The sequence below is a fragment of the Dromiciops gliroides genome, chromosome 5 (genome assembly GCF_019393635.1).
Source record: "Dromiciops gliroides isolate mDroGli1 chromosome 5, mDroGli1.pri, whole genome shotgun sequence".
NCBI lineage: Eukaryota > Metazoa > Chordata > Mammalia > Microbiotheria > Microbiotheriidae > Dromiciops > Dromiciops gliroides.
In genome coordinates this window covers 289,587,072-289,643,365 of record NC_057865.1, presented here as the reverse complement: position 1 = coordinate 289,643,365, position 56,294 = coordinate 289,587,072, and the positions used below count along the sequence as shown (strand labels likewise).

General features: G+C 53.9%; 3 protein-coding genes across 10 annotated transcripts; 1 reads left to right on the top strand and 2 right to left on the bottom strand.

Annotated features, from left to right (window-relative positions):
* Positions 1-4,859: 4,859 nt before the first annotated feature.
* POLR2F (RNA polymerase II, I and III subunit F) lies at positions 4,860-11,653 on the bottom strand. The gene is made up of 5 exons (XM_043965549.1): positions 11,481-11,653; positions 10,934-11,003; positions 10,464-10,594; positions 5,262-5,333; positions 4,860-5,029 (listed from the first exon to the last, which is right to left on the bottom strand). The coding sequence occupies exons 1-5, from the start codon at positions 11,498-11,500 to the stop codon at positions 4,939-4,941; spliced, it is 384 nt and encodes a 127-aa protein (XP_043821484.1). The 5' UTR covers positions 11,501-11,653; the 3' UTR covers positions 4,860-4,938.
* A 53-nt stretch (positions 11,654-11,706) lies between these two features.
* On the top strand, positions 11,707-16,722 carry C5H22orf23 (chromosome 5 C22orf23 homolog). 7 transcript variants are annotated; one of them, XM_043965542.1, is made up of 8 exons: positions 11,799-11,934; positions 12,644-12,858; positions 13,353-13,461; positions 13,544-13,606; positions 15,108-15,284; positions 15,939-16,079; positions 16,386-16,486; positions 16,581-16,722. In XM_043965542.1, exons 3-8 carry the CDS (start codon positions 13,362-13,364, stop codon positions 16,656-16,658), a joined length of 660 nt encoding a protein of 219 aa, XP_043821477.1. In that variant the 5' UTR covers positions 11,799-11,934; positions 12,644-12,858; positions 13,353-13,361; the 3' UTR covers positions 16,659-16,722. The 7 variants fall into 7 exon arrangements, with proteins under 7 accessions (XP_043821481.1, XP_043821477.1, XP_043821476.1 ...); XM_043965544.1 differs by having other exon boundaries at positions 11,807-11,934; positions 12,557-12,858; XM_043965545.1 differs by having other exon boundaries at positions 11,864-11,952.
* A 274-nt stretch (positions 16,723-16,996) lies between these two features.
* MICALL1 (MICAL like 1) lies at positions 16,997-45,756 on the bottom strand. 2 transcript variants are annotated; one of them, XM_043965539.1, is made up of 16 exons: positions 45,520-45,756; positions 40,103-40,151; positions 39,481-39,622; positions 38,654-38,748; positions 37,507-37,652; positions 36,573-37,018; positions 34,079-34,142; positions 32,188-32,552; positions 28,291-28,685; positions 25,464-25,598; positions 24,718-24,844; positions 24,237-24,327; positions 23,499-23,572; positions 22,784-22,898; positions 21,025-21,071; positions 16,997-20,290 (listed from the first exon to the last, which is right to left on the bottom strand). In XM_043965539.1, the coding sequence occupies exons 1-16, from the start codon at positions 45,663-45,665 to the stop codon at positions 20,169-20,171; spliced, it is 2,559 nt and encodes an 852-aa protein (XP_043821474.1). In that variant the 5' UTR covers positions 45,666-45,756; the 3' UTR covers positions 16,997-20,168. The 2 variants fall into 2 exon arrangements, with proteins under 2 accessions (XP_043821474.1, XP_043821475.1); XM_043965540.1 differs by lacking the exon at positions 45,520-45,756 and adding an exon at positions 43,460-43,529.
* Positions 45,757-56,294: the final 10,538 nt, after the last annotated feature.

Below are 56,294 nucleotides of genomic sequence, written 5' to 3'. Positions count from 1 at the left end.
AACTTGAAGGCAGTGACCGTGGCCCCTAAGTTCTCCTCCAGGCTAAGCTTCCCAGTCAAGGTGGAGGGAAAGGGAGAGGGAGAAGGAGAGGGAGAAGGAGAGGGAGAGCTAGACAGCCCGGGCTTTGCTCAGGTGTACACAGGACATCGAGAGAACCAGCCTGGTGACTTTCCACGAGTCAATGTGCATTTATGAAATGCCAGTCAAAGACTTCTGGGATCCTGAGGCTGTAATTTAATCTATCAGCTAGCCCCCCTCCATCCCTTGCCCCTCCAGTCTTGGGTCATCAGGGCATTCAGTAAGTATGTGAGAATTTGGGGCAACTGCTCTGGAAAACAATTGCAAGACCAGGGACCAAATTAGTCATGCCCTTCCACCCCATTCCTGGGCCTATACACCAGGAGATTGCTGACTGCAAGTAAAGACCCATTGGGTATAAAAATGTTCACAGCAGCATTATTTGTGATAACAAAAATAAAATGTATCCAATGATTGGGGAGGGGGATTATAGGCTACGAATGTAGGAAGATTAGTTTGCCATAAGGATTGATGACTATGAAGAATCCTGGCCTCAGACACTTAGTAGCTATAGGACCCTGGGCAAGGTGGAAGGCTTGTATGAATTGAAGCAAAGGAAGGACGAGGAAATTAAAAAAAAAATACACAAACAAAAACAGCTTACACAAGGATAGAAATGAATGAATAAATGAAGCATTTATTAAGTGCTTACTGGGTACAAAGCACAAATAGAAAAGTCAGTCCCTGCCCTCAAGGAGCTCACATTCTAAGGGGGGGGGGAGGGGAGGGCACACAGAGGGAAGGTTTCAGCTGCAAGGACAAACATGTCCCATGGTCCTTAGCAGGTAGTGGAAAAACAAATGGTCAGGCCTCTTCCTTCATGTCCTTGCCACTGATAAAATCACAACAGCATCTGATCCTTTTGACAATGATGCTAACATTGAAAGACAAGAAAATTATGAATTCAATAATTAGTGTATGATCTGAATTCCAAATTAAGAGACACGTCCTTCATTTTCCTTCCTTCCTTTTTCTTCCTTCCTTTTCTTTCCTCCCTCTCTCCCTCCCTCCCTCCCTTCCTTCCTTCCTTCCTTCCTTCCTTTCTCCCTCCCTTCCTTCCTTCCTACTAAAAGTAGGCAATGGAGTTAAAGCTCATCTTCCTGATGGGGCAGCTAGGTGGTGCAGTGGATAAAGTACCAGCCTTGGATTCAGGAGTACCTGAGTTCAAATCCAGCCTCAGACACTTGCCACTTAGTAGCTGTGTGACCCTGGGCAAGTCACTTAACCCTCATTGCCCCACCAAAAAAAAAAAAAAGGAAGAGAAAGAAAGACTCATCTTCCTGAGTTTAAATCTGGTCTCAGACACTTCCTGACCCTGAGGAAGTCACTTCATCCTGTTTGCCTCAGTTTCCTCATCTGTAAAATGAGCTGGAGAAGGAAATGGAAAACCGCTCCAGGATCTCTGCCAAGAAAACTCCAAATGGGGTCAGGAAGGGTCAGAAATGACTGGACACAATTTTGTCGGGCAAGTACTAAGGCTGGAGAGCTACTCCTGCTTGATCCAGTTGTGAATCTTCCTGTGACAATCCAAAAAACATCTATGATCTGGGGGACAGCAGCCTGAGACCTCTAAGGCTCATTTAGATTCGACTTCCTTTTATCTCCTCTTCCTGTCTTTTCTAGAAACTTCCCTATCCCATCTTTGCATCCTCTCCACGACTGGAGGGGCCATCCTTAGCATCTCCCTGCCTGTGACACCAGAAATGGGAACCGATCAAGTGTGAATGTGAGGCAGCTTGGCTCGGATAGAATAACAGAATTGTTACAGATTCCAGCACATCTGAGCATTCAACCCTGAGCAAGTCACTTCCACTTTTCTCTGCCTCAGTTTCCTCATCTGTAAACAGGTGTGTATCACAATAGGACTTATCCCAGCTCTCCCTTGAAGGTCAAAAGGTGCTGAGCCTTAAATTGCTCCAGGAAATAGCAGGTATGATGATGATGGAGGACCTTCTTCTGCCCTATAAAACCCACAGCCTCGAGTGGCAGAGCAAACTGCCCCGTCAGAGAGATGTGGGACTCGGTTGTTCCACATGGTGACAGGGAAGGGGACCCATCACGTCGGAGGGCAGCCTCTCCCAAGCACCGTCACTAACCCATTCCCGCCATCGTGGCTGAGGCTCCCTCCCTTCTAGCAACTGGCACCCTGCCGTCTCCTGTCCCGGACAGCTCCTTCTGCTGCTCTCATTTCCCTACGTTCTTGCCTCTGTATGACTCATGCATTTTGCACCTTGGCTTTTCCCTGGAGTGAATTCAACTTTGCCACATGAAAGGATTATTGCTTTACTGACTGACCTCCCCGATTCTTTGGTGGAACCCTCTCGTAAGTCTCACATCTGTTGGGCGTGACTGGGGCACTTCCTAAAGGTACTATCTCCTAACCCACATTTATCCATATGGAAACTGTCATGAACCTAAGATAGGCTCAACCCTCCAGCAACCTGATGATCCATCAGCCTAACAGAACAGGAAAGGAGACTCAGCTAAGCATGATTTGTAATGGTGAACCCATGCTGGCTCCTAACGATCACTGCTTTCTTTTCTCAGTCCATAAATGTAAATTAGACTCACTGAGTGAGCTTGTTGGTCTGTATTTTCTGGAATCCTCTCTGTTTCCCTTCTTGAAAATCAGAATATCTGTTCATCCTGAGTGTTTTAGCCTTTCTCGGTTTCCATGATTTCTTTTTTTTTTTTTGCGGGGCAATGAGGGTTAAGTGACTTGCCCAGGGTCACACAGCTAGCAAGTGTCAAGTGTCTGAGGCCAGATTTGAACTCAGGTCCTCCTGAATCCAGGGCCGGCGCTTTATCCACTGCACCACCTAGCCACCCGGTTTCCATGATTTCTTAATTACTGACAATTGAATTTTCAGTCTTAAACATGGTATTATGCCATCTTAACTTTTCAGGGAGAGTGCTTTATAAATCAGCAAGTCAACAAGCATTTATTAAAGGGATTTGGGTGTTTGTTGGGAAGGGTCCCACTGTGGAAGAACAAAATGTAGCAATTTAAACAAATCTAAACAAATTTTGTTTAGATTTGTTAAAAGAAAAAAAAACCTTACTGACAGAAGACTCTTGGATCCCTCTAAACTAAATTACTTTTCATGAAGTGAGATGAGAGTGGGATGAGGAAGCCAGGAGCCCAAGGATGATGCCTCAGTTTGCTGGCCTGGGAGAGATTGGAGGTGGGTGAGGACACTGGTGGGAGGGAGAAATGGTTAGAATAGAGGGGACAAGAAGGAGGCAAAGAAGTCGGGCACCACGGAAAGCCAAGTGTCCCCAGGGACGAGGAGGGTGGAGGGTGGGGGCGGAGAAGGGGCTCTGGCTCGTTTCACATATGAGAGAAGAGCTGAGTTTCAGGTGACAGGGTAAAGGGACTATGGGCCAAACCACAGAGGATGTGGAAGGATCAGTGTTGATGGCGGCGGGGTCATGGGATCCATTATTTGTGAATGTCACCCAGGAAGGGACAAAACCCGAGCCAGGCCATTAGAGAAACAAGGCTCCCCCAGAAAGTTGAGCAAAGGAAAGGCAGCAGAGACCGGCCCCCCGAGGGTTAACCTCCCCCCCATCTTCTCCAACTCTACCACCCCCCTGCCACCCCAACCCCACCTCCCTTTAATCACATCTGATACTGAGCAGCCCAGCAGGGAACAATGAAGCCATTTAAAGAAATGGGGCCGAGAAAATGACCCCCGCACTCCGGGGCGGCGGCCCGGGATGCCTGCACAAAGGCGGCATTTCAGGACTGAAATTTCAGCGCCCGATGTGATTAAAGGATTCCATGAGCTTGGGGCGGGGGTGGAGGGTGGGTGATGGGGGGGGGGGGGAGGGCCAGAAAGGCCACAGCTCAGCTCCACAGATTAACCCTCTCCCACCTGGACAGCCATGGGTGCCCCCTCCTCCACTGGGGCGCTGCCCCCTCCTTGGTGGGGCTCAGCCCCCTCACCCCAACCAGGGGACAGCTCATCCCTTCTCTCCCCATACTGGTCGAAGCAGGCAGGGGTTCTTCTAATCCCTGGGACCGAGGCAAAGTGCATGGGGACAGCAGGAAGAACCTTTCTGCTCCTCCAAGGCGGGGAGGAAGTGGGCTCGGTCACCCCACATCACCTCCAGGGGGAAGCAGAAGGAGGGGCAGGGGCAGAACATGTATGTGACACTGGGGGTGGAGAGCAAGCTCCCTTCTGAGTCAGGACCAAGGCCTGGACCGGAGTCCTACCTGCTGCTTGCCCTGGCACAGAGAAGGTCCAAAGGGAAAGGGGAGGGACCGGAGGGGTGTACCGAGGGCCAGGTTGGGGGCTGGGGGAGGAGGGGAGAGAGGCCGCCTCCAGTCCTATGCTTCCTGCTGGGAGGCTGCTCCTGAAAGGGGATCCCGATGGGTGATAAGGGGCTTGGGGCAGGTCCTTGGGAAACAATGGGTGGCTTGATGAGACCTGCTCTGTGATACTCCTGAGAAGCCCCCGAAGTCAGTCCCCATCGGAGGAAATTGGAGGTTTCCATGGTGACCAGCTCCCCGGGCACAAAGACGGGTCTGTGTGCTGGGGAGGCAGCTGAAGTGTCTCCCTCCCTCACAGTAGCCACGGTCTCTTGTGAGCTGGGCTGGGGGAGAAGGAGTTGGGGGCGCGTGCAGGGGCTGTAGAGGTTCTTAGAGAGCTCGTGGGTGACAGGACCGGTGGGCCGGGGGCCAACACAGAGCCTGGCACCAGCTCCCAGGAGCCGGGTAGTGGCACCCAAGGGGGAGGATGACCGGCAGCTCAGGCAGCTGGAGCAGGAAGAGCAGGAGAGCTTGAATAGGCTTTATTATCCATATAGAAAAACAAACGAGCGTCCAAACTGCTGGGGGCAGGGCCAGGCCGGGGATCAGTCCGTGATGATGAGCTCATCCACACCCCAGTCTTCATAGCTCCCATCAGGCAGGTAGCGGCGGATGATGATGGGGATTTTGCGAGCCCTGTGGACAGAAAGAAGAGGCTTGAGAGACAGAAACACCACCCCCTCCCCTCGCCCCACTCTACGGGCACAGAGTGAGGGCCCAGGTGCCAAAGTGAAGGGGCAGCTGAAGGCCCAGGAGGCCGTGGGGCAGAGGGAGCTGGACGTCCCCTTACCCCCATGGGGGGAGCCCCAGGGGGCATGGGGAGGGGCGGGAGCAGGGAGCTGAATTCTGGGGCTCTCAGAAAACTCACTTGAGTTCTTTCATGGCGATGAGTAGTGGGTCAGTCTCCCCTTCCAGCTCCACCATCACAGGGGCACACATTCTGTGGGAGACAAAGGGAGGAAGGGGATGGGTGTGGAAGGAGAGATTCCAGGAGCAAGCACGCAGCCAGCCCTGGACGCGAGGAGCTGCTGCCGCTGGCTTGTCGTGAGACAATGAGCAGAGCCTCAGTTTCCTCACCTGTTAATGGCGGCACTCAGGCAGACAAGCGCTACGGCCTCTCCCAGCTGGGCCCGGGATGTCCTAAGCTCCTTCCCACTTCTCATGCCTGAATTCTAATTCTGAGCCTCCCAGCTCAGAGATTTCATGTTCTCCATTCTGCTCCTCCCGAGCCCGCTACTGTGTGCTCTCCCTCCCAGCTCTGACATTCCACAGATGCCCCCTGAAGGACGGGCAGGATTTGGGCGGGACAACCCAAACACCTGGCCAACAACAACTCATGTTTCTACAGCAGCGTAAGGGCTGGGAAGTGGGTTCCTACTCTGAGACGAGCGACTCGTGTCTGGTCATCTCCATTTTACACACGAGGAAACCGAGCTCCAGCCAGGGGAGGGACGTGCCAGGATCGCCCCCAGGCTCCCTCAGCCTCGATGGGCCCACGTCGCCCTCTGCACAAGGAGGAGGTGCCCGAGACAAGGGCACACCCGAGGCCTGGCTGTCTCTGCATCCCCAGCATTAAGCACAGTGTTTGTTCCCTTGCTGACCGAGCCACATGAGCTACTGCCTGAAGCCCCCCAGAGAGGCGGGGCCCCTCGGGGGCCTCCATACCCACTCCTTCTCTGGGTCCTGCCATCCTCCTCCGGGAGGTTTTCCCAAGAGCCTCTGCTGCTGCGGCTGCCACTGCCCACACGCACCTCCTCACCCTCCTCTGGACCGCACCACACAAGGCCCCAGTTGTGCTGCAAGCACTTCCTTGAGCATGAGCTATGTTCCCAACAAGATCACAGGATCCCCGAGGGCACCAGAGCAGCGCTTTCCTCACGACCCGCCCCCCCTCCCAGGAGAGGAACCGGGGTATGAGTCTTCTTATGCCCATTTCACAGATGGGGAAGCTGGCTCTGAAAGGTTAAGGGCCTTGCCTAGAAGGACCCACCTCCTGGGGTTCTGGGGCAGGCAGGCTGAGCCCAGGCGTCCTGATTCCAAACTTCTGGCTCTCATCCAATCTTCCCTTTCCCCCGAATCACAACATGAAAAATTAGCCTCAGACCCACCCCTTACATCCTACTCCACAACAAATTCAAACTGGACACTCGACCTGAATACGAAAGATCATACCATCAGCACACGGCATCATGGGAAAAGTGCTAGCTGTGGTGCCAGGAATCCTGCCCGAGCCTCAGTCTGCTCATCTATAAAAGGGAAGGAAGGACACATGTGCCTTCTCCCTAGCTGGGCTGCCCAGGCAGGTGCTCTCTAAGTCTTCAAGAGCTGAAAGGGTGAGACTCTACCATTAGCAGTAAAGGCTGTTAGAGCTGGAGGTGACTTGGAATTTGTCCAGTCACCTGCCCAGGGAGCTTGGTTCCCCTGGATCCCACACGATGCCCAACAACATCACCCCCTATCCAAGTGGCCCATCACCTCCAGGAATCCTTCTTTCCCACATGGGCAGCACTGCTCTGTGGACGTGTGTTCACAGGAAACCTCGACTGGAGGGGATGCTGCAGAGCAAACCCAAGAGGCCGTGTGGCCCTATGGAAGTCACTGGGCCTCACTTTTCCTGAGCACAACGAGGGGGATTCGACTGCATGCTCCGCAGAGTTCCCTCAAGGGCTGTCTGGGAAGGGGCTGCTCATCCAGGAGACCTCTGGGAGAGTGGCCCTGGCTGGACTATCTCCTTGGCATTAAGTGGCTGAAGGAACACCACCATCCTTCAGACCCTAAGGGAGAGAGAGCAGTGACCTCTGCAGGAAGAAAGCTGATGGAGGGAGAACACATGAGGCCCTCGGCCTCCAGAGAGATCTTTGGGCCCCAAGAGAGACGGATGGGAGCCTCAGGTCACCTGGGCAAGAAGATATCGCTCCTCATCTCTGCTGCCCTATTTCCCATCGGGGTCAGGGCTGACCCTTTCTGGCCTAGGCGGCTTATACCAGGAAGCCGCCTGGCCTGGGAGCAAGAACGCTGTTTGATCATAATAAGGAGGACGATAAGGGCTGGCAACTGATGACCTGTGAAGCACTTTACAAAGTGTTTTCTATTTTGCACGACAGCCCGTGTACAGCTTATATTGAATTGCTTGAGTTTTCTTGGGGGAGCGGGGAGGGAAGAAGAGCATTTGGAACACAAAGTTTACCAAAAAAATTAATGTCAAAATTTGTACTTAAAGGTAATTTGGGAAAACAAAGTGTTCTCTCATTCAGTCTCAGAAGCTCTCACCTTCAATTCAGACTGTTACCAACAAACTGGATGACCTTTGAAATGTCATTTCCCTGCACTGGCCTTAGTGTCCTCTTCTGTGAAATGAGGGAGATGAGCCAGACACTGAGGTCCCTGCTCATTCTAACACTATTATCTAAGGCTCTGCCTCTGTCACCTCACACAAGTCAGGCACGCCCAGAGGCCTGTCATGAGGAAGAAGAATGGATTGGCCAAGACCTCGAGCTTCTGGACTGGGGGCCTCAGACCCCCTTCACACATTCATATTCCTTTGGTCTTTACTGAGGTGTGGCAAAGCAGTTTGTGATGATGCTTTTATATGAATGATGATTTCTGTCCCAAATCTGGTCAAAGCCTTCATTTCCGCCATCAGACATCCTCCAACTTCTACAAATCAGCCCCTGCCACCTCTCAGCAAACGACTCAGTGCATTCTGGAGACTTTTAGAAAGGCCTTGAGCCCGGAGGTTCCTGAAATAATTCATTTGGAGGCACTACAAAGCCTAGAATATAACAACTACCCCATCTGTGAAATGCATTTATTCAAGAGGCCCTCATGCTTGGGAATGTATGGACTCTACAATGAATGTACACTGAGACACTCTCTAAGCTTGCTGTCTGTCTGCTAGCAGAGTCCTAAAAAGACCAGGGGGCAGGTGCCTGCAATGCGGGGCAGTGACCACCAGGGGAATACCACAAGGCTAGAGAAGTAGCCAGTGTGTCCGTACATGGTAGTGACCGCCAGGGGGCGACGCTGGAACGGGCGCAGACCTTGCCCAGCAGCCCTGTCAGCTGGGCGTCTTTCCAGCCCAGATCCCATACAAGGCAGTTGTTAACAGCAAACCCATGGATGACGCTTCCCTTTCCACTTTGATTCCAAAGTTCAATGTCTGTTTAAGCCTGGCTTTCTCAACCCACGGATGAGAACTCCTCCATCCATGGATCCATCTTTTGCATGGCTGCTCCCCCTGCAGAAGGCCCTGGGACGCTTGAAAGGACACCAAGGCCTGACTTAAGGAGCCTAGAAAGTCTACCAGAAGAGCCACTAAACTAAGAACAACAACAAATAACAGGAATGCCTTAAAGCCTGTCCAGCCTTTTGGAGTCCACAAAGTCTTACTTTCACATGCACTTCGGACAAGCTCAGAGATGAAAGGAAACACAAGTCATCCTGTCCACCCCGAGCAGGAGTCTCCTCGGGCCTCTACCTGAGGACCTCAACGATGGAGACCTGAGGCCTCCTCTAGCTGAGGAAGGCTCAAATTGCCACAGAAAATTCTCCCCCTACTGAAAACAGAAATGTGACTTTATGGGCTCACCAGTCAGAGGATTTGGGTGCGTCGGCTAGCCATGTAACCTTGGCTAAGTCACTGTGCTGGGCCTCCTGAAGGAGCAATCAGCCCCCGAGGTTCCCTGGAGTCTGAGTCATGTCCAAGCCTTGATTTTACAGATGTGCAGAGAACAAGGGAGAGCTGGGATGGGAGCTCTCCAGCCCCCGCTTCCCTCCTTAGTGCTTGGGCCGGAATCTGCCGCTGTCTTATTTACTCTTCCTTTTGCCCTCTGAGCCAGCGGAGCTCTCCTGCCCCTGGCAGTTCTTCAGATACTGGAGGGCAGGGATCACATACCTCCCCCCACTCCAGGCTTTCCTTGCCCCCACTCAACCAGATCGCCTGTCAAAATCCTTCCTAGACCGTAGCCTCAGACCAAAGTCGACGCTGCAAATGTGGCAGGCCTGGGCAGAGGCAGTAGGAGCTGTCTATCTGCTCCCTCGTACCATCTGGGCTCTTCTGGCTGACACTTCATCTTGCCCAAGCCCCTGGGGCTCCCAGCCTCTTCTAAGGACCGGGCCTAGACACACCCTTTCTTTCAATTTCCTCCTGTTAGACTCAGTCTCTACACATCTGATAATCATGCCTTCACCTGAGCCACTGACACAAAGGCTGAAAAGAATATGACCAAGAACAGGCACTTCCAACAGACCCAGAAAAGAAAGTTCTTATCCTCAAAGTCTTGGGGCTGTCCGGTCAATCAGCATCAATAAGTGATGACTTTATCAGCGGCAACGACGAGAAAGAAGAGGCCCAACACCTGCTTTGCCACTGCCCCCTAAGGACCATGGGCCGTGTCCATCTGGCAGCCGAAACCTTCCCTGTGTGTTGTCTCCTCCACCAGAATAGGAGCTCCTCGACAGCAGGGCTGACTTTTCTGTGTGTCCCCAGCACTTAGCAGTGATTTGTGCAAAGGCTTAAGAAATGCTTCACGGGGCAGCTAGGTGGCACAGTGGATAGAGCACCAGCCCTGGAGTCAGGAGGACCTGGGTTCAAATGCAGCCTCAGACCCTTGACACTTACTAGCTGTGTGACCCTGGGCAAGTCACTTAACTCCATCTGCTTTGGTTTCCTCACCTGTCAAAGGAGCGGGAGAAGGAAATGGTACACCACTTCAGCATCTCTGCCAAGAAAACCCCAAATGGGGTCATGGAGAGTCCAGCACAGCTGGAACAACTTAACAACAAAGAAAGCTTTGACTTTAACTCTGTGTCAATTTCCTAAGATTTCACTGATGTAGGAAGCCCTTTCACAAAAGCAGATTGCAGCTCAGTAGATTAGGTCTTGGGCTAACACGGCTGGATAAGGACTGTGAGGCTCGCAACTGAATCCAAGTCTTTCTGACTCTCGCCCTCATCATTTGACCTCCTCTGCCCAGGCGCTTTTCAGAGCAGACACTTAACCAAAGAATGCTGAACTGAGATGTCAATGGGGGGCAGGGAATGGCTAGGGAGGAAGGAGACTCCTACTTACGCGATCTGCAGGGCGCGGGTACCCAGGACCCGGGCTCGCTCATACTTGGTCATGTAGGGGGTGGTGATCCGCTTCTGGTTCGCCTGCTGCCGTTCCCCAGAGGGAAGGATCTCCACATTCTCTTGGCCTTCCTAGACAAAGCGGGGGAGGAGAGGGGAATTTCCTTTTGGATGCAGAAAGTCAAAGACTCAGGTACTGAAGGGCTCTGGGCTACTTTAACCAGACAAATGGGACCGTCCTTCAGTGGCTGCATCCTGGATCACCAGGCGGATGCCATTTCCCAAAGTTCCTCTAGCCTACACCTGCCCCTCCTGCGATGCTTCCCTGTGATAAGGGCCCCCCCCCCCCCAGGACAGTCCAAGGATGCCAGCAGGGCTGCTGGGTGCCACAGGGCGGCTGTCCCACGTGGGGTCAGTGGCCTTCTCTGGTTCTGGGGGAGCCTGCGCCTGCGCTGCCAGAGAAGTACCCACCTCCTCGGGGTTCTCCAGGTCATCCAGGCCCTCGTCTTCCTCCACATCGTCGAAGTCATCGCCATCGTAACTGGAGAGGAAGAAAGCACCAGCGCCCCGGCGGAAGAAGCTGGGTCTGAGCCCTGGCACCGGCACTCTGCGGCCCGGTGCCCCCAGCCCCTGGGAGCCCCGGCCCGGCCTTCTCTGGCCTCGGGAGCCTCAGGGGCCAGACCCAGTCCCGAGTCCACAGCATGTCCTGGGCACCCGCTGTGAGGCACAGACCCTCGCCCTCCGGCGGCCTTCCTTCGTCCCTACATGGGCCACGGGGTCCAAGCCCCCCATGTTACAGAGCAGGCAAGTGAGGCCCGCTCATCAGGTGATCGGTAGCGGGGACAAGACCGGAACCCAGGTTGTTCTGACCCTAGACCATAATGCCCCTGGGCCCCACGTTCACCCGACCCTCTAGCTGGGCCCCCCATCTCCTGGCCTCCTCGCGATCTCCGAGGCCCCTTCCCTCCAGCCCCCTCCCGGGCTCTCCAACCTCCACCCGCTCCTTCCCCGCACTCACTTGTCCTCGTTGTCAGACATGCCTGCGGGTCCTCGGGCTCGGGCCGAATGGCCTCCTTGGCCAGGAGCAGCACTCCCTTCAGAGAAGCCAACGAGCCCCAGCCGCCAGGCTAGCCTCACCGCGCCGCCTGGGTTCGCGCCCCGCGACCAAACTCACGCCTTCTAGCAGCCACTTCCGGGTCGGGCCTGTCAGGAGTGGCCTGCGCTTGCGCAGAGAGGACGTAATTTCCGGGAAGCGGGGAAGGGGCGGGACCTCGAGCTCTCGGGAGGAGGAAAGGCGGTGAGGCGGGGGAGGTGGAGACTGATGTCAGAAGGGGGCGTGGGGCCGCCGTTGTCATGGCAAAGAGGATCCGGACCGCTCTGAGCGGAGCACTCGGCGGTTTCCCTCGGTAGCCGGGGGCGGAGGCGGAAGCAGAGCTGGGAGCGCTTGGGGAGACGGGCCGCAGACTGTCCAGGTGCAGTGGCAGATCCGGGTGCGCGTCCTTTGCAGCGGAGGCGGAGGCGGTAGTTACCAAGGGGAGGGAGGGCCAGAAGAGAAGACCTGGAGGGGGAGGAGCAGGAGCGGGTGTTGCCATGGCGTCTGGAGGCGGGGCTTTGAGGGGCGGAGTCGGAGACGTAAGCGCTGGAGGAGGGGAGGTGCGTAGCCAAGGAGGTGCCAGAGGCGGGGCCCAGAATGTTCGTGAAGGGGCGGGGCCTGGAAGGAGGGCGAGGACTCCGCCGTTGCCATGGTAGCGGAGGTGGGCCCCGTAGTGTTCCCGGTGTCGCTAGGCCTCTGGGAGGGGCGAGGGCTATACCGTCGCCATGGTGCCGGAGGCGGAGCCGAGAGCCTGGGCAGTTGCCATGGTAGTGTAGGCGGGGCCACGGACCCTGGAAGCGCGGACTGGGCTGAAGGCGGAGCCTCAAAGCAGCCGTTGCCATGGTAGCCGGAGGCGCCGGCTGCTCTGAGCCCCATGGACCAGAGCGGGGACTGGCGCAGTCCGGAGTCAGTCCCTGGGGGAAAGGGGAAGCCCAGGGCAGGTGGCCGCGGGGGGGCTTGTCACGTGGCACCGCCCCGACAAGGTCGGTCTGTCGCGATAGTTCTGACACCATAAGCGGGAAGTTCCGTCCTTTGTGCCGCGGCAGGGCTGCTTCAGTGCTTGCTTCTCCTTGTCGCCGCAAGTGCAGCCTGTGCGCCCAGCTCCGGGCATCTCTGGAGAGCAGGAGATGCTTCCTATCAGGCCTGACCTGGGAAGAACTGGAGCTGGACTGCTCAGGGTCAGAAGAAGCCCAGAGCTGCAAGAGACCTCAGGCCACGGAGGCCGACACCTCCCCCCACTCCTCATCTCTGACTAGGAATCCCCCATCCCTACATCTTGCTCAGAGGCCGATTTCCAGTTGGTGTACGGAAAGACTTCCTAACCGAGAACTGCCCTAAGTAGAGAGGTTCTTGCCACTGGGGAGGGGAGGGGTGTCTTCAAGAAGGGTCTGAATGACTGCTTGTTCCAAACGTTGGAGAGATTTCTTCCACTTCTAGATCTGATACCAGGATCTCCTCCAACCAGATTCCGTGATAAATGATCGTCCAGCCTATTTGCAGTTAGAGGCAACTTCTTCCATTTTTGAATAGCTCTAATTGTTAGGGTCCTGACATCAGGCATAAACATCGTCCCTAGTCCTGTCAGACCGTCCTTGGGGCTGAGCAGAAACAGACATCTGTCCACATACGACCATTCTAATGTCTAAGGACACCTAGCATGCATTTCCCTCTCCCAAATGTCCTCACCTCTCAGTGGCTGGGCTTAAGGTCACTGCTCCTCCAGGTCTGCTTCCCAGAAGAGAGGCTCCGGACATTCTGGGAAGGCTGGCCCTAAAAAGCTTTCTTTTGCACCCCTAGGGTTCTGCCATGGCGGCAAAAGGGAAATCAGGAGCTGTGGCCAAAGGCACTGGCTTCTGGCACTCACCCCAATCCACCTACACCCCAGAAACCTGCCAGCTGCTGAAAGGTCAGTGGGGGACAGCACTGAAGGAAGGGCCCCAGGCCGGCCAGAAGCCCAGCAGCTTTCATTGCAACTGTTTGTTTTGCAGTGATGATGGAGGAGTCTAAACTCAACAACTTCCAGCAGCGGCAGCTCATGGATTCAATGAAAAGTAATTTTAAGCCCTGATCCTCCTCCCCTCCCCTCCCCCTTCACTGTAACGCCACAGCAATACCTGTCTATATAGCTGATTGCCCGCTTCTCCCTTACTGCCTAGAGGTTCCTTTGGGATGGGTTGTTTGGCATCATTATATAATGTGTCATCTGTGTATGTCGCATTTTCCCAATCTATAAACTAGCCTTACAGTCATTTCTGGAGGGTAGTGGAGACTCCATCTTCCTTCCACAGAAGTCACTTGCCTAGTTTCACCAGATTTGGGAGAGAAATCTTGATGTTAGCCTCCACTTGTGTCAGCCTTTACTTTTTCAGTAAAGTTGGAGATGGGTTATGTTGCAGGCTTGGGGCGGAGTCCACTTGAAAAGACTGGGATATAAAGGTGGGACTGGACCTCTGAGAAGCCACCCAACTCTGGAATTCTGTGAGAAGTCTTCCAGTCAGAGACAGTTCTCTACAAGCTGGCCTAAACCTGGCTCTCCAAACCCTTTTCTCACTGCTCCCTTTTCTGGAACCCTGTCCCTAGCCAAACAGGCTCCTCTTACACACTGTGGACATTCCTCTTCACCTCCAAGCCTTTGTCTTATCCCCTCATCCAAACCTCGCCCGTCTTTTAAGACTCCACTCATATCCCACCTTCTTGGGAAAATATTTCCAGTCTCGGTCATGGACCTGATCTCTCTTGTCCCCCTTCAAGCACCAGTGATGCTGATTACCTGGGCCATCCTCAGAGGTCAGCCTTGCTGCCTTCCCTATGCCACTCTTGGGGTCACAGATGTAGAGGTGGGACCTGTGGGATCAACCATTCCAGCTAGGGTCTGAGCTGGGGGGAGCTGCTACTCCCCACATCTTTCATTACTAGCCGGTGATGCGCTCCCTTGTGACAGACTCCCTCACAGTCTTGTCATGAGAGACATGTCTTTGGCATGTGTGGATCTGCTCACAGCACAGGATGGATTAGCTAAGGCCTGGTGACACTGAGTCACTGCTTCTTCCCTCACATATTTACTGAGGACCTGCGAGATGCGACCCCTGCCCTGGGTGCCAGCAGCAGGACCTAAAGATATCTAAGTAGCCCTGCCCTCTGGGGACTTACAGTCTATCAGAGGGCCACAGTGAACCATAACAGACGTTAGGTTAAGCACCTAGGATGAAAATGACAAGATGGGAGGGCGTCACTTCCAGGGTCCATGGAAGAGCGCAGGACTTAGGCAGGAGTGAGTCACTGCTGAGGAGGGTGTCCTGATCAAGTCTAGACCAAAGCTTCTGACACGGTGGGTCACGACGCCATATGGGGGTTGTGAGAAATTGGGCAACAGAACCAATCCCCCCTTTCCTGACCTGGGCAGGGCCCTACACTATGTTATTTCACTGGAGTCCTGGAAGGTCGAGGGAAACTGAGTCTCAGAGAGGGGAAGAGGATAGTAAGTGGCCAAGCCAAAGGTGGAGCTCCCACTCCCTCTGCCTTTGCCTTCTTTCCATTCCCGTCTTTCCCCAGGAGGTGATGCACTACCTTCTCAGTGCAACCCTACATCGAGCCAGAAGCCAACACCCAAGCGAGTCAACAACGTCTGTCTGCCGCCCATCTTGGCATCGAGGCCCCAGCTCCGCCCAGCTGAAGTCTGCCAGGCTAGCGAGGCCTACACCCGTGAGCAGTTCAGGCCAAAACCTTGTAGTAAGTGATGCAGCCCTGGGCCGGGGTGAAGTGACCCCACTCAAGGACCCCAAAATAAGGAGATGGGGGCACTGCTGTCCTCTGCCCCGGCCACAGGGCACAGTTTAGGACAGATGTTGAAACAGGACAATTTCCCTAAGTTTGCAAGATTCTCCTTAACACAAACCAGAGAAGTGGTTGAGGTCTCCCACCCAATCCATTGTGTCCTACAAATGCCACTGAGTCCACTTGGCTATCCTGAAGCAACGTCCGTGACAGGAGAGAGGGGGAAACAACCCACAAAGCTCATGTGTCCAAAGGAGGTTTATTGGGGGAGACAGTAGCCAGGTGGCCAGGGCCTGAGCTGCTGCAGCTCTCCTCCCTCTCCCAACCCACCTCAACAGGGCGACGAGGGTCCGTCATCTATCCTGCCTTCCTCCCTGAGTGAGCCTCCCATTCCAACAGAGTGGCCTTCTCTCTCCATTCTCTGCCCTGTCTGTGCCTAGCACACAGAGCCCTTCCCCGCTCTCCCCCCACCACACACACACACCTCTCTTTCTCTCTCTAAGAGAATGGAGCCCTTAAGGGTGAAAGAGACCAAGGGTCTGGGAGCCAGGGATGCGTCCTGTGCTCCCATCCCTCCTGCACACTTGGGCTCTTCTTGGGATCCCGCAGGAGATGCAGAAAAGGAGAAGGAGAGACTCCAGGACATATTTGCCAATGGAAAGGATGTCACTGAGAAGAGGAAAAAGAAGCCATCTGTTCGGCAGGCTGAGCCTCCGCCCTCGGACCCAGAGCCAGATAGATTTGAAGAATGTAAGGCACTAGGAGTAGGCCCGGGCCCTCAGGCTAGGCCAGCCTGCCTCCAGGGCCACTTGGGGCAAGGCCCAGCCCAGCCCTACAGCCAAGTGGCTGCCCAGGTCCCTGTGGGCTCTGACTCCCATGTGCCTTTGGGCTGTAGGGATATCACAGGCCGGCTCCTTACTCAACTACTAGGGGAGAGGCCCCAGAGAACGCCGCTTGTCCGCTCCCTCCAAGTCAGGGCAGGACCTTAGAGATCTTGTGAGGCAGAGGACAGGAACCCAGCTTCCTGTGTGTGAACGAGTTTTCTCTCCTCTTCAGTGGTGAAGGAAGTCCGAGAGAGACAGGAGTTCCTGGCTGAAATGCAGGCCCTCGGACAGGGCAAGCAGTACCAAGGAATCATCCTCACAGAGATCTCCCAGGTAGGCTGGTGGGCCCCAGGGTGCTGCAGCTGGAGGGTGCAGACAGCCACACCGGCTCCCCTCCCGACTGTCCTCTGTGCACTGTCCTCTGCAGAAACTGCGGGAGATGGAAGAGATCGACCAGAAGAGAAACGAGGAACTTCAAAAGGCTCTGACAAAAGCCCCTCCTTAAGAGCAGCCCACACCATCCGGGGGGTGAGGCCTTCGTAGCACTGAGGTCCTGCCCCGGTCTCCCTGCCCGCTGCACTCCAGGGCCCCTTCGTCCTCTGAATACGTGACTGGTGTGGGGCACAGACACCCTCTTCTTAGAGAGGGCCCACTCCCAAACGGCTGGCCGGCTGGCCAGGGCCCGGGACATGGCCCAGTCCGAACCCGCCACTGCCTGTGGGGGAGGGAGCCCCTGCGCCTGAGGGGGCCGCAGCAGCAGGGAGGTCTCGTCCCACGGCCCCGTGCTCTAGGGAAGCTTGGGAAGAAACCAACTCCTCTGTCTCCCTTACTTCAGGCCCGAGTCGCTTTAGCCACGAGGGTGGGAAGACCAATAAAACTGTCTTGGTCCCAGTCTTGAGGAAACAGCTTTCTTTCGGAAGGGGGCCAATCTCATGTTAGTGGGTTAGAATTTTGGCCCGCCAACTGCTTGAGGGCTAGGAGCTAAATAATAGCAGGCCTTGGTCAGTGCTTCCAGGGTTTGCAAAACATCTTCCCCTCCCCCCTGACATCACAGAATCAGAGCTATTTAGTCCATCCAACCTATAGACAGGAGTCCCCTAAACAAACCAAGACCCACTTCCACGTAGGGGCAGCTTTCCCAAGCCAGGCCCAGATTTGCCTCTTAGCAAGAGCACAGCCTATGGGACCAAACAAGACAGGGCCCAGCCTTCCTCCACAAGGCAGCCCTTACTCAGCCTAGCGGGCTTCCTCTGCCACAGACTCTTGAGACCCCTCCCCACTGCCTTCAACGGACATCTTCCAGCCAGGGTGCCCTAGTGCTCTCCAAGCGGTCTGCCAGGGCCCCGCAGCTCGAGCGAGCACAGAGCCCCTCATCCCGAGAAGCCCAGCCTTTCTCAAGCAGCCCAAGATCACCCAGGCTCTCCCGGTGGCCACCTCACCTGGAGCTTGCCGTTCACTCAGAACTCAAGAGCTTGTTTAGACAAATCAAGTATGACTTAACATTTCTCCCCCCAAATCTCCCCTTCCTCTAGCAATGGTGCCATGTTCCAGCCTGTCCCGATCTCCTTGGATCCCCCATGAGCTCCACCCCCTGCCCTGTGGCCCCTGCACATGGATGTACACGCTGTCCATGCCTTTCTCCAAATCACAGATAAAAACCAGCCAGCCCAGATCCCTGGGGATCCCCATTGGACCCTTTCAACCTAGGGAGGCAAATGGCGTTAGTACCTCATGAGTGACGCTCGGCGTGGTTTGGCCTCAGAGGCAGGCCGTGAAGCCAAGTCGTCATCCTGACACAGGTGGTGTGCTTTCATGCCGTGCTTTCTCACCACCCATCTCTAATGGCTGCATTTCAGATATTAACAGGTCCCATTTCTAGAGCAGTTCAAGGGTTACAGAGAGCTTTTACACATCTCCTTTGGTCCCAGAAGCAGGTACTGGCCCCATTTCCCACCTCAAGCTAAGAGGTTGCCTCACCAGTGGCACTGGGCAGCATCCCTGGGGTACTCTGAACAAGGACAAAAGACTTGATCAGGGAGTTGGGAGGGACACCAGCCAGGGATCCCCAGGCCTGGAAGTCCAAAAAGCTTCCTGCTGAAAGATGATCAATCACACCTCCAAGCAGGATGCCACAGAGGAGACGCAGTTGTCCATCCAGGCCATGTGGCCACAGCAGGAAGGACACTGAATGTTGTATTAACCTGAAGCAAGTCACTTTCTACTGAGCCTCACTTGTCCCTCATCTGGTTGAAGGAAATGGAGATGTTGAGACTGGAAGACAGAGGCCCGGGGGAGGGGTGGCAGTGGGGCATAAACACCATCTTCAAGGAAAAAGGGTTTGTTATGCGAAGGGGGTTCCCAGAGGAATAGGTTTAGGCAGGCTGGCAGGAAGCACTTCCTCCTGTGGGCTGTCCCAGAGTGGAGCAGGCTGTCCCTCAAGGCCGTGGGCTCCCCTTCACCAGACAGAGGTCTTCATGCAGAGGCTGGAGGGGCACCCATCAGAGATAGTGGAGGAATCTGCCTCAGGTTTGGACAGGATCGCATGGCCTCCAAATTCCATTCCAGCTGCGACATCCTAAGATCTTGTGCTTGGATGATCTCAGGGGTCCCTCCTCACTCTCACTCCAAGTATCTAGAATGCCCGTTTGCTCCAAATTCTGCCAGCCTGGGCCTTTGGCCCACAGCGGTTGGCCGGCAGGTGGAGGAAGGGGATGAGAGGCAGTAGGAATGCCCGCCGGCTGATGTGGCATTGGCACATGCCAGGAAGATGGGAGAGTGGCGTGGTCAGCGCAGCCGTCTCAGCTCAGGATGGGGGGAGAGGAGGAAGGACACTGAACACCGAGCTTCCTTAACCACAGCGGCCCAATGCTGGGATGGGCTGTGCAGGCCAGAGGTCAGAGCAGCTTGGCGGACAAATCACCACGGGGATCCAGCTGGGTGGCAAATTTAAGTGTGTTCCATTTATTTGGGGGAAAGGACATCCCCAAGATAATACAGTGTGACCTTTCACTGAATTCTGTTGCCATGCCAGCAAGGCCCTAGAAGTCACTGGGCCAGCCCAGCTGTGGGGAGCGCAGACGTTGGCACTGATCAGGACAAGAGGAGAACTGGGAGTACAGGGGACCCTTCCCCTCCCCGTACAGAAATGAAACCAAACATCTGCTCTGCCTGTGACGGGTGGGGCCGAGTAACAGGTGTCGGAGAGAGCCGGAATCTGCCAGGGGCTCACAGTGCTCGAGGAAGAACTGAGGAGTTATCAGGAAAAGGGGAGAGAGGTGGGGGCTCCCGGTACCGACTGGGAGGATCCACTTCCTGTGGCCTGCCAGGGTTGTGGGAAGGGATCTCCCTTCTATTCTCCCTTCTGAGGCAGTCTCCATCTGCAGATCAGGACTGAACTTTAACCCATTTGATCATGTAATAAATAGCTCCTGTGGGATGTGGGGGAGAGGGAGACTGTTGCTGCTCACCCCCCTTCCCCCCCCAGGGAGGAGAGAGAGGACATGGCGGCATTGGCATGCTGCTACCAGCCACTTCAGTCATGGGATACTTGGGAAGCAATGACCTTTTCTAGAAGTGGTGAGGAGAGGGGCTGCGGTAGGGGCTGGGGGTGGCCCCAGGTGGCTGGGGCAGAGTAAAGAAGGGGGGAAGGGGGTGCAAGCTTCCCCCTACCTTCCCCGGACCCTTTAGTGCTCACTTAGTCAATGACAACAACAATAATAATAACAGTAACAACAACCATAAAGACACCGCTGAATAAATAGAGTCTACTTTCCCGCAGCAGTGCCCCCTGACACCCACAGCCATGGGAAAGGGGGCAGCTCTTTGGCCCAAGTCAGCCTAAGAATGGAGAGAAGGGAGAAGGCATGGATTGGGGACCCCCCTTCCAGAAGTCCTCTTCCTGGGAAGACTGGTCTTAGAAGCTCCCCAGGAAAAGGAAGAGCCCAGTCCAGCGCAGGGAGGAAGCCGGCAGGCCGACGCAGAGGCAGGCGGCCGCGCGCATATCTCCACGCCGCTCTTAGCTCTTGTCCTTGGGGGACTTGTTCTTGGCATCTTGCTTGTTTGCCAACAGCTTCAGCACCTTCATGGTCTTAAATTTGCCTTTCTTCTTCATCCCAGCTTCTGCCTCCTTGTGAAACTCTGTGGGAGGGAGGGGAGAGAAGGGGCAGCTGCCACGAGAGGTGTGGACTGCAGGGGCTTCTCCCCTGCCACCGGAGGGGGATGAGCCCGGGCACGTGAAGGCCATCGTCTGCCAGCTCGATGGGCACGTGTGGCATCCCAGAGCCCACCCCAGAGTTAGCTTATTCTATTTGTGTTAATTCTGTGTATACAAATGTGCTGGAAATGGGGGAAATGGAAGATAGGGCACCTCCTATGCACCAGGGACTGTGCTAAGGGCTTTACAGATGTGATCTCATTGGATCCTTACAACAACCCTTCCAGGGGGCTGCTGCTATGATCCCCATTTAAGAGATGAGGAAACTGAGGCAAATATAGGGGAGGGAGATGGCTTGCCCGGGTCACCCAGCTCGTGTGTGTCTGAAGCTATATTTCAACTCGGATCTTCCAGACTTCACACGCGGTGTTCTATCCACTGTACCATCCAGTTGTCCCCATACATTCACAAGACACGCGCACACACACACACACACACACACACACACACACGCACACGCACACGCACACAGGCACACACACACAGGTATGTGAGTATGTATGTATATAGATGCAAATACACACGCCCTCCCTTAAGACCCTTGACCCTTGACTACTCAAGGGCCAATGTAAACACTCCACTCGGCGGTGCCTCGGAGGATGGAGTACAAGACCCCGGGGTCCTGAGCAGAGGATGGGAGCCCTAGAAACCCACTCACCTTTCTTCTTGATCATGGCTTCCAATATTTTATCTTCCTCTTCCTCCCTGAGATCAACAAGAACGAGAGGGGAGAAAGTCTGTGAGAAAGCGAAGGAGCTGAAAGAAAGCCCACTGATGCTTCTTCCATGCATGAAGAGCCTTTTGAGACAAGGTTGAGCTGTGCTTCCCCAACAATCCTGTGAGAGAAGGCCAAGCGGGTGCCAGTTTGGGGAAACTGAGGCTCAGTGCCAGGGTCACAGGCCCAGGGTCAGCCAGCCAGCTTGCAAGTGTAAGGGCCCTTACTGACCATCTAGTACAGGGACTTAGAAAGCAAGGTCATGGGCCCCAGGTTAAAAAGATAAGAAGAGAGGACAGCTAGGTGGCGCAGTAGATAAAGCACCAGCCCTGGATTCAGGAGGACCTGAGTTCAAATTTGACCTCAGACACTTGACACTTACTACTTGTATGACCCTGGGCAAGTCATTTAACCCTCATTGCCCAGCCAAAAAAAAAAAAAAAATAGGAAGATCGATAGATGGATGGATGGAGAGAGAGATAGAGAGAGAGAGAAACTTCACGTGTAATTGCTTTTCCATGTAATCCTATGGAATGAATTTGAAAACCTGATTCTGAAAAGGGGTACGTGTTATCACCAGTTGGCCAGGAGTCTAGGACGTTAAAAAGACTAAGAACCCCTGATCTCATTCAACCCCCTCATTTTACAGAGTAGGAAATGGAGTCCTGCAGAATTGATCAATAACTTGGCCAAGATCACACAGGTTACTCATTCATTCAAAAAATTGTTGTTGTTTAGTCATTTTCCAGTGGTGTCCAACTCTCTGTGACCCCATTTGGGGCTTTCTTGGCAAAGATCCGGGAGCAGTTTGCCAATTCCTTCTACAGCTCATTTGACTGAGGAGGAAACTGAGGCAAACAGGGGGAAGTGACTTGCCCAGGGTCATACAGCTCGTAAGTGTCTGCGGCCAGATTTGAACTCAGGAAGATGAATCTTATTGACTTCTGGTCCAGTGATCTTTCCACTGTGTGACCTAGCTGCCTTTCGACAAATATAGGACGTCCCAAAACTCTGAGTGCAGTGTTAAGCTATTAAATCACAGGATTTAGAACGCCACGTTAACCTTAGCAGTCATTTATGAGCACGACCCATTCATTTAACAGATTAGGAAACCGAAGAACAAAGCCCAGTGTGAAGAGCCTGTGGTTGGCTGGTGTCGGCTGGTCCTGGTGCCCTGAGGCTGCCTGGAAGTGCCCCTGCCAGTGAGATGGGAGCCTTTGGGAAAATCCCAGGAGGCTCCTGTGAATCAGGAAAGAGCCGCGATGCCTCACTGGCCTCAACACTCAGCCCTTTATTCCCTTTGAGGGAGGACAGGAAGGAAATCCTTTCCCTCTCTCTGTGGCCCCGTGGACTACCTTCCTCAAGAGACCGTGGCCAGGACATATAAGCAAGAGCTCTAGATCCTAGACCCAGTCACCAGGAGGGGAAGCAGATGCTTTGTGACTCCTGTTCTGTCTGGGCCTTTCAGTAAATACATTTGTACTCAGCCTCCTGTCACCTCTGACTAGAGGCGAGGGAGACCCACTGGTGGGGGCTCGCGAGTCTGGTTTTAGGCGTGTAGACCTGGAGTAGCCACCCCCGGGCACCCAATCTGCGGGTGCAAGTCCTTGGGGGCAGAGAGGACGGGGGAGAGCAGGGGCAACTACTTCCCCTATCACCAGGAATGGAAGCAAAACTCCGCTCCCCACCCCGGCTGCCTCACCTCTGCCGGTCTTCATCCAAGCAGTTGACTATGGCATTGCGCTGCTCAATGAGGGTCACCAGCTCCTGCATGAGCACCTTCTCCCTTCCCCGGTCATCCTCCGTCCAGTCCTTATCTGTCCCCAGGGGAAAAGGCAATAACGCTCAGACCAGGAAGAGACAGCTCCCAGATCACTGGGACCCCTCCAGCAACATCTCTGATGGCAGCATCTCTGCGCCTGCCCTCGGATACTTCCATCAACAGAGAGCTCACTACCTCACTCAGTAGCTCAGCCTAGGGAGGAAGACCACTGGGCATGGGGGAGAGGGAGGCAGAGGGGACACACCTGGGTCCTGGCTCTGGCCACATGCCAGCTGGGCTCCTGGACAGAATCCCTGCACTCACAAATGACATCTTAGGGGCCTCGAATCTCCAAGGTCATCTAACCCAATCCCCTCATTTTACTAACGAGGAAACCAAGGTCAGGTGTCATGCTCAGGGTCACGCCGCTAATAAAGCTCTGGGGCAGAATTTGAATCCAGGTCTTCCTGACTCCTGAGTCCAATGCTCTCTTTACTATAGAGTGACAAGCCTACTTCCACCCATCCTTCTACTGCCCAAGCGCCAGAGGCGAAGGGCTCCAGTGGAGTTTCCCTGGCTCAGAACCCACTTATTCTGGCCCGACCCTCCGCCTGCCCAGCCCGGGACTTGTCCTTCAGCAGGAGGCCACGCACACCTGGCTTGTTGAGAAGACACCTCAGCTCATACTCCACGTCGGCCTGCCGCTGTTCCAGGTTCTGCTGCTTGAAGCTGTCGGGGGAGAGAGAAGGGGCCGAGAGCTGGAGTGGGGCTCCTGGTAGCAGGAACCAACCAGGGACACGAATCCCACAGCTTCCCTTCTCTGCAAAGGTGGAGGGCTACAGGTGCGGGATGCTGCATACACTGCTAGGCCCCATGCACTGGCTACTTCTGTTGCTACCATTTTCCCCCTTTCTTTCCATTCTTTGTTACAAGCACAAGACACAAGGGAGGTGTAAAAAATACATGGGGAATCAGCCAGGAAGACCTGGATTCAAATCCTGCCTCTGATTCAGTGTTCTAGTCAATTCTAAGGCTAGACATTGCAGAGTATATGGTAACTTGCATTAATACAGGGAGTTTCCTGCCCTGGGAGTTCTCACTAATAGCCCAGGTATATAGGGCCTATAGAGGGCCTGGCTCTCTGGAAAGCAGGGACGGATGAGGTAAAAACAGGCCAACAAATATGACCCAGAGCAGATCTATGGGCGTCTAGCTGGAGCAGAGATGTAGCGATCCAGAGACAGATGCAGAGATCTCTGTGGAGGTCTCTGTCTCCCTCCTTCTATCTCCATCTGGACAGGTCCCTGCCCTGTCCCCACCCACCTCAGGAAGTCCAGGGGTCTTAGAGGAGGGCCCGAGGGAGCAGGAAGGGCCCCCATCCTCAGGCACTCACACATAGATGAGCTCCGACTCCCGCCGGACTAGCATGTGCTTCTCGTGAATGAGCTTGAACCAGTCCACCAGAAGGTCATCTTCACGGCCACCTGCAAAGGGAGACCGTGGCCTGAGCCCAGGAGCGGCCTCGAAGGCCCAGGAGGCAGCCTCGGAGGCCCAGAGCACAGGCCGCTGGGCAGGGCCTCCCCACAGAGCCACGTGCTGAGGCCTGACACAGAAGAGTAGCCCATGGGGCCGGGGCCCAGGCAGGATTCCGTGTGCCCTCCCCAGCCCAGCTCTTCTCAGGAGGTCACCCTGCCCCACATGGGCCACAGAGAGCCAAGAAAAGGCAGTTCCATTGCCCAGAATTGAGGCGATCCTCCTTCCTCCAAGCTGGAAGGTATTCCCAGCCCGGGCCAGAAGGATCCCAGGGATGGGTCATGGCCTCCCCTCTGCCACAGCCCTTCCCAGTCTCCCTTCCTCCAGGATCCCCCACGCACCATTCTCCCCACTGCGGAGTTTCTCCTCCAGGGCCACCCCGCGATGCTCCAGCTGGTCCAGCTTCCGCTCAATGACATCCATCTCCCCGTAGAGGTCTTCCTCTGGGATGTACTGGTCAGCTTGGACCTGCTCGAAAGGCACCCAGATGAGGACCCAGGCAGGGGGAAAGAGGGGGCCTCTTCTCTGTCCCCCACCCCCGCCACTGTCTAGTCACTGAGCCCTAGGCCCAGGAAACCTTTACAAGACCAAGGCAAGCCTAGCACCCATGTCTGGCCTGCCCCGAAATGAAAGCATCCCTAATGAGAAGAGGGGGAGGAAGAAAGGGAGAAGAGCAAAGAGAGAGAAGGGGGAAGGAGGAGGAAGGAGCAGACTAAGTGAGAGGCACATGGGCCCGTGGGGAGAGAGATGGCCTCCAAGTCACCAAGACCCGAGTTCAAATCTAGCTTCCAGAAGATTTGGTAGCTGGGGGGTGCTAAGTCTGCATTCCCATCAGCTAGAGCAGATCCTGCAGCTCACTAGAGGGCTGTCGTCTCTCCCACTTGCATCCACAAAGCAGAGCACGGTCCCAGGCACACAGTAAGCACTTCATAAATGCTCTCTCATTCATTCATTCATTCATTCATACTTCAGGTAGGCTTGGCCCAGATGGATTCTGAGGCCAACCTCCAGGCCTGTGGCTACAGGGACCGAGGAAGGATGGGAGGCAGGGGGTGAGGGGAAGACCCCACGGGAGCCCAAGCAGTACCTTCCGTTTGATGAGTGGAAAGCCGTGTCCAGGGGCAGGCGGTCGCACAGGCTTCGATCCCTTATTGGTTTTCTTTGTTGTGGGGGAGGACATGGGTGACGCCTTCCGATTAAAGGGGTTCTCTTTGCAGGAAGACTGAAAGCAACCAGAGAGGAGAGAAGAGGTGGCTTGGAGTGGCAGGTAAGGACGACTGCAGACAGACAGCTGACCCGGCAATCCAAACTTCTTCAATTTTTGCAGAGATCTGGTATTGTTTTTCTAGAGTCAGTCTGATCAGGTCACTCCCCAGCTCAAGCAGCTGCAGTGGTTCCCTACTACCTCTAGGGTCAATTATAGTTTCCTATTTGCCATTTAAAACCCTTCACCACCTGACATTCCTGCCCCTTCGAACACAGCCGAGAGCCCATCCCAGCCTTCTGGCTGTGACTCGCCCAAGACTCTCTATCTCCCCTCTCTGCCTCTGCCCAGGCTGACTGCACACCCAGGATGCTCCCCCTCCTCTTCACCCCTCATCTCCTCCTAAGCTCGGATCAAGTGTCGGCTCAGCCCCTGAGCAGCTAGCACCTTCCCCCCAAAACTGACTTTCACTGATCTGTTTATTTGGCATATTCTTTTACAGGCTGGCAATATAAGCTTCCTGCAGGCAGGGACTATTCAAGGTTGTCTTTGTATCCCCAGCACCTAACAGAGCTTGGCACACAGTAGGCATTTAATAAATGCTCATGGATTGACTGCTCAAGGTCATACAGGTAGGAGAGCTGGAGTAGGAGGAAGTAGTCAATCCCTGGGAGTCTGTGGGCCCCTGCCCTGCACTGACCAGCAGCTTCTAGTGCCCCCAAGAACCACCCCCCCGCCCATACACACACAGCAGTTTCTAGGCACCCCCAAACACACACACACACACACAGCAGTTTCTAGGTGCCCCTGCTCCCAGGCCAATCGTTCCAAGGCCATTTCTATGACCCTGGAGCTCAGCTGTTCTGGGCCCTGCTGCTGTTTGATATGGCTCTGCCCTCCCTCCCTGGGTGCCTTGCCTCAACAAGGTGGCACCTTGTACCCAGTGGCGGCTCCTCCCAATGCCTCACTCTGTTCACTGATGACCTGCTGGGCCTGGGGTCTTCAAGGTTCTATGGGGCCCCCCTTCCCGACACACCCCTTCTCTGGGAGTGCCCTGGCCAGGGCGGGTATGGTAGGGCTTGTGGCAATATTGTCTGACCACTTTCCAAGTCTGTTCAACTGAGGACAGTGCCAGCGCCTCATTATATGCTCCCTCAGGGCCTGGCTTCGAGTCAGGTATTCAGGCTGGGGCTGGAGAGGGAAAGGGAGGAGGGAGGGAGGGGGAGGGAGGGAGGGAGGAGAGGGGAAGGGAAGGAGGACTAGCTCACCTGGGAGAGCATTGGCAAGGGTATAAGCTGGGGGACTTGGGGCAGTCCAGGTCAGGTGTGAGGGGCAGAGGCGGCATTTGTCCTTGGGCCTTGTGACTCCCCCATGGGTGGGGGTTGCTCTCTCCGGCTGCCATCCTGTTCTTCCTCCCCCGAGGCCTAAATCCTGCCCCCACAGTATTCTTCGCCATCCCCAGGTCTAGATTGTTCGCCATGTGCTACAGGACCTCCAGCCTCACAGCCCCTGCCAGTTGTTTACTGGGCACTGCCCCTGGAGGGGAGTTAGGAGCAGCCCAAGCGCTGGGCCCCAGCCTGCTCCAGGGCCCAGGTGGGGATGCTCACACTAAGCACCTCCTAACAGCTCACCAGGTCACCACCTACTCTAGAAACCCCTGGGGCTCCCGATGGCCTCCAGGAACTAAGACAAAACTCTCTGCTTGGCATTCAAAGCCCTTCAACACCCAGCCTCCTCCTGTCTTTCCAATCTTCTGCCACCTCACTCCCTGACATGCCCTCTTCAATCCAGAGATGGACAGAGACAGACCGAGAGAGACAGAGAGAGGCACAGACAGACAGACAGGAGGAAAACAGCAGAGAGAAGGGAGGGACATAAAGAGACAGAGGAGGGAGAATGGAGGGCTGTGCCCTAAATCACATAAGCATCCTGCGCCTCAGTCTCCCCTTCTGTAAAATGCAGATGTTGATCGGATCACCCTCCAGGCCCCTCCAAGCCCCAGATGGCGCCTATGAACACTTGACCCCTTCTTGGTGCAAACTTGTGATTTTTCCTGCATAGGGAGTTCTGGGTATGGAAGCTCACTCCAGCAATGCAGATAGCAGCTCTTCATTAGCTTCTCATCTTAGAGATTGGCCCAGATCCAATAGCCAGTTTGTGTTTAGCAGGACTAGAACCTGCGTCCTCCTCACTGACCCCTGGACCCCATTTTCTCATTTGCCCCATGATAGCCAGAAAACAGCAGAAAAGACACAGGCTGTAATCTCAGTCAAACTTTGGGGGCGTTGGGGCAGCCCAGCCATGCACACATTCATGCAGTCTCTGTTCCCTCTCCATAAAATGGGAATAATTTCACTTATGCTCTCTGATTCATGGGTTGTTGTGGCCACTCTAAAAGCCCTAGTAGGGCCTTAGGATCCTGTACCCAGCACAGCTAAGAATAACAATACCTGACATTTACAACACCTGAGGATCCATAAAGCGCTTTACAGTTAGTGTTTCATTTGATCTTCACAGAGGGTGGGTACTATCATCATCCCCATTTTACAGAGGAGGAAACTGAGGCACGGGGCGGGGGGTACTTTTCCCAAGGGCACACGGATAGTGAGTGGCAGGACTGGGTCTTCTCATAGGTCTTCCCTGGCCCAGAATTCTGTCCGGCTTTGGCCAGGGGTGGGTGGGAGAGGACAAGTGGCCAGAGTCAACTCACCTTCACCTGCAGCTGGGGGGATGGAGGGCTCTTCTCTCTGACCAACAAGAGCGGGGTGGGGGCGGCCCCAGCATAGGGCTTAGCAGGCTGTGGGCCCGGGTCGACTTTGGCACGGCTGGCAGAGGGGCTGGGGGTGTCTTGGTCCAGGCTGGGCTGGGCTATCTCTTCAGAGGAGGAGAGGGAAGAGGTGGCTGAGAGGCTGGTGGGGGGTCCAGGGGAGTGGACAGTGGGCTCAGAGGAGCTCTTGGGTACCACCGGGGGTTCCAGTTCCCCAGGGGCTGGAACAGAAGAACCCTCAGAGGAAAGGCTCTCCACGCTGAGGGCTGGTGACGGAGTCGAAGAAGGAGGCTCTGAGTGAGAAAGGCGCTGCGTGGAGAGGCCGGCAGGGTGCAGTGCTGTAGAGACAAGGGGAGGAGGTGAAGAGGGTAAGAAATTCGGGGTTTGGGAACCTTTGGAAGGCAGCCTAACCCAGTGGGAAGAGCCCAGGCTCAGGAGCCAGAGGACCTACATTCAAATCCTGCCTCTCCTTGTGTGACCTTGGGCACAGGGGGTTGGCCTCCATGGCCTCTGAAGTCCCTTCTAGCTCTAGGCTCTATACAAAGATGGATGCAAAAGGTCCAGCCTGCTGGCAACCACCAGCCTTTAACCAGAAACCAGCAGGTGGCTACTTCTCTAGGAGGGCTGGGGGGGGGGGGGCTCCAACTCTGAGATTCTAGGGTCTTAACCCTCTGGGACAGAAACAGGAAACCCCAGCAGGCTGCCCCCGCCTTGCTTCAGCTTTGTGACTCTCACTAGTTAATGGGCATCACTTTTTTTTTAGTGAGACAATTGGGGTTAAGTGACTTGCCCAGGGTCACACAGCTAGTAAGTGTTAAGTGTCTGAGGCCGGATTTGAACTCAGGTACTCCTGACTCCAGGGCCGGTGCTCTATCCACTGTGCCACCTAGCTTCCCCATGGGTATCACTTTTTAAAACCTTACCTTTAAAAATTCTTCCATCCCCCACTTCATCCAACTGTGCCTCCCCTCCCCCATGGGTACAAGCTTCAGCAAACAGTGCAGTGTAGTAGAAAGTGCTTGGACTAGAATGGAGAAGAATGGGCAGGGACTGGCTTGGGTTTTGTCTCTGTATCCTCAGCCACCCCTCCCTGTCCTGCCAGATGTCAGAGCAAGTGCTTAAGAAATGCTTGCTGAATTCTCAGCACTCCCATGATCCAAGACAACTCTGAAGGACTTAGGATGAAAAATGTGGTCCATCCCCAGAGAGGGAACTGATGGCGACTGAATGAAGATTGAAGCATGTTTTGTTTTGTTTTTTAACTTTCTTTTTCTTGAGGGTTTTGTGGGGATTTGGGGTCTGTGTTTTCTTTCACAACATGACTAACATGGAAATATGTTTTGCATGCCCGCACACGGATAGCCCAGATCAAACTGCCTGCTTTCTCAGTGAGGGGGGAAGGGGAGGAAGGGAGAGAGAGAATTTGGAACTCAAAAAGTTTTTAAAAATGAACGTGAAAAATGTTTTTTACATGTAATTGGAGGGAAAATAAAATACTAAACCATGTAAAAAACCCAAAGAAACAAAAAACCACTTGCTAAGCCTGTATTGCAATAGCCTCTTTGGTCCCAGAAGAAGGGATGAGCTAATCTGCCTCCATCTCTCATGGCAGAGGTGGGGGTCTATGGCTGGGAATACTGCATACACAGCCAGAATCCTGATGGGTGGGGAGGGGAGCTTTGCTGAATGTTTTTTTCCTTTTCTATTTGTTACAAGGGATGGGGAGGAGGGTGCAGAGGGAGGTGGGGAGAGAACTGTAAATGAAGGTGATGTCAAAATCAAAGATCTATAAGGTATTTAAAAAAAAAAAAAGCCCAAGTGATTTTGAATAATGGGAGAGTGTGGGATACTGGAAAGAGCTCTGAGAAGAGGATGGAAGTCCCCTGAGGGCAGGGAAGTTTCATTTTGATCTTTGTACCTTCAGTGCCCAGGGCCCAGCCCTCAATGCTACTTTTGAATTCAATTCCACCAATCAGCCAATTATTAAGTAAGCATTTATTTATTTTTATTTTTATTTTTATTTTTTTTGCGGGGCAATGAGGGTTAAGTGACTTGCCCAGGGTCACAAAGCTAGTAAGTGTCAAGTGTCTGAGGTTGGATTTGAACTCAGGTACTCCTGAATCCAAGGTCTGTGCTTTATCCACTACACCACCTAGCTGCCCCCTCAATGCTACTTTTGAATTCAATTCCACCAATCAGTCAATTATTAAGTAAGCATTTATTTATTTATTTATTTATTTATTATTTATTTTTGCGGGGCAATGGCGGTTAAGTGACTTGCCCAGGGTCACACAGCTAGTACGTGTCAAGTGTCTGAGGCCGGATTTGAACTCAGGTACTCCTGAATCCAGGACCAATGCTTTATCCACTGCGCCACCTAGCTGCCCCCTTAAGTAAGCATTTATTAAGCTCTTCCTACGTGATGGGCCCTGGGCTAGACCCTGAAGGTACAAAGACAAAAAAAATAAAATCATCCCTGCCCTTGGCAAGCTTTCATTCATTTGGCAGAGGCAACATTTATACCTGTTATGAGTAGACGCCAAAGATGAACAAGGCACATGTTTTGTTGGGGAAGCTCAGGGACTGGGGGAGACAGAAGGACCGGTGGGGGAAACAGCTTTGCTTTGGGACCTGGGGCGGGGGAAGAATCATTTCAGAGCTCTGAGACTTAGTTTCCTCACGTGTAAAATAGGCCCAGTCATCAGTTAGCCATCTCCCAGCATGTGGGGAGTATTTAGGGAACGTGTGTGTGTGTGAGAGAGAGAGATGGAGAAGAAGATATTTTTGTTGTTTAGTTGTTTCAGCTGTGTCTGACTATGACCCATTTAGGGGTTTTCTTGGCAGAGATACTGGAGTAGTTTACCATTTCCTTCTCCAGCTCATTTTACAGATGAAGAACCTGAGGCAGACAGGGTTAAATGACTTGCCCAAGGTCACACAGCTAGTACGTGTCTGGATTTGAACTCGGAAAGATGAGAGAGAAATTGACAGAGATGGAGAGAGGAGAGAGGGAGGGAGGGAAGGAAGGGAAAGAGGACAGACAGAATGGAGAGAGAAAGGAGAGAGGGAGAGGAGGTGGGGGAGAAGTATATCAAAGTACACACAAGGCAGCCCTAAGCCACAGGGCTCAAGGAGCTTTGTGCAGGAGTCAATCCTGAGTAGTCCAACAGACAGGCAGAATGTATTGGGATTCCCTCTCCCCGTGACCGCTCAGTCTCTGCTTGGAGGCACCTAGTGACGGGGAACTCACTACCTCTCCCAGCACATCCCAGGCCACTCTTGCACGGGGCTCTGTTGCATGGACTTCTCCGTCCACTGCCCTCAGGTGACTTCCCCGCCTGCTCCCAGTTTGGGCCTCTGGGGCTAAGTCCTTTTGTCTTTTAGTTGGGGGAAGAAATGAACTATTCCTGAACCAAATGGAAACAAGGGCTCTTGGAGGTCGTCTACACCACCCTGCTGGATGAGAGGGGAGGTGTGAGTGACTGAGCGATACTATTGGATAACTGGCACCCAATGGAGCAAGGAGAAGCTGCCCAGGCCTCCCCTGGAGGAATGATCTCCCTGGACTCCTCAGAAGCAGACTGGCCACGCCAGGCACCCACGGGGACAGAGCCCCAGACTGCCACACCAGGAGGACAGAGCTCTGAAGCCCTGGACTGACTGTGCCAGGCACCCACGGGGACAGAGCCCCTGCAGGAAGGGAGGGAAGAGGCCTGGCTCACGAATGCCAGGGCCTGCTGAGGCTTGAGCTCCTGCTTCCATCCCACTCAGGGGACAGAGCCCAGAAGGCCATAGCCAACGGGAAGTGGCAGGGGAGCAGGTTGGAGAGGAGGGACTCACCGAGGGGGGAGGCGCTAGGTGCCCGCGGAGCCGGCCGCTTCTTCGTCCGGGGGCTGCTGGTGGGGGTGATGCCATACCAGGGATGCAAAGCCTTGGGGGTCTGCTCAGCGGGGTCTGGGGTGCCAGGGGCTGCAGCCTCTTCATCTTCCTCATCCTCAAAGGGGTTGTAGGGCTTGGGCTCTCGAGCCGCCGGCCGGCTCTCTGGCTCCGGAGCAGGGCTCGCCTCTCCTGGGCTCCCTCCTTCCTCTGCAGCTCGCAAGGGAGTCTCCGGCCGGCTGCCAGGAGGGAGAGGGGCTGGCTTCTTCTTGGGCTCTGCCTGCACCAGGGTGATCCATGGTGGGTCCTTCTTCTTTGGGGCCGTAGCTCTGGTAGGAAGCAGAAACCAGTCCATCCGTGAACCAGCATTCATCAAACACCTACTATATACCAAGCACTAGGAATACAAAGACCAAAAAAATGAGACGAAGACCCCCAGGAGCTTATGTTCTGTTGGGAGACACATAAATAAATACACACCCAGAAGACGTGAGTTCGAGATCCACATCTGACCAGGCTGTGTGACCCTGGGCAAGTCACTTAACTTCTCACCCTAGGCAACTCTCTGAGACAATTAAGCCATGAGAAGGCACGGACCTGCTTTGGTCCAATCGAGTCTCTTGCCTGGGATACCAGTGGCCTCACAGACCAGTCCCTACCTCCATCTAAAACAGACACTCAATGAACACAAGCTAATTTTGAAAGGACAGGCGTGATTAGCAGCCCGGAGGATGGCGAGGGGATCGGGAAAGCCTTGGATCTGCGTCTTGAAGGAAACCAAGAAATCTGAGGTGCAGGTGAGGAAGGAGTGCTTGGGGGCCAGGTGCGGCTAAGGCGTGGAGGTGGGAGATCAATGTGTGAGTGAGGAAGAGGCAAGGAGACCGGTCTGGCTGGACGAGGAGTAATGGCCGGTGAGGCAGGGAAGCCAGATTGTGGCCAGGCTGTGAAGAGCTCGTGATGTCGAACAGAGAAAGGGAGGCAGAAATGAAGAGAAAATAAGGGCAGGAGGAAGGGTGAGGTCTGTGGGCCTCCGCTCTCCTAGAGGCCCAGCCTGTGACCACAGGGGACCTTCCCTACCACCTCCTCCCTGACGAATGGCCCTGGGGGCTTCTGGACCTCTGACTCACGGGAAAACCGGATTCTTTGTACCTTCCACCCACGGCTCCTGTTTCCCTCCGCCAGGGCCAAGCAGAACCAGTCAGATGCCACCTCCTCAGGACATGCCCCACACACTTGAAGGCGGCCGTCCCGAGTCCTTCCTGTGTCTAAGCACCCCTGGTCCTTGGCCCATAGTACCCGGGCCCCCACCCTGTGCTGGACCCTCCCCACTGGGGAAGCCGGCTGCCCCTTCTCCCTCTTCACAGTGTGGGCACACCCACCCCTGCCCTGTCACAGGCTGAAACCCCTCCATGTCTTCAGGAGGTTCTGGGGGCCAATCAAGTCCCACTGGTCCTCGGACAGTAGGGTCCAGCCCTGGGCCAGGGCCCCGAGTCCTGCATGCCAGCTAGGGCTTGCATCTGGAGCTGGGACAGGGCTTGACGTAGAGCGCTTCCTCCCCAGGGCCCGGGCACAGGCGCCCTCCTTCTCGGCCTTCTCCACCTCCCAGGTAAGCCTACCTCCTGAACACAGACCCAAGAAGGAAACTCGCCCAGGATCCTTTCCATCCCCGACTGTCTCCCAGAGACGTAAGGAGGACTCGGCTCCCCAAGTGCGGCCCAACAATGGGAGGCGGGGCTCCTTGGTAGTCGCTCTCCATCTCTCCCAGGCTATTGGCTGGGAAGGGGTGAAGGGCCTGGGGCAGGGAACCACCCAAGGGACTGTTCCATCGCTTGGGGGAATAAGAGAGAGAACTTACCGATCTGGGGCCTTGGGCGTCCCTCTTGGCTTGGGGACTGGGGGGCTGGATTCATGCAGCCTTCCTAGATGGAGAGTAAGAAAGAGACAGGCGTTCATTGGTAGTGGTCAGTGGTGCCCCCCAAGTGGCCAAGAAGTCTGGATTTTCTGGGGAGGGGGATTCTCCCCTGTGAAGTCACTGGCTTCTATCACCATAGAAACAAGAATGGAGCCCTATCCCCACCCCACCCCAATTCACAGCATTAGATAAGCCACCTTCTTGTAGGAAGCCCAGATAAAGAGATGCCACCGGAGATGGGGATACCTCAAACCTCATCTGCATTGCAAATGAGAAATGAAATCTAGGTCCCAGGTACCCAGAGGCATCAGATTTGAGCCACCCCCCCCCCAGTTCTAAACAGAAGCACTGGGGAGTCCATGTCCCAGTTCTGCTTCCAGAGGGTGGGGGGGGGGCGGGGGGGTGGGGGGGGGGAGGAAGGCAGGAGGTAAGAGGGAGCACCATGCCCGTGTAGCTCCTTCACCCTGGACAAAGACGAGGAGCAGTAACCAAAGATCCTGCAGAACCGGCCTGCCCACCTCAGTCCTCTAAGGCCAAAGTTGGCTCTGTCTGTCACACTGTCTGCCGACACTGTGACCCAGTAGGCTGAATCCGAGAGCTTCAGAGTCCCAAAGCCCTGGGTTCAAGTCCTGAGGGGCCCCAGGCAAGTCAGTTAAGATCTCAGTCCCCCCAACAACGTCCTGCATCTACACGTCGAGGAGCAGGTACCCCTGGGCAGCTGTGGAGAGAACCTGCTTACCAGGACCTCCCCACAGGCTCAAGAAGAAAACAAAGAAGCCCGGAGCAGGATATGTGCTCCCAGCCTCCCCACAGAAGCGGCTCTAGGCAGAATCAGGGCCGGGGGAGGTCAGGGAGGGACAGGATCAGGGGCTGGCTGCTGAAAATTTGAGACGGCGGACACCGAAGCTCGGGAAGCCCCCGGCTCCCGGCCCCTCTCGCCTGTGACTGGTCCCTGGGGGGAGGGCTGAGAAGAGCAGGGATCTGTGTGGGCCTCTCTGCAAAGATGGCAGTGGGCGGGCGGTGGGGAGAGCCCAGGGCCAAGAGCCACCCAGTCACCGCACACTCTGGGGGAGCTCATCGGGAAGAGGAAGGAGCTGGAAGGAGCCTCATGACCCGACCTGGGACAGACCACGGCCTCGCTGGGCTTCAGTGAAACGGAACTTAGTTGCTGCCAGGCCTACTGGGGACACAGAGGCAGTCAAACAATGCCTGCCCTGAGGGAGCACACTTTGTACGGGGGACACAATGAGCACACACGCTAGTAAATACAGACTCTGTGCAAAGCAATCCAATAATTTAGGGCTGGGCAACAGGGGAAGGTTAGCTGGAAGCAGCTGAGTGGCTCTGTGGTTAGAGTACAGGGCCTGGCATCTGGAAGACCTGAGTTCAAATCTGGCCTCAAACACTTGCAAGTCACTTCACCCCTGCCTGCCTCAGTTTCCTCCTCTGTAAAATGAGGGGGTTGGACTATGGAGTCTGAAACCACTTCCAGTTCTCTATCTAGGTTGCTGAACTTCCCTGGGCCTCAGTTTCTTCTTATGTTAAGGGGCAAGGTGGGTTGGACTAGAGCGCCTCAAAGGTTCCTTTCCAGCTCTAGACCTGGGCCCATCAAGTGTCTCGGGCTCTGACACCCAACTTAGAAATGGACATGTGTGGGCTGTGGGCTGTCACTGAGGGTCCACCAGGGGGCGCCAAAGCCTCCCACGGCAGCAGGGCCAACCAGGTACATGGTGTTGGGGGGGGGGGATTGGAGGCAAGGAAGGAGAAGAGACAGGAACAGAGATAGAGAAAGAGATGGAGAAGAGACAGGGACAGAGATGGAGAGAGAGACAGGGACAGAGACAGAGATGGAGAGACGGTAGAGACAAGGACAGGGACAGTTACAGGGACAAGGAGACAGGGACAAAGATGGGGACAGAGACAGAAACAAGACAGAAGGAGAGGGAAGAGGAGGAGGAAAGAACAGATGGGAAAAGAGGGAGAGAAGAAAGGGGGGCAATGGTGAGGAAGAGTAGAGGGAGGCCGGGGAGCCAACCTTGGCTCTGGGTCCAGACTTCGCTCGCCTCCCCAGAACCCCCAGGTACAGCCGAGCCGCTGCTTTGTACCCACAAGCTCAAGGGCCTCAACCCTCCCCACCCCCAGAGCAAATCCAAACAGGGGCTCTGTCCTTGGCCTTGGGAGGGTCCGGAGGTTCAGCTAGGCTGCCATGGCCTAACCAACTCAAGCCATGGTCTGGAGAGCCCTCAGTGCCACCAGGAACACGGGCTGCCCTCAGGTCTCTCCTGCTGGGCCTCGGTTTCTCTATCCAAGGAGAGAAGGCGACACTCACCCCGACCCCTCCCCTCCCAGAGCGGTCGTAGGGCCTAGAGGCGCTAAGAGAAGTCTGTAGAGCGCTTTGCGTGCACTGCAGGTCGCTGCCCAGCCATGAGGCACTCACCATTCACCAGGCAGCTGCCCTGCTCACCAGGGCTCTCCCCGGGCACACTGGAGCGCGGTCGAGGGACCGGCTGGGGGCTGGCGGACGAGGCGGACGTCTCCGAGGCTTTCCTGGGGGCGGGAGTGGGCCGGGGGGCCGGGGGAGAGGCCAGCTCCTGGGGCTTGTTGGGGAGTGGGGGTTTGGACAGAGTCTGAGGTGGGGGCTCCGTGCCAGCCTTTGGCTCCCCCAGGTCACTCTGAGAGAGAGCAGGATCTTCAGTGCTCTCCCCACCGCCAGCCGCCTCTGTCCCCTCCATCACCTCTGGGTGCTGCAAGGTCACTCTGGGCCTGCCCTCTGCCCGCCCCAGGGGTCCCAGCTTGCCCCGGTGCTGGGTGCACACAAATGTGCCTGCCTCCGGCCCGTTCTTGTAAGTTCCGGGGAGCAGGGTGCTGGAGCACTCCTTACACCTGTGGGGGACAGACACCAGTGAACCAGGGTAGGGTCCTGATCGGGGGACCAGCAATCCCGAGTTCAAAGGGACTTCCAAGGTCACAGAGGCCAGCCCCCTCATTCAGCAGAGCTGCAAGGAGCCTCAGAGGAGATCTGTTCCCCGCCCCCATCTTACAGATAGGGAAACTGAGGCATAGAGAAATTAAAAGCTTAGAGATAGGAGGAGCCCCCAAGAAAATCCAGTCCAGTCCCCTCATTTTACAGACAGGGAAACTGAGGCCCAGGCAAGGGAAGTGACTTGGTGGATATCAGACAGCTAGCCCAGGACAGTCAGGTTTTGAACTCAGGCCCTCAGATCTACCCAGAAAGCATCTGGGAGCTGCCAGCCCAAGAGACATCCCACATGGCTAAGTGCCCCTCAGAGGGCCCCAGGCCAGAGGGGCGAGGATGGATGGCAGCCAGGAGGCTGTCGGTCACCCAAGGGCATGCACTGCCCCACGCTCACCTGAAGCACTGCCGGTGATAGAGCCTGCCCTCTACCAGGTACCGCTGCACCAAGTGGACATGCTGCTGACAGGAGGCACAGGTGCTGCTAGGGATGCCTCGGGAGCCCTGCTCCGTCAGGCTTTCGGGAGCCACCCCCTGCTGCTCCTGGGGGTGAGAACCAGCCCCGAGCCAAGGTCAGAGCGCCATCACCCACCCCCAGCACATCTGAGGTTCACTCAGTCATTCAACAAACATGCTTCACACTCATCCTGGAGCAGACAGAGGTATAGAGGAGAACACAGCTGCTGTCCTCATGGGAGGGGAGGGATGACTGACACAATGCCGCAGGCTAAGGGGATCTCTGGGGAGGAAGCAAGGGCACCTGAGCATGGATCTGGGCTGGCAGAAGGGCAGCGCCCTGCCTGATAAACACAAGTCCAGAGAAGTGCCCAAGGGGAGATTAGAAAGGACTAACCTACCTCAGAGGTCACCTAGCCCAACCTTCTCATTTTACAGATGGGGAAACTGAGGCCCAGGGAGGGAAAGTGAGGGTCACCAAGCCTGCCTAGGTCAGAGGTAGGTCTTCCTGCCTCCAAGGCCACCCAGGGCCCTCAAGTGAGAAAGGACTGGGGAGGAACAGACAGATGCCATCCAGGTCTGAAGCCAGAAGGCTTCCTGGAAGAGGTGGCCTGTGAGCTGGTCCTTAAAGGAGGGGGAGGGGGAATGCAGGCACTAAAGAGGCAGAGGGACGACCCCCAAGCACAGATAACAGTCACCAATAACACTGTCCCCCGCAGTGGGACCCTGGCCTGGCCTCCATAGCAAGAGTTCTGGGACCACGTTTACTGGAACGCCACTAACTGAATCTCGCCTTTCTAACCCAAGGCTTTTATTTGGTGTATTTAACAGGCTGCCAGGAGGGTCCAAGGCTCAGCCAGCCTGCCCATGGGCCCGAGGAAGAGAGGCTGAGAAGCCCTTATGTGCCAGGCACTCCTGGTACTGACCGACTGTGCCCTTTGCCAAGGCCGCTTCTGCCCGAGAAGTGGGATTCCCCTGGGGATGTCACGTCCCAAGCTCCCTGACCCATTCAGAATAGGGGAAGTGAGCCCGACAGCCTCCCTCCCCAGAACCAGATGGCCTGTTGCCAAGGGCACCCCCTGACCCACCTGCATCCTGCCATCTTCGGCTTCAGCTTTGGGAGCTGCCCCAGATGAGGAAGAGGAAGGAGCTGCCGGGTATTTCCCGGGTGGAGAGACGCCAGCTGGGGACAGACAGCGAGAGGGCACCTGTGACTGGCAGAGCCCTCAGATGCCTACTGGGTGCCCCCCCATCCCAACATGGGGCCAGGGACGCACCGCCCCCTCCCTCCCAGGGGAAGGACACTCAGGAGGAGAACCATGAAAGCCACAGACCTCTGAGCCCCCGGGGACTGCCAAGAGGTGAGGAGGGGGTGCAGAGAACGGACGGAGGCAGAGACAGACGGACGCCATCCAGCTCAACCCCCTGTACTTTACAGATGGGGAGATTGAGGCCTGGGAGGCCAAGTGATTAGCCCAGAGGCGACAAACCCCCAAAAGAACAAATGACCTCCCGTGATGGACCATGTGTCTGCATGTGGGTGAGGGGGCCGGAGAGGGGTGCTGGAGAGGCTGCCGCCTGTTCTGATTCAGAGGGAGGAACGGGGGTGTCGGGGGTCCCTCCAGCAGCCTCAGTTCCTCCTCTTGCCATTCATTGTCCCCCAGGCACTAGCATGGTGCCTCCTGGCTGAAGGCCTGCCCGGCTTCCCAGCTCAGCTCAGACTGCCACCTGGATCTGCCCTAGGAAGCGCTCCCCTCCCCCAGCACTCCCACATTCCAGAGGGGGAAGTGTTTGTAGGCAGGAAATGGGCAGGAGCGCTGCTGAGGACGGATGGATGGGCAGCACGTGACCCTTCTGGGGGGGGGGGGCTCAGCCTTCCGCCCTCGCAGCTGGGGGAGGAGTTGGGGAGACTCACCTTGGTTGGGGCTGGTAAAATGGTTATAATACTGAGACACATAGGTCATGATGCTAAGGCAGTCGGGCACACTCATGGAGACCATGTCGTTGGGGTCCAGCAGGGCTGGGATACCCAGCTCCCGCTCCGCCACCTCAAAGGCCTAGAGGAAGATGGGAGACACCATAAAACTGAGCCCTGGGCAGACGGAGGCAGCGAGCTCCTTGGGCCAGGGGCACAGTCAGCTCAGCTGAGGAGACACTGGCAAGGGGGCTGGTTCCTGCCGGGGCTCTCCTCCACTCCCAGCTCCCAGGCAGGCAGGCACTGTTTATATCCCCCCAGCAGCCTCAGGATGGGGAGGATGGTTTCCGGGAGGGACAGGACAGCACCGGGCCAAAGGGGGCAGGGAGACAGGAAGGGGGGATGGGCATTCCCACCAGATACCTGCTCGGACACCCCTTCAGCCCCTCTACCACCCTAGCCGTGCCAAGCCCTGGAGCCAGGCTGAGGGGCACAGGCTGCCCTGTATGTCAGCCCTATCCCACGAGGCCGGGCTTATCAGACGGGTGCCCAGCTCCTGCGCTCCCAGGCACCCGCCTTCTGTTCCCACTTTTGTTCTAGACCCCATCTGTCTGGGACTCACCAGGCGGTTATTTTCATAGACATTGTCCTTGGAGAGCGAGTCAAAATCTCTGGAACAAAGGAGAGAGGAGAGTAAGGGATGGGCTGGATGAGGGGCTCAGGAGGTTTGGGTGGGGAGGGGGAGTCAGGGGCATGCCAGCCAACTGCATGAGTCAGGGGTAGACCCGGACAAGGACCCCAAGCCCTCCCACATCCTTCCAGCAGTCAGGGAAGGGCTGGAGCTCTTGACCACAAGGAAGAACACTTGGACGGGGCTTGGGAGATCCTGAGATAGAGAAAAGCAAATTCAAATCCTGTGACCTTGGACAAGTCATTTCTCTCCCTTCCTGGGTCTCAGTGTCCTCATCTATACAATGAGTTTGGACTAAATGGCCTCTAAGAACTCTTCCAGCTTTCAGTTTATCTCTGATCCTGGGAGAGAGCACCCAGCCTGGAGTCAGGAAGACCTGAGTTCAAATCCAGTCTCAGACAGGGACTAGCTGGGTGATCCTGGGCAAGTCACTTAACTTCTGTCTGCCCAAGTTCCCTCAACTGTAAAATGGAGATAACAGCAGCCCCTCCCTCCCAACCCCCCCAGGGTTTTCAAATGAGATCACTGTAAAACATTGAGAAGTGTCAGCATATCTTTGGTGCTTAATAAATGCTCATTCTCTCCTACCTTGTTCCCCTCCCTTTAACCCTGTAAGCATGATCCTGCTGCTACAACCAACAACCTGCTTCCTCTTCTTCAAAATGAGGGGGACTATGGGAGCAAACCGGAGCCCTGGACTAAGCTCCCTAGGAAAACTGGAGGAGGGCCGGGCCACTTTTAGCTGGGGAAGGGGAAAGGATGGGGGTGGTAATCTGGGGAGGCTTCAAGGAAGAAGCAGCCACTGAGCCAGGCCTGTAAGGACCTGGTGCCAGGACAGAGCTCACGTGGCCCAGCCCCCTCATTCTACAGGGGAAGAAAGCTAGCCCCAGCAAGGTTCAGGGATGGCCACGCCACTGGCAGGGGGGTGGGGTGCAAAACCACCTCCCACTCTCTTTTTTTTTTTTTTTTTGGCCGGGCAATGGGGGTTAAGTGACTTGCCCAGGGTCACACAGCTAGTAAGTGTCAGGTGCCTGAGGTCAGATTTGAACTCAGGTCCTCCTGACTCCAGGGCCAGTGATTTATCCACTGAGCCACCTAGCTGCCCCTTCCCCCTCTCTTTTAAACCATTAGCAGCCTTAGCTCCAACATCACAAAGCAGGAAGGGATGAGAAGGGCCCGCCTAAGAAACTGGGGCCCATAGAGTTGGAAGAATCCCAAAGGCCGGATGTCTAGGCCAATCCCCCTTCTCTTACAAAGTGGGAAACTGAGGCTCAGGGAGGCATCCCCGCAGCAAGCAGCGAAGCGAGGCTGCTGGGCCAGGCTTCTGGGTCCTTGAGCCCCTGCTCTCTCTCCTGCCCCTCCCCCCACCATGCTCTGGGCCCTGTCTGGCCTTCCCAAGCACTGCACCATCTGCGGACTAAATTGTGCCTGTGCCATCCTTCCTCGGCTGACTGAGCTGGTCTGGGGGGCAGGGGGCTGTGTCATTGTCTTTTGCTGCCAGGGTGGGTGCACAGGTGTGGAGGGGACAGCCCCCGCATCATCAGGTTCTCCCTGTAAAGAGAACCCAATCAGATGTGAGGGGGATTAAGTGGGGGAAGGTAAGGGTGGGGCTGAGGTGCTACTGCTTCTCTGGGGTAGCATGCCTGGTCCTGACCTGGGAGGGCTGCGGGCCCGGGATCAACACCAAGAGCTCATCCGGCATTTTCCGGGCCAGGAAGCCAGGGAGGGCTGGCTGGGCTGAGAGACTGAGGGATTTTCTGTAGCTTCTGGCTTCCCTCATGGCCATTAAAAAACATCAATGAGAGAAACCTCACTTAAAGGATGGTGAAGCACTCCCCTGGAGTCAGCGCCAACGTGGCCATCCCTGGCTCTTAGCGGGCCAAACAGGGCCCCTGTCGGAGCAGGGAAGGAGCTTGGAACAGGGAATTTCAGAGCCGAGAGCCTTAGAATGGGGAATGTCAGAGCTGGGAGGGCCCTTAGAACAGGGGATGTCAGAGCTGGGAGAGTTCTTGGAAATAATCTTTTCCAATCACATTTTACAGCTACAGAGCCTGTTTGTCTTCCTCATACCCACACTGTGGCCTTGGGGTCAATGAGTTCAGCTCAGTGAGTCTCAGTTTCCCTTCGTGTACAGGGAGTCTCTGGCACAAAAAGACCCCTCAGGCCCCTTCCAGAATCCCCGAGGGTGTTTGTCAGCCTTGGGAGGGACCACAAACAACACCTCTTCCAAGCCCCAGTCTCCCTCATTCACCTCGAGTTCTTCTCCCTCCCCCAGCCCAGCTCCCCAGCCAGAGGATTCCCCCCCCTTCTTCTCACTCCTGGGCAGCTGAAACCAGCCAAGAAATGCCCTTGTAAGGGCCTGGTGTGGGGGGCCTGGGAGCCTGCCCGCTGAGCACAGATGGGCAGGAGGCCAAGCCCCATGGCAGCTCCATCCATGGCCAGTGAGGCTGCTTCCTGTGCTAAACTGGGGAGATTCGGGCTTGCTTGTACTTGGTTTTTATTTTGTTTTCTGGTGGGGGGGGGGCGGGAACTGTCCTCTAATTTCATCAATATAGGAAACTCATCCCATTATAGAAACTCCCTCCACTGATGCCAACTGGCACAGCAAACAGCACAGGGGACCAGAGGCAGGAAGGCTCATCTTCCTGAGTTCAAATCTGGCCTCAGAACCTTGGTAGCTGTGTGACCCTGGGCAAGTCACTTCCCCCTGTTTGCCTCAGTTTCCACATCTGTCAAATGAGCTGGAGAAGGAAATGGCAAACCCCTCCAGGATCTTTGCCAAGAAAACCCCAAATGAGGTCACTGAGAGCCAGACAGGACTAAATGACAACAACATGCAAGTGTAGTCTTAAGACTATAAATTTTCCTGGGGACAGTGAGAGGTTCATTCATCTGCCCAGGGTCCCACAGCCAATATGTATCAGGGGTAAGATGTGAACGATGCCAAAGTACCTGTCCTTCAAACCGTAAGCCAAGGTTAAGAAACAGGCGAGCATAGGGTAGTGAGAAGGCTGCTGGGAAATGATACCAGTTCACCTCTTCCATGCCAGGCACTATACAAGACTGGCTACACACAGATTTCTCCAGGCCAGGCCACCCCTGAGTCTGTCCAGCAATGGCGCGCACATCGGAGTCTGTGGCCCAGAACAAGCCCCCTGTGCCGGGGTCCCTTGGCTCCAAACTCCACCAGCTCCCCAACAACAGCTCTCATCTGCCCCCCTTTCCAGACCAGAACCATGCCCCACCATGTGCTCCAAGAAAATACTGGCCTAACAGTTTCCTCCTCACCGGCAGAGACAGGATGGGGGCCCTCAGTGCCCTCTCCAGCCTCATTCAATGCCCTCCGAGAACCAGCCTCCAAGTCCCTGCAGGAGGAGGTGCCTGGACCAGGGAGCCTCTTCCTTCCTGAAGCTCCCTTTGCTCAGGGGTGAGGGAGGATGCCAGGGCTGGGCAGGGAGGGAGAAGAAGGAAAGAGCCATGGCTTCTGTGCCCTCTGACCTCACAGACCTTGGCTGGGCACCTTTAGCCAGATGTTGTGAAACTCATTTCTTCTCTCTCTCTCTCTCTCTCTCTCTCTCTCTCACACACACACACACACAGACTAGACAGTTCAGGGAGAGGAAGGCAAGAGAGAATCCCAGAATCCTACAGCTGGAAGACCATCAGACACCACTGATATGGCCTATCTGACACACAACCTGGGGTGGCCTGCTACAGACCCAGAAGACCCCTGGTGACATCCTGGCTTGGCTGCTTCCTGGGATCTCAGGCACAAAGGGGAGAGAGCCCTGGGTTCGAATCCTAACTTTGATGTTCTGTCCTCTGTAAAACGACACAGGTGGGCTGGGAGGCTCTCTCCAGTTATGCTGCCATGAAAAGTCTGGTTTAGTAAGGGGAGAAGAGGGCCCGAGGTGCCCCCCACCTCTCTGGAGCCGAGAGCTTATAAGCTGCAGACCAGGCTTTGCATAACCCATTCGGGAACGTAGAGATGGAGTTAGAAAGGACCTCAGAAGCCAACCCTCTCATTTGACAGATGGAGAAACCGAGGTCCAGATAAAATGACTGCCAATCTCGACAGAATTCTGAGTCTTGATCCTCATTCATTCGTGGATCCTTTCCCTTGCCCAAGAGCTGGGCTTTGGGGCCCAGCTTTGCTGTTTATCTCAGAGACTGTCCAGGCCAACACCATTATTTTATAGAGACAGAATGAGAAGCCCAGGAAGGAAAGTGACTTGCCCAAGGTCACCCAGCAAGCTAAGAGCTGCCCCCCCCCCACCATCAGAGCTCTGTCTCTATGCCAGCCTAGCTGGTTCTGAGACCCTGATCGCTCAGTCCTTTTTTCACCTGAATTAAAAGTGTGGTGGCAACGAAGGGCTGATTCAGGGCACCTGGCTTCAGGTCTCAGCTTGGCCCCTAACTGGCCAACTGGTGACTCTGGACAGACTCAGGTACAGAGGCTTGTCGCTAGAAGGACCCTGCGCCCTCCAGCCAATGAATCCAAATCTTAAACACTTCAGCACTACATCAGAGGCGCCAAAACACTACCTACAACATTCCAGAGAGCCGCCAAACCTGATTAAAGTATAACTGGAAAATATTTACCAAAAGAAATAAAAATACAACCAAATGTAGATAACATATTTTAAAACTGAGTCAATCTGTGGTCCACAGGGATTCTTATGGAGTCTGACCCCAGCAGCCTAGGCTGTGGTCTGTGGGGTTCTCATCTGTAAATACAGGGTTTGGGTCAGATCTCTGAAGCACCCAGACCGGAGAGCTCAGACTGTCTGTCTGTCTGTCTGGGATCCCAGACCATCCCAACCACTGACCTATGAGCAAGAGGGAGCTGGGCAGTGACCTCGGGGGGAGGTGAACAACACTTACTACACACACACACACACACACACACACACACACACACACACACACACACACACACACACACACACACATAAACTCACACAACTCAGTCCCACACTCCCAAAGGCAGAAGAGGTCCCGTTCCCCAAATGAGGATACTACTGCCCACTGCCAGCCTCCCTGGTCACCGCCACTGCAGATGGAAGGAAGCTTGGTCCAGATGGGGTCGGGGCTACCCGGTTCTGTGACCCCCACAGACTTCGGTTGGGCCCCATTAACCAGATGATGTGAAATTGACTGATTTTTCACACGCCCCGCCCCCCATGCCCCGGAGCCCCCTCCTCCCCCGCCCGGCTGGATCCCCCCGACTTCCTGCCTCTAGCTCAACTGGGCTGCCAGGGTCCTCTGGTCAGTGTCCTCACTTTGGGGGCTGCCCAGAGCCCCCCTCCCCGGAGTGCCGCCCCCGCCCTCCCCCGGGCCGCACTCACAGCAGCTCGGGCCGGTGCCGGTGCAGGAGGGCGCAGAAGGCCAGGCCGTCCCGGAAGGAGCCGCTCAGGTCCCGGATCTCCACGCCGGGGTAGCCCTGGCACTGGCGGCGGCACCAGGCCAGCAACGCGCCCCGGGGCCCAGCCATGGCCGGGCTCCTCTCCTCCTCCTCTTCCTCCCCGGGCTGGACCCCGCGGGACCCCGGCTCTCGGCGGCTCCGGGGCTGGGCAGGCTCCCGGCTGGGGCTCCGGCTCCTCCTCCTCTTCCTCCCCTTCCTCCTCCCTCTCCTCCCCCTCCTCCCCCTCTCCCCGGCCCTGCTCAGACCTGTCCGGTCCGCCCCGCCCCGCCCCACCCGGCCCGGCCCGCCCCGCGCTTACTCACACGCCCAGCCCCGCTTGGCTCACCAGGCGGGGCGGGGCCGGGCCGGGACCTGGGGGGAGGGCGGGCCCCCCACCCCCAGCCCATTTCCTACTGGGAAGGCACGGGAGACCCTCCCTCCTCCCTCCCTCCAGCCCCTTGGACTCCCAGGAGATTCCCTTTCCAGACATCACCCCCGCCCTGCTCGCTCCCTCCTTTCTTCTAAGGCCCCCCGCAAAAAACCCCCAATGCGCACATGCTCAAGGGATTCCCCCCCGACAGCTGTGGCTCCAGCGAGCCGCCTCCTCCAGGGATTCCCCCCCCCCCAACCCCGGCAGCATAGAGAAACACCTACTGGGTTCCCCACCACCGGGAGACCCCCAGGGACACTATCCCCAGCCCTGATTCCAGTAGGATGGAGCCCTCGCTGTCCCTCCCCTACACACGTGCTTAAGGGGGTGCACTCCCTCCTAGATGAGTGGATAAATCTGCAAGGCCACCTTCCTCCAAGAGGCGTGCGTGAACTTCCCTCCCTGGGATATCCCTTCCCACGAGCTGTTTGACCCTACTTGGTTTGACCCCGCGGAAGCACAGAAACACCCCCCCCCATATGCATTTGTATTAGGGCCCATAGCTACTCCCCGATTTCATCAACATCCTCTCTAGAGAATCCATGGAACTTCCCTTCCCCACCCCCACCCAAAGCCCCGCCCTATCACATACCTGACCCTCGAGAACGGCCCCCTTGGTGGGAGGCTTAGAATTCACACAAAAACATGGGATTCTCTAGCCAGGAGATCAATTGGTCCGCGGTCCAAGGACCAGCTCCGACATTTACAACTTGAATGACCGCGGGCCAATCATTTAGCCTCTCCAGGCCTCAGTTTCCCCAACTGTAAAATGAAGGGGTTGGCCCCTAGATTTGTGATCCTATGACCCTTCCCTGTGTGACCTTGAGCAAATCTCTTTCCCTCTCTGAGCCCCAGTTTCCCCATCTGTAAAAAGAAGACATTGGATTAGATGATTTCTTAAATAAATGACTTCTAAATAAATGACTTTTTAAGATCCCTCACAACTCTAAAAACTGTGATCCTCTAATACAATACTATTCTACTTAAACATTTATCAAGTGCTTATACGCATGTGCAAAGCCTTGGACCTACCAAAGTGAAAATCAGCAAGTCTTTGCCTTGGGGAGCTTATAGCCTAAAAGTGGAAAGCAATAACATGCACTTGAATTAGTATAATACAGTGTCCTAAAAGTCTTTCTGGGATTTTAGTTCGTTAAAGTCGTAGTGCAGTTTAAACTCATTTTAAAAAAAAGAGAGAGAGAGCGGGGCAGCTAGGTGGCACAGTGGATAAAGCACTGGCCCTGGATTCAGGAGTACCTGAGTTCAAATCCAGCCTCAGACACTTGACACTTACTAGCTGTGTGACCCTGGGCAAGTCACTTAACCCCCATTGCCCTGCAAAAAAAAAAAGAGAGCACTTAATCTGCACTCAAACTTTTGGGACACTCTAGAGACCCAGTGTGTTAGAAACAATAGAGGGATACAGACAAAATTCTTCTTTGGTTGGGCAGCCTCAAAACCTCCAGCTGGGTTAGGACCAAGGAAGGCTCCTGGGAGAAGGTGGCCCCTGAGCTGGTGGCCACAGCTGAGGCCCGTGGCCTTTTCAGACTGGAAAGGGATAAACTGTGCATGCATGAGAGAGGTAGGATGAAACCTATATCAGATTGCTTACTGTCTTGGGGAGGGGAGAGGGAAGGTAGGGAGGGAATAAATCTTGGAACTCAAAATCTGACAAAAAGGAATGTTGAAAACTGTCTTTACGTGTAATTGAAAAAAATAGGAATAAAATGAAACATTAAAATTTAAAAATAAAATACTATGCAGAGGGATAGTATGAGAGCTATGGTGATGGTTCTGGAGGGGGCAAAGGGAATCTATATTGTGAAATAAATCTGGAAAGGTGGGTTAGAAGATAAGATGCCAGGAGAAGGTTTTTGTCCTTTATAAGACTCATCCATCCCTGTAATTCTCCTTGGCCACCACTCCCGATTGGTGGATTGTCTCCCTCTGTTAGATTGTAAACTGGCTTGAGGGCCCAGAATGTCTTTGCTTTTGTCTTTCTACCCCCAGCCCTTAACACCGTGCTTGGCACATAATTTGATCTTAACGAATGTTTTCTCTTTCATTTCTTCTTTATCCTAGAGGCAAGAGGGAATCAATGAAGTTTCAGAAGCTGGGGAGTGACCTGGTCAGATTCATGTGGGGCAAAGCACACCTTCTTTATGACTAGTAGGTGGTTTCTGAGAGTTCCTGAGACTAAAAAAGTCATCCTCCTTGCAGCTAGTCCTGCACAATTAGCAAAGTTGGTCCTTGGACTACAGTCATATACTCTGTCACCAGGGCTATACTTAAGGTCTTTGCACCTAATCATTTTTGGTTTACTTGTCTCCCAGGTCTGTTGGGGCAGCTAGGTGGTGAAGTAGATAGAGCACTGGCCCTGAAGTTGAGAGGACTTGAGTTCAAATCTCACCTCAAAAGCTTACTAGCTGTGTGACCCTGGGCAAGTCACTTCACCCTGTCTGCCTCAGTTTCCTTGTCTTTCAAATGATCTGGAGAAGGAAATGGCAAGCCACTCTAGTATCTTTGCCAAGAACACCCCAAATGGGGTCACGGAGAGTCAGACACAACTGAACAACAACATGGGATTAGCACTCAGACCTTCTGATCCCTAAATCAGGTGTTCTTTCCACCACACTACCTTCACCTATTATATTATTATCACTCCAGTGATGTAATGCTGATATGTCTGCGCAGCTGTGCTCCCATGCCCTGCTTAGGCTGCCTTTTTAAGCAGGTAGCTGAGTCAGAGAGAAGCTGACTAAGTGAGCATTGCACATGGATTTGCTGGAGAGGTCCCCTAGCAATTATCCCGTTTATGAGGTCTTTAAACCCAACATGATGTCACTACCCAAAGGGCAATAGGACTCCTTAAATCCATTCAACCAACATTCATTAAGCATCTGGTCTGTGCCCGGTGGGTGCTGTGCTAGATACGGAAGATAACAGGAGAAAATGACCCGGTGTCAAAGAGTTTACAGTTGAGCAGAGAGGCCTCCCCCAGATAAGGAAAGGGGCCCAAGACCGGCCCGGCCTCACCAGCTTATCGACAAATAAGGTCTTTCGAGAGCAAGCTTTAGAGGTGGATGGCAGAGAGAGTTCCACTACATCCCAGATAATGCCTGTGTGTTTTGCAAAGTGATTTACATGTGTGGCATGGTGGAAATAGTACGTTCCCTAGAGCTGGAGGACCCGGGTTCTTCTGCCGATAACTCCCTCTGTGACCTTGGGCAAGTTCCTTCACGTCTCTGGGACTTGGTAGCTTCATCCATAAGATAAGGATGCTGGAGCAGATGGTGTCTGAGGTCCCTTCCAGCTCCAGCATCCCACAGCTTCTCTGGGCCTCAGTTTCCCCATAAAAGGAGGGGGTTGGACAAGAAGGTTTCCCCTCCTTAGGACACCTGTGAGATTCAGGATCATACTCCCACTCCCCCTGCACCTCCCCAAAGAGCAGGTAAGCATCTACCTCCCTCAGGTCTGGATCTGGCATCGATGGGGTGCTGAACCTCCAAGTAGCACTGTTAATGTCCACTGTGAGCTCAATGTGTGGTCTTGGGCAAGCCTCTTCTTTCTCTGGTCTTCCCTTTCTTTCTTCTTTCTTTCTCTCTCTCTCCCTTCCTTCCTTCCTTTCTTTCTTTCTCTCTTTCTTTCTTTCTTCCTCTCTTTCTTTCTTTCTCTCTTTCTTTCTCTCTTTCTTTCTTTCTGCAGGGCAATGAGGGCTAAGTGACTTGTCCAGGGTCACAAAGCTAGTGTCAAGTGTCTGAGGCCGGATTTGATCACAGGCCCTCTTGAATCCAGGGCTGGTGATTTATCCACAGTGCCACCTAGCTGCCCCCTGGCCTTCCATGTGCCCTAGTGGGCACTGATCCAATCCAGTGAGCATTTGGTAAGTGCTTACTGTGTGCTCTCAAAGGCTGCAAGTGGTGGAGCAGGTGCTGGCTGGCCTATGTTGGTAGAGGCAGTTTCCTGGCGGGGAGTTCTCTCTGCCAGTGAAATCACTGGGTCCATTTAAAAATAATAATAATTCCAGGTACTGGAGACATAAAAGCCAACCAGTCCCAGCTTCCAGGAGTGCTACAGAAATGGGGTGTCCTCCGAGTCCAAGTGGAGTGTAACGAAGGAACATGAACCTTTATACAGAGCTGGAGGGTACCTCAGAGGTCCCCTAGCCCAACTCTCCCATTTTACAGACAAGGAAACCGAGGCCCAGGGAGGCTCATAGAATCAAAGATTCTCTCTTGCATCAGAAGCAGAATTGGAATCCGGGTCTCCTGACCCCAGAGGCAGGGTCCTTTCTGTGGCACAATTGAACTGAACTAAATCCGAGAAGGGAAGACTTACTTCTAGCTGCTGTTGATGAGAGAAAGCAGGAAGAGGTAGCAGCATGGAGGAGGGAAAGTCCCAGGCCCAGCAAGCTGCCCTTGGACCCCCGCTGTGGGCTCATAGCACCACAAGGCCTCCTCTCTCAGGAGGAGGGAGACACAGGCAGGGGTGGGGGGTTCTGGGCCATTGGAAAGAATAGGCCTCCTTACCTATTTATTTAGCAACTCATTAACCCCCTCGGTACTTTGCCCTGTCCTGGCCCTAAGGGCAAAGCAGATTCTTATCCAGGGAAATCACTTTGCCAAAGCCACAGCAAGAAATGGAGGACAATGTGACCTGGGAGCTCAGTGTCCCATGGAACATTTCAGGTCCCCCAGAGGACTTCGGTTTTCTTTCAGGATACCTGGGAGATGGCAGAATTATCTGCCCCCTCCCACAGCCCTCCAAGAGCTGGTAAACATGCCCGATGATGCCAAGAAACAACTCTGAGCAAGCCTGGCAATAGTAACACACTCACATTTGTGGATGGCTCTGTCTGCTTGGGTAATAACCTACTTTCCTGGCTAATTCTGTCCCCACCCCCACCCCCCACTCCTTCAGCACCCATGACCATCATCACCATCACCACCAACATTAACAAGCATTTAGTCCTCTAAGGGATAGAACCAAACCCCAAACATGCCATTTTAATGGAATATAAGCTATTTGTTGAATTATGGTTTTTTAATTTTAATTTCTATGGCAAGGCTGATACATAAGAATAACATGTTAATTCTTTCTGTTTAGGAACCAGTAACGACTTGTAAAACTGGAGAAGAAAAAAAGAAATCCAGAAAATGCAAACATTACATTACCTGTGGATGTGGGTCTACAAAATGAAAGATTGAAGAAAACTAATTTGAGAGAATAAGAGCGATTCATCCGAGGTACTACAGCTATTTCATTGAGGGCAGAGTCAGCATTAGAACCCAGAACCTGGTCCAGGACACTCTCTGGCACTGCCTCTCATGTGCTATTCCATCTCCCACCCTGGAAGTTGGGCGGGGGGGGCGCGCGGGGGTCGGTCGGGGGGCGCGTCTCCCCGCCTCCCTCTCGCTCCTCTCCCACCCCCCCCACCGCGGCGGTGGGGGGGCGGGGGGTTTCCAAGTCGCGGTGTCTGACCCGGCAGGGGGCCGGTCGGGGTTCCGGGGGTTCGGGCTCGGCGGGTGGCCGGGACTCAAATGGCAGAAGTCATTTAATACCTCTCAACCTCAGTCTGCTCATCTGGCAAATGGAGAAGTAAGAAACTTGTACAATCTGCCTCATTGGGTTATGGGGAATGAAGTTCATGGGATTCTCTGTCTGGGGCTAGAGGGGACATCAGAGACAGCCTCCCCCAACTCCTTCATTTCAGAGATGAAGAAACTGAGGCCCAGAGACTGTGACAGACACAGGCAGCAGGTTTGAAGTCCTCCGGCTCCAAACCCATCCACATTCCACTGTACCAAGTCATCTCTCTCATCCTGTCTCTCAAGTGTTTTTGAGCCATAGTAGAGTGTGGCACCTGGAGCCAGGAAGACCTGGATTTGAATCTAACCCCTGACACAGACTATGTGTGTCACCTCCCTGAGGCTTTAAGCCTCAGCTTCCTCATCTGTAAAAAGGGGGTAACGAGGGCGGCTAGGTAGCGCAGTGGATAGAGCACCAGCCCTGGAGTCAGGAGGACCTGAGTTCGGATCCGGCCTCAGGCACTTAACACTTACTAGCTGTGTGGCCCTGTGCAAGTCACTTAACCCCAGTTGCCTCACTAAAAAAAAAAAAAAATTTAAAAAGGGGGTAACAACACCTACAGTACCTTTCTCATCTGGTTGTCATAAACTCTCTGGTGAGATCACCTGAGAAATGGCCTCCCCCAATGCACACGTCTCCCTTCTACCCCCTCCACTCCAGTCTCCTCTCTGACCTTGTCCCATCAATCCTCACCTCCTGGCTGGAAGGCGGTGAGTCATGGCAGACTCGACTCATTTCCTCTTCTGGCCAGGTGAGCAGACTGGAGGATCAGGGCATGCTGTCATCTGTGATTTATCCAGATTTCAGAGGTCTCTGGCGCTAAGCTTGAGATGAGGAGATGTGGGCTGGATAAAAAGATAATTATGTGCATCTGGAGCCCTGTTTGGGACTCTGCCCCAAGACAGTCAGTCGTTAACAGGTCAGTGTCAATTTGGAGTGGGAGAGAGAGCTCAGAGGAGCCAGACTTGGCCTCATGCTGCCCAACATTTAAAAAAAAATCAGTGATTTGGGTGAAGGTATAGAAGTTACATTGGGCCTATTTGGAGCCAGCCCAAAGCTAGGAAGGGAGCTAATGCTGGCTGACAGGTAGAGCCAAGAGCCAGAACTGAGAACATCCAATTTGGCAGGGATATACATAAAATTCTGTCCTTGCACTGGATGGATGGGTGGATGGATGGGTGGGTGGATGGGTGGATGGGTGGATGGATGGATGGGTGGATGGGTGGGCGGATGGATGGATGGATAGGTGGGTGGATGGATGGGTGGGTGGATGGATGGATGGGTGGATAGATGGATGTGTGGATGGATGGATGGATGGATGGATGGATGGATGGATGGATGGATGGATGGATGGATGGATGGATGGATGGATGGAGGGAGGGAGGGAGGGAGGAATGGATGGATGGAAAAAATATTTATTAAGGACTTAGGGCCCTGCTAGCACTGGAGATACAAATGCAAAAAGCAACACAGCCCCTCCCTGCCTTAGAGGAACTTAGAGCATCTTGTCCCCCTGGCCTGGAACGTTCTCCATCCTCTGCTCCTACTACTGACCTCCCCTTCCTTTAAGTCCCAACTAAAATCCCACCTTCTGCAGGAAGCCTTTCCAAGCTCCTCTTCACTCCAGTGCCTTCCCTCTGTTTTGTTTTGTTTTGTTTTTTGTTCTTTGGGGGTTTTTTTGGTGAGGCAACTGGGGTCAAGTGACCTGCCCAGGGTCACACAGCCAGCAAGTGTCAAGTGTCTGAGGCCGAACCTGAACTCAGGTCCTCCTGACCTCAGGGCCAGTGCTCTATCCACTGTGCCACCCAGCTGCCCACCCCCTCTGTTTTTTATTTCCCATTTATCCTGTATAGAGCTTGCTTTGCATAAATTTGTTGGCATGTTTTGTCTCCCTCATTCAAATGATTGTAAGCTTCTTGAGGGCAGGAGCTATCTAATGCCTGTTTTGTTTATTCCCAATGCTTAGCACAATGGCTGGCACAAAGTAGGTACTCAAAAAATGTTGATTGGTTGGTTGAGTGATTGGTAACAAAGGAAGGCAACCGATAAATGAGAGTAGGTGTTGTCTGGAATATCACAGGGATGGTGAGGGCTGCCTGGAAGCAAAGTCTGACCCATCCTCTCCAGGCATGGCGGTGTTGATTTGATTAGTGTTGGGAGAAGAATGAATTAAAGATGGTCAGGAGATCATCTAGGTGGGTCTAGATCTGCTAAATGTGGGGAACTTTCATCAAACAGGAGCTGGACCCGTGGATGGGAACTGGAATGTTGAGTTGAAAGTAGTGACTGGATCCAGTGGGTCAACAAACATTGTTTTTAAATTCAATTTAATGTTTTCAAAGAACAAACATCTATTTTGTCTCCTTTCCCCCTACCCCTCCCCTTCCTCTCACCCCAACTGGGGAAAGAAAAAAAGAAAAGCGACACAAAACACTTGTCACAAATATGCATATGTGCATAGTCAAAGCCAACACATTTCAGCATTGGCCACACGTCCTTTGGTCTATGTCTTGGTCATGCTGTAGCCCAAGTCCATTGTTTTTTTTCAGGAGACGAGTAGGATATTTCATGATCTACCCTCTGGAATTGTGGTTGGTCATTAAATTGATCTTTAAAAGGCTTTCAATGAGCAAGCTTGGCTTTCTATGTACCCCAGGCTGTGGTAAGCACTGAGGAAACATGCTTCCTACCTTCAAGGACCTCACAGTCTAATGGATGAATCCATCTATCTATTATTCTATCTACCTACCTATCATCTATCTATCATTTTATCTATCTCTCTGTCATTCTATCTATCTGTTGCACAACAGAGATGTCTTAGCACAGTGCCTGGCACATACTGTTTTTGTTCAGTGGTTCAGTTATGTCTGAGTCTTCATGACCCCTCGGACCATAATGTCCATGGGGTTTTCTTGGCAAAGATACTAAATTAGTTTGCCATTCCCTTCTTCAGTGGATTAAGGCAAAGAGAAGTTAAGTGATTGACCCAGAGTCATATAGCTTGTACATGTCTGAGTCCAAGAACAGAGTGGCATTTAAAAGTATGTATTGACATCCTGTAGAACAATTTGGAACTCTGCCCAAAGGGTTATAAAATCATGAATACTCTTTGAACTAACAATAGCACTACTAGAGCTGCATCCAAAAAGAGATTTTTTTTTAAAAAGAGGAAAAAGACCTATATGTACAAGAATATTTGTAGCAGCCCTTTTCTGGTGGCAAAGAATTGGAAATTGAGGGATTGATTGCCCATCAATTGGGGAATGGCTGAACAAGTTGTGGTGTATAATTGTGATGGAATATTCTTGTACTTTAAGAAATGATGGGGGGCAGCTAGGTGGCGCAGTGGATAGAGCACCAGCCCTGGAGTCAGGGGGACCTGAGTTCAAATCCGGCCTCAGACACTTAACACTTACTGGCTATGTGACCCTGGGCAAGTCACTTAACCCCAATTGCCTCGAAGAAGAAGAAGAAGGAGAAGAAGAAGAAGAAGAAGAAGAAGAAGAAGAAGAAGAAGAAGAAGAAGAAGAAGAAGAAGAAGAAGAAGAAGAAGAAGAAGAAGAAATGATGAGCAGGATGCTCTCAGAAAAACCTGTACTTACATGAGCTGATGGTGCAGAGTAAAATGTATTGTGTACAAAGTAACAGCAGTACTGTAAGATGATCAGCTGTGAATAGCTTAGTTATTCTCAGCAATACAATGATCCAAGAGAACTGAAGGATTTAGGATGAAAAATGCTATCCATCCTCAGAGAAAGAACTGATGGTGTCTCAATGCAGATTTAAAGCACAATTTTTTCAAACTTTATTTTTCTTGAGGTTTTTGGATCTATGTTTTCTTTTACAACATGACTAATATGGAAATGTTTTGCATGACTATGCATGTATAGCCTATATTGAATTGCTTGCCTTCTCGATGTGGGGGAAGGGAGGGAGGGAAAGAGGAAAGGAGATAATTTTGAACTCAAAAGCTTAAAAAATGGCTGTTAAAATTTGTTTTTGCATGTAACTGGAGAAAAATGAAATACTAAAAAATGTATGATTTATTGTTACTGGATCCTGTTTCATTTTTCTGTCAATATGTAGTATTTTAAGCTTAGCACTTGTATATGTGTGTGCACACATATGTGCAAAAAATAAATAGTTGTCCCATACCTGATTCATATTATACATTAAGTACTTATCTACTCTCCCTAGACATGGGCCCAAGCCTAAGCTCTAAGCAATTTTTCCCAGGCTTCTTTTTTCTACACTCTTAAGTTCTCTCTCTCTTTTTTTTTAAAGTGACTTGCCCAGGGTCACACAGTTAGTAAGTGTCAAGTGTCTGATGCCAGATTTGAATTTAGGTCTTCCTGAATCCAGAGCCAGTGCTTCATCTACTGCTCCACATAGCTGCCCCAACTCTTAAATTCTTTTAACTATAGGTGATGGAATGTTTAAGAATGAAGGACCTGGAGTCAGGAAGATTGAGTTTAAATCCAGTTTCAAATACTTACCAGCTGTATGACCCCAGGCATGTCACAATCTCATTCTGCCTCAGTTTTCTCATCTATAAAATAGAGATAAAAATAGTATTTATCTCCCTGAGTTGTTGTGAAGAAGAGATAATATTCGTAAATTGCTTTGTAAACCTTAAAGCATTCTATAAATACTATCATTATTATTTTTAAACCCCTATTCTGGCACCCTAGGGGAAATTG

Coding starts and splice junctions, on each gene's coding strand:
- POLR2F (XM_043965549.1), bottom strand. CDS start 11,500: ATGTCTGACAACGAGGACAA. Junction 10,595..10,933: donor ACCTGGAGAACCCCGAGGAG/GTGGGTACTTCT, acceptor CGCTTTGTCTAG/GAAGGCCAAGAGAATGTGGA. Junction 5,334..10,463: donor ACCCGCGCCCTGCAGATCGC/GTAAGTAGGAGT, acceptor TGTCTCCCACAG/AATGTGTGCCCCTGTGATGG.
- C5H22orf23 (XM_043965546.1), top strand. CDS start 13,362: ATGGCGGCAAAAGGGAAATCAGGAGCTGTGGCCAAAGGCACTGGCTTC. Junction 13,462..13,543: donor AACCTGCCAGCTGCTGAAAG/GTCAGTGGGGGA, acceptor TTTGTTTTGCAG/TGATGATGGAGGAGTCTAAA. Junction 15,285..15,938: donor GTTCAGGCCAAAACCTTGTA/GTAAGTGATGCA, acceptor GGGATCCCGCAG/GAGATGCAGAAAAGGAGAAG.
- MICALL1 (XM_043965539.1), bottom strand. CDS start 45,665: ATGGCTGGGCCCCGGGGCGCGTTGCTGGCCTGGTGCCGCCGCCAGTGC. Junction 37,019..37,506: donor TATCACCGGCAGTGCTTCAG/GTGAGCGTGGGG, acceptor TGTCCCCCACAG/GTGTAAGGAGTGCTCCAGCA. Junction 24,328..24,717: donor ACTCCGCAGTGGGGAGAATG/GTGCGTGGGGGA, acceptor CTCCCTTTGCAG/GTGGCCGTGAAGATGACCTT.